This window comes from Ochotona princeps, chromosome 2, assembly GCF_030435755.1.
Source record: "Ochotona princeps isolate mOchPri1 chromosome 2, mOchPri1.hap1, whole genome shotgun sequence".
Lineage (NCBI taxonomy): Eukaryota > Metazoa > Chordata > Mammalia > Lagomorpha > Ochotonidae > Ochotona > Ochotona princeps.
In genome coordinates this window covers 121,356,725-121,427,094 of record NC_080833.1, presented here as the reverse complement: position 1 = coordinate 121,427,094, position 70,370 = coordinate 121,356,725, and the positions used below count along the sequence as shown (strand labels likewise).

The following is a 70,370-nucleotide window of genomic DNA, read 5'->3' as shown; positions in this document are numbered from 1 at the left end:
CATCTGATGATTCACTCCCCAAGTGAGCTGCAATGGGCCGATGTGGGCCAATCCGAAGCTGGGAACCAGGAACCTCTTCTGGGTCTCCCACGCGGGTGCAGTGTCCCAAAGCACTGGGCCATCCTCAACTGCTTTCCCAGGCCACAAGCATGGAGCTGGATGGGAAGTGGAGCTGCCGGGATTAGAACCGGCGCCCATATGGGATCCTGGGGCATTCAAGGCGAGGACTTTAGCCACTACGCCACGCCGCCAGGCCCTGATGTTGCTATTTTTAAAGATTTATTTCTTTTTATTGGAAAGGCAGATTTACAGAGAGAAAGAGAAAGACAAACAAAGAGAAAGACCTTCCATGTGCTGGTTCATTCTGCTGATGGCCGCATTGGCTAGAGTTGAGCCTATCCAAAGCCAGGAGCCAGGAGCTTCTTCCGAGTCTGCCACATGGGTGCAGTATCCCAAGGCTTTGGGCCATCCCCTGAGGCTTTCCCAGGCCACAAGCAGGGAACTGGATAGGAAGTGAAGCAGCCAGGACTTGAAACAGTGCCCATATGGGATGCCACACTTGGAGGTGAAGGATTACCCAGTTAAACCCTTGCACCAGTCCAAAATTAAGACCAATTTGCTGCAATGATAGAATTTCATTTTTGAAAGTAGTAGATGTACTATAGTTTTTATCCATTTCTCTCTCAACGGGCACCTGGGTTGTTTCTATGTCTTTGCTATCGTGGATTGTTCTGCTATGAATATAAGATTGTAGGTTGCTTTCTCGTATGCAGATTTTATTTCGTTTGGGTATATTCCCAGGAATGGGCTAGCCTGGTCATGCACTAGATCCATTTTCAGTTTTCTGAGCACTCTCCATACCCACTCCCATGGGGCCCACTAGCCTGCACTCCCATCAAAGTGGAGTGTAGTTGATAACCATTGATTTCTATAGCGGTTGTTGTTCATTGCTTTTACAAATATAAGCCATTTTCATTGGAGTTAGGTGGAACCTCAACGCAGTTTTTGTCTGTACTTGCCTCATAGAAACCCTGAGCATTGTTTCATGTCAATTAGACCTTTGAACTTGTCCTTTTGAAGAATGCTGATTTCCTTTCCCCATTTCTTAACAGTGCTGTTTATTTTTGCTGTGGCCTGGGAAAGCAGTCGAGGATGGCCCAAAGCTTTGGGACTCTGCACCCATGTGGGGAACCTGGAAGAGGTTCCTGGTTCCTGGCTGCGGATCGGCGCAGCACTGGCCGTTAAGCTCACTTGGGGAGTGAATCATTGGACGGAAGATCTTCCTCTCTGTCTCTCCTCCCCTACCTAGTGTATGGTGCACAAGGATTTTCTCCAATTCTGTTGGTTGCCTCTTTGTTTTTTTTTTTTTTTTTTTTTTTTTTTTAATGTGGGATGTTTCATGAACGATTTGTAGGCTAATCTTCTCTGTTTGGCTCCAGTTGTAGCATGTGCGAGGCGGAAGTGAGCATGCCTCTCCCCTCTGTTGATCATTTCCTTTGCTGTAGAGATGCTTCTTGGTTTGATGTAGTCCCATTTGTCTTGGCTTTGCTTGTTCCTTTGATAACTTTTCTAAACAACCTTTGTAGAGTGCTTTCTGTGTTTGCCTCTAGTCGTGTGATGATTTCTTGGTACAGAGTTAGGTCCTTCATCCATTTAGAGCTGATTTTTTGTGAAACGTGGGGGTCTTGCTTCTTACTGCTGCAAGTTAATGTCCAATTATCCCAACAGTATTTGCTAAAGACACTGACCCTTCCCCCTGGTTATTTTCTGTTCTCTTGGCAAAGATTAGTTGGCTCTACGTGTGTAGGCTCATTTCTGAGGTTTCTGTTTTGTTCTATTGATCTCTGTTTCTGCACCAGTGTTAAGCTGTTTTGATTACTACTGCCCTGTAGATTGTTGCATCCAATCTGAGCCTCTCCCCAAGCAGCCCAGACAACTCTACTAAGCGGCAAAGTTTATTGAGGAGGCAGGTAAACAGACCGACCAGTTGGGGTCATCTCTCCTTTCCTTCAGAGCGTGACCCCAAGTGAGAGTTAGATCGGTTTTTATAGAAAGAGTGAGTTACACAGCCATGGGAACCAAGTGAGTTGGACAGTCACAGGAGGCTGCCCTGCGAATAATGGGTGGACAGTGGCTGGGCTAGAGGAACCACAGGAGGCTGCCATGGGGACAGTGGGTGGGCTTAGGCAGCCATAGGAGGCAGTGATAGGAACAATGGGTGAATAAATCATACAGCATCGATTCCTGGAATGATAGTTGCTGGCAGGGCACGTTACTCCTTGTGATCTGGCACTAAAAGCAGGAAACTGGCAAAGCATTGTGTACAGAAGCATAAAGAACAGATTAGCAAACTTGTGCAGGCGTGAACCAAAGTGACTCCATTTTGTGACTGGATTTCACAGAATGTCTTAACATCTGATATTGTGGGCCTGGTGCGGTAGCTTAGTGGCTAAAGGCCTTACCTTGCACGCACCAGGATCCCATACGGGTGCTGGTTGTAATCCTGGTGACCCCGCTTCCCATCAAGCCCCCTACTTGTGGCCTGGGAAAGCAGTCGAGGACGGCTCAAGGACTTGGGTCCTTATACCTGCAGGGGAGACCCCAAAGAGGTTCCTGGCTCCTGGCTTCGGATTGGCTCAGAACCAGCAGTTGTGGCCACTTAGGGGTGGGGGGGGTAAGCCAGAAGACAGAAGATCTTGATCCCTGTCTCTCCTCCTCTCTGTATATCTGACTTTCCAATAAAAATAATCTGATATTGTGATCTTCCAGCTTTGCTTTTGTTTTTAAGGCAGCTTTGGCTGTTCGTGAGTACCTGTGTTTCCATATGAATTTTGGCATTTTTTTTTTAAGTTTCTGTTCCACTGTTTTGAATAGAACTGTTCTTACAAGTCCTTTCTCAGCAATGCAGGTGTTTGTATATGCTAAGACCATCGATTGACGTTCATTTGTTCTATATCCTGTATCTTGTCAAATTCTTTTATGAGTTCTAGCAGACTCTTTGTTGAGTCTTTTGGGTCTCTTATGTACAGGATCCTGACATCTGTCAAAAAGGGTCATTTGAGTACATCGTTTTCCATTTTATTTCTTTAATTTCTTTTTCTTGCTTAATAGCTTTGGCTATGACTTTTAAAACTGTGTTGAATAGCAGTGGTGAAAGTGGACATCGTGCCAAGCTCCAGATCTTAGAAGGGAAGCTTCCGGTCTCTCCACAATCAATGTGATACTGGCGGTGGATTTTTCATATGCCATATTGATTATGTTACAGAATGTGCCTCGTATGCCTGTCTTGCCTAGAATTTTGAGCATGAAGTGGCGTTGGGTTTTTGTTTCACTGCTCAAATCCCAACAATGACCGTAGCTGAGGCCATCCGAAGCCAGGAGCCAAGAGCTTCTTTAAGGTCTCCTACACAGGTCCAGGGTCCCAAGGCTTTGGGCCATCCTCAACTGCTTCCCATCCAGGCCATAAGCAGGGAGCAGGATGGGAAGCAGGGCTGCTGGGATTAGATCCGATGCCCATATGGGATCCCGGTGTGTGCAGGATGAGGACTTCAGCTGCTAGGTTACCATACCAGGCCCAAAATCTATCCATTTTTTCCTAAGCCTTCCAATTTGTTGCTGTATATTTGCTTATAATACTCCTAATAATTGTATGTATTTCCAAGGTATCTGTCATTATATTTCTTTTTTTTTGTCTCTGATTTTTTTTAAACAATATTTAGTTGCTATTGGAAAAGCAGATTTACAGAGAGAAGGACATACACAGAGAAAAATCTTCCATCCACTGTTTCACTCCCCAAGTGGCTGCAATGGCCAGAGCTGAGCTGAGCTGAAGCCAGTAGTCGGGAGCTTCTTCTGGGTCTCCCACGCAGGTGCAGGGTCCCAAGGTTTTCAGCTATCCTTGAGTGCTTTCCCAGGCCACAAGCAGGGTGCTGGAAGGGAAGTGGAGCACTGTGAAACAAACCAGCACAAATATGGGATCCTGGCACATTCAAGGCAAGGACTTTAGCCATTAGGCTGTGGCACTGGGCCATCTCGCTTTTATTCTTCCAACGGTTGTTTCACATAGCTCGGTACACTGGCATTTAGTTTGCATACATTTGTTTTCATTATTCTTCTTGCTGAGGGTATCGCTTAATCCTTAAGTGGTGTCCCTCTTCATTTCTTTTAATGTTTTTCATGTCAGTGTCTACATTATCTGGTATAAGCTGTGTCACATTCAGGACTTCAGATCGACACTAGTGCCCGGTCCAGTGCCCTCTCAGTGCCCAGTTCTCCGTTTGTGGTGCCTGTGCCACTCCGTCAGCGAGTTTCAGTCTCGGGTTCCCATGCTGTACTCCTGCTGTAGCCTCCGTTGCCGGCACCACCCGGTCTCCTCTCTCCATGTACTAGGATCTGGTGTTGTGGCTGTGTCATTGCTCAGCCTTTCTCCTGCTCACCATCCCAGCGGCACCTGGGCTCATGTAGGCACCAGCTGTGTGATTCTCTGTTTGTGCTCCACTCTGGGTTTGCTACTGCAGGTGGAACGCCGATTTTGTATTTTGTGTAGATACCTGCCAATACCTAGGGTCAGGGGCAACCTGGAGCTGTAGTGGGTAGAGCCTGCAACACGCCAAGTCTCGGTAGGACTTTCCTGGTGGGCCCAGCGAAGTGCGTTCATGGTATCCAGTTGTGCAGAAGTCCCTTGGAGAGCCAGATGCAGGTTCTCGCTGAGCTTAGTGCTGTGCAGCTTGCTCTTCCCACCTCCACGTCCGCCAGTGCTTTTGTCACAGTAGTGAAAACAGCACCCCGTGTGCCTGCCATGCTGAGTGGTGTGGGGGAGCTGCGGTGTGCATTCCACCCCCGCCCCCACGGTCCCTCTAGAGGGGCTCTGCTGTTCTGCTTCAGCTGGTGATCAGATAAAAAAATACAGCAGGACCCCAATTCTCTGGCTTGATTGACCTCTTGAGTCCCTAGTGATCCCTTGCCATTTATCTGCGGGTGGAGATTTGGTTGCCCATAGGGTTCTGTTTGATGCAGGGTTGTGGCACCGCCTCTGCTGTTCCCCTGAGGCCACAGGTGCACCGTCACCTCTCTGCTGCCAGCCTCACTACTCTGATTACCTGGAATCATGCCCTCTCTGCTTCACCTCCACTAATTCTCCTCCATCTATCCTAACGTGTCCCTCTATTCTGCCATCCTTTTTCCTCCCCTGATACTGTTTTCAAAAAGTTGTTTCAGGATCCAGCAAGACAACCTAGTGGCAACATCTTCTCCCTGTGTCACGGGGTTCCCATATGGGTGCCGGTTCTAGTCCTGGTTACTCCACTTAGGCTTGGGAAAGCAGAGAAGGATGGCCCAAAGTCTTGGGATCCTGAAACTGCATGGGAGACCTGGAAGAGGCTCCTAACACCCACGTGGGAAACTTGGAAGAAGCTCCTGGCTCCTGACTTCGAATCGGCTCATCTCTGGTCATTGTGGCCACTTGGGAAGTGAACCAGTGGTTGGAGAATCTTTTTTTCTCTCTCCCTCTCTCTGTAAATCTGCCTTTCCAATAAAAATAAATTAATATTTAAAAAATAAATAGATTTATAGAAACGTCATATTCAAATTGACCTATTCTATTATTATTATTATTTTTTAAAGATTTATTTATTTTTTATTACAAAGTCAGATATACAGAGAGGAGGAGAGACAGAGAGGAAGATCCTCCGTCAATGATTCACTCCCCAAGTGAGCCGCAACGACCAGTGCGCGCTGATCCGAAGCCAGGAACCAGGAACCTCCTCCGGGTCTCCCTCGCGGGTGCAGTGTCCCAATGCATTGGGCCGTCCTCTTCTGCTTTCCCAGGCCACAAGCATGGAGCTGGATGGGAAGTGGAGCTGCCGGGATTAGAACCGGCGCCCATATGGGATCCCGGGGCTTTCAAGGCGAGGACTTTAGCTGCTAGGCCACGCCGCCGGGCCCATAATGATCTTTCATATTTCTATTCGATACATCAGAGAGTTGAAGATAAATTCCTTTATGACGAAAGGCAGTTTTTGAAGGGCAGCACAAGAGAGAAGGACAACGAGAAAGCAAGATCTTCATTCTGCTGGTTTACTCATCAAATGCCTGCAGCAGCGAGAACTGGCGCCAGCGGAAGTCAGGAGCTGTGTCTGCATTTCCCACGTGGGTGGCAGGGACCCACACCCTCGCACTCTCATCTGTACTTCCAAACATGCGTTAACAGGAAGCTGGCTTGGCAGCGGAGCACCCAGGACTTACACTGAAACCCCAGTATGGGAAGCGAAAATCTGAAGGTACAGTTTAACCCACTGTGCCACAACACCTACCCCTAAGATCAAGGTGAATAATACTGGTAGCAATAACAACAGTGAGGTGGGTGATAATTGCTTGCTTCAGTCAAGAGTGTGCCAAGTGCAAGGAATGGCACCTATTATCAATACCCATTTTCCAAGTAAGAAAGATAAGTCTTCTAGAACAGTGATAGAGGGGCATCAATCAGGGCCATTCAATTAGTACTTGGGGCCTGGTGCGATAGCGTAGCAGCGAAAGTCATCGCCTTGAACGCACCGGGATCCCATATGGTCGCTGGTTCTAATCCCAGCAGCTCCACTTCCCACCCAGCTCCCTGCTTGTGGCCTGGGAAAGCAGAAGAGGACGGCCCAAAGCTTTGGGGGACCCTGCACCCTCGTGGGAAACCTGGAAGAGGTTCCTGGCTCCTGGCTTCAGATTGGCTCAGCTCTAGCCGTAGCGGCCGCTTGGGGAATGAATCATCAGACAGAAGACCTTCCTCTCTGTCTCTCTTTCTCTCTGTAGATCTGCCTTTCCAATAAAAATAAATAAGTCTCCAAAAAAAATAAGTACCGGGAATGGATTAAATTTTTAAAAGATTCTTGTATTTATTTATTTGAAAGCCATAATTACAGAGGGAAGAAAAAAGAGCCTGTCCATTGATTCATTCCCCAAAGGGCCATAATGGCTGGGATTGGGCCAGAGTCAGGCAACAGCCAGGAGCCTGGAATTCCCTCCAGATCACCCACATGGGTGGAGGGGCCTGAGTACCTGGGCCATGTTCTACTGCTGCTTTCCCAGGTGTGTTAACAGGGAGCTGGATTAGAAGCAGAGAGCTGGGAGTTCAACCAGTGCTCCCAGGGGAGGCTGCCATCAAGGCGGCAATTTAGAAATGGAGAATTAGGCAGCAATGATTTCAACCACTTTTCCCTAACCCTCGATCCTTCTCAGCCTGGTCAACCATGTAATCATGTAATCATTATCAAAAAAATAAAATAAATTCAATAAAATAACAGCAACAACAACAAAGATGGTGCCACAATGCTAGCCTCTGGTGATGGAATTGAATCTAAGCAGTTTGACACTAGAATTTTCACCTGTTACCGCTGAGTGTACTGCCACATGGAATTCTCACAAAACATCTAGGAGACATTCCCTCATTCCCACATTCTTACTTCAGTTTCCCCATGTGCAGTCAAAATAATGAACTAACACTACACAGATGTGCAGATGTGAGTGTATATGTGTCTTTCATATGCCAGTGTACACAGCGACGTACCAGTACACACGTGCACGCACTGGAATGGGAAAGGAAAGGCGACGGAGTGGTTGGAAGACACGCCTTCTGAAAAGGGGTGCTCCAAGTCTGGTTGGAACCCAGACTCCAGGGGTTTTGACTCATTTGGCTCCCAGGTGCACCCAGACCACCGGGGAGGGATCCACTAGAACCAGTCAGATTGAAGTGGGACCAAGCTGAAGAGGTAGCAGAGAGGATGACCATTCTGCCTGACTTGGTGGAGCCACACCCATGGCTCTGTGCTCAGCCTGAGGCCACTCACTCCGCACGTGGCCAGGGTTCCCATTCTTGGTTGTAAGGACAACACAGTGTTACTACTGACTTCCTTAGGAAAGCTACCAAAAGGTGTGGCAGGAAAAGAAAGAAAAACTTCCTGCGGAATAAGTGAAAGTCTTTTGCAAATGAACACAAAGAACTTGGCGGATCTTAAATCAGGGCAGGCACAGGACATAGGATATCCTCAGAAAAGGGACCCGGAAAGTTGGCTATGATGCGCACATGCACAGACATGTGGCTATGTGTAGTGGTCTGTGCATGTATTTACACATGTAGCCCACCATGCACTTGACATTGGAACATGTGGACATCTCCCATCAACTCTTAAGGCACATAGCTCTTTCATATTCTTCATGTTTTATCATATCTGAAATTTTGATGTATCTTACAATTTACTTTATCTTGAATGTGATGACATTGTATGTATGAATTCATTTATTTTTTTAAAATTTATTCATGAGCCCAACATGATGGCTCAATGAGCTAATCCTTCCCTTACAAGTGCCAGGATCCCATATGGGCACAGGTTCCTATCCTGGCTGCTCTACTTTCCATCTAGCTACCTGATTGTGGCCTGGGTAAGCAGCGGAGGATGGCTCAAAGCCTTGGGACTTACAGCCATGTGGGAGACTTGGAAGAGGCTCCTGGCTCCTGGCTTCAGATTGGCTTAGCTTTGTCTATTGCAGTCATTTGGGGAGTGAATCAGTGGATGAAAGATCTGTCTCTCTTCTTCCATGCCTCTTTCTCTGTAAATTTGCCTTTCCAATAACAACGAATATTTTTAAATATATATATATATATATATATATATATATATATATATATATATATATATATATATATATTTTTTTTTTTAAAGACAGATTTAGAAAAAAAATTTTGGGCCCCGGCAGCGTGGCCTAGCAGCTAAAGTCCTCACCTTGAACATACCGGGATCCCATATGGGCACCGATTCTAATCCCGGCAGCTCCACTTCCCATCCAGCTCCCTGCTTGTGGGCTGGGAAGGCAGTCAAGGATGGCCCAAAGCCTTGGGATCCTGCACCCGCGTGGGAGACCTGGAAGAAGTTCCTGGCTCCTGGCTTCAGATCGGCATAGCACTGGCCGTTGTGACCGCTTGGGGAGTGAAACATTGGACGGAGCATCTTCCTCTCTGTCTCTCCTCCTCTCTGTATATCTGACTTTGTAATAAAAATGAAATAAATCTTTAAAAAAAATTTTTTTTTGGTCTCAAAAAACATTTGAGTCCATCCATCTAGTTGGGGAATCCCCCAAGAAACTTTGCCTGGGACGACCTCAGCCTTGGTTCTTGGGTGCACCAGCTAGTGCAGGGTCAGGCTCCTTCCACCTGCACCAGCCAATGCATGTACCGATGGATGCAGCTGCCTCATCAGTTTTGACCCCAGCCTCATCTCACACAAACTGACGAATGTTGCAGCCTAAGACAGCCCAGCCCACCGCAGGCCATGTCTTCACGCACACCAGTGGGTGCTGTGGCCTAGTCAGGTCAACGCCCAGAAACTCACTTGGACTAGCCTAGTCTGGTCCACTCCCAAATCCAGCGCACATGTGTGCCCACAGGGGCTGAAGTTTATATATCTTTTAAGACACTCCTTCTTATATTTTATTTACATGAGAGTCAGAGTCATGAGAGAGACACAGAGCTCTTCCATCTGCTGATTCACTCCCCAGATGGAAGCCAGGAGCTTCCTCCAGATCTCCTACGTGGATGACAAGATACACAGCACAGTCAGGATGAGCTCTCATTAAACACTGCCCCACCCAGTCCTGCCTCCGTCCTGGTTTTCGCATGTGCCAGGATGTGCTATGGCCTAACCCAGTCTGTCCCGCATCCCATCTGGCTCTCGTACACACCCATGGGTGTTGCAGCTCAGCTCAGCCCGACCCACCCCCAGATTCAGCCTACACATAGGCCTTGACCAGCCTGGCCTACCACTGACCCTGGCTCTCATGCTCAACCAGTGGGAGCTGCATCAAAGCAGGGGAGTGCTCACAGTTTCTTCTTCTATGCCCACTCCAGGTCCTGGATTTTTGCACCTGCCAGAGGGTATCCAAGTCCAACCTGACATGGCTTACACCCAGTCTTGGTACTTTCCAGTGAGTGCTGCAGCAGAGCCTGGCTGGCCTGTACCCATTCTGGCTCTTGGGCATACCAGCCTAGCCTGGCCCACCTCCAGTCCCAGTTCTCATGCGAGGGCTGAGCCAAACTGAAGCCAGGAGCTTCATCCAGGTCTCCCATGTGGTTGGCAGGAGCCCAACTACTGGGCCATCTTCTGCTTTTTCTCCCAGGCCATTAGCTGGATTATTTGTGTTGCAAGTGACAACTTCACCCACAATACCACAATGCCAGTCCTACCTTTTTTAGATTAAAACTACGCATGAAGATAATTCAAAGCTTACAGAAAATATGCAAGAATTTTTTTTTTTTGGCTGTTGTTGCATCAAGTTAAACTTATCTTTCAGTTGCCTTTTGCATGCTCTTTAGAGCATCCTAAGGGCATACTCTATCTCCGAGGCTATTTGCTGGTTGAAGGTCAGAGCTGCCATTCACCCCATCCCTGCTTCCCCCGCCCGCCACCTGGCTGGCTGAGAGGCGCACTGCAGACCTGGGTCTGATGGGAGGAGGGCTGAGCTGCGGATGCAGCAGGGTGGAAAACAGTTTCTGCTGAACTTGAGCGGCTGCCAGAAGTGACCTCTATTAGGAGACGTGGTGGCGGTTTGGATTAGCCTACTTTCGGTTTCTGTGCTATACTTGGAAGTATTCAAATCTATTTCTTGCCCCGTGTCTCTGATTTTCACTAATTAAGCAGCCTCTTCGCCTTTTTGTTTGAGCCTGACATGGCCTTTTGAGTAGATACCAGAGCCTACTCCAAGGGCCTTGTCGCGTTAATTCATGAAACCTGCTACAGGCTATCTGACCCAGCATCCCCACAGAGTGTGCATGCAAAGAGAAGTTCATTTTGTATACTGTTTTTTTTTTTTAATCCACACATACAAGGAGTTTTCAGAATGTTCACAGAAAGTACATACTGTGACCAAAAAAAAAAAAAAAAAAAAAAACCTACATGGATTTCATCTCTTGAACATACTCTTCTGCCTTCTTTTTTGCCATGCCCCCCCCCCCCACACACACACTGGTCTCACCCTCAATCACTCAACAGAGGACACAAGGAGAAGGGATTGCTTCAGGCGAGGGCTACAGCCCACAGCACCACAGCCCAGACAGAAACCTGCTCCGAGCAAGCCAGGACGTGGGCATGCTTACTTTTCCTTACACAAGGCTTCGGGTTTGTGAGAGTCACTTTTTTTTTTAAAGAGATCTTTCTTTTTTTTTTTTTTTTACTAGAAAGCTATATTTACAGAAAGAGAGAGACAGAGAGAAAGATTCTCCATCTGCTGGTTAACCCCCTAAATGGCTGCAAGGACTGGTGCTGAGCTCACCCAAAGCCATGAACCAGGAAATGCTTCAGAATCCCCCACACGGCCATCCATAGGGGATCCTGGCATTTACAGGGTGAGGATTAGCCAATTGAGCAATCCCCCAGGCCTTGTCAGAGCTATTTGATCAACCACAGCATTTCTTCTTCTCTAAGATCCCTCACCACTTCCTAGGGTCATGCAAGGATGAGGCAGAAGTGAAGACCCATTACACCCAAGAAGTGATAAAATCAGGGGCAAAGCTGAAGATGTAGAAACTTGTTTTCTGGCTTAGGAGCCCAGTCACGTGCAGGAGGTCACAGAAGGAGACTGAACATGATGCCCCGTGCTGGACTTGGGCCCTACACCTGCCAGACTTGTGAGAGGACTGGTTTTCAAGTGTAACCCTGTAGCATTTGTAATATCATCTACCTAAATACAGAGATCTTTAATTTTTAGTAATATAAAGGAGTTATTACATCACTACCCTACCCAAAAAACTCTCACGCAGAGAAACAATGTACCTGTAAGACCCTGCACAGGATCTGCTTTGGGTTCAGGGGTTAAAGTTGCCACTTGAGACACCTGTTTCCCATATTGGAGTCTGGTTCAAGTTCTTGCTCCTGCACTTCGGATCAAGCATTTCTGTTAATGTGCATCCTGGGAGGTGGGAGCGAACGGATGGATTGTTTGGGTCTCTGCCACCCATGTGGGCGACCTGGATTGAATTAGAGCTCCTCATTGCTTTCTCAGCCTTTTGGCCAAGATCAAGTGAATTAGAGTTCCTGGCTCCTGGTTTGAGGTTGGTCCAGCCCTGGCTGTTGTAGACCTGTGAGGAGAAAACCAGTGGGTGAGAGAGGGGCTGCTTCCTGCGGGAGAAGGGAAGGATGCTGGAGGGAGGCTAAATGGCAGCCCTCTGCAGCTCAGGCAGAGTCGGTGCAGAACAGGGGCCTGGCAGTCAGCAATGTAATAACTCCCAGGGCATTTGCTTTATTTGAGAGCAGTTCTGTTGAACAAATGTCAATGCCAAAAGTTCATCCATTCAAAGTGTCCAGTTCACCGTTTTTGGATACATTTACAGGGTTGTGCAACCATTGCTGCCATGCAGCTTTACAATGTTTTCATCACTTCCCAAAGAAACCTGGCAGGTCTTCATCCCTACTTGGCCCCAGCTCTAGGCAACACCAACTTACACTCCGGCTATGAAAAAATTCACCCTGAGCATTTCATTTGAATGGAATCGTATTCTAAGTGACCTTCTTGTGTCTTGTCTTCATCAGCAGATTATTTTCAAAGTATCTACATAGTATCAGTACTGCATTAATTTGTTATAATCAAATACTATTCCACTGTATGGGTAGACCAACTTTTAATTTATCTGCTTTCTAATTGATGGTCTTTGGGGCTGCTTCCATTTGGGGCTATTGTAATACTGCTGTGAACATTTGCACATAGGTCTTAGTATGGAAATAAATTAATTCTTGGGGCCCATGCTGTGGCACAGCAGGTAAAGCCACCACCTGTGCTGCCAGCAGTCCGAATGGGCCTGGATGCTCCACTGCTGATCCAGCTCCCTGCTAATGGCCTTGGAAAGCAGTGGCCCAAACACTTGGATCCCTGTACCCTCATGGGAGACCCAAAAGAATCTCCTGGCTCCTGGCTTCAAGCTGGCCCAGACTGTGCATTAGGGCCGTTGGGGGAGTGAACCTGAGGGTAGAAGATTCGCCCTCTCTCTCTGTCTCTCCCTTTCTTGCTCTGTAACATTGCTTTTTTTCAATAAATAAATAAATAAATAAAAGTTACTATTTCTCTTGTGCCTACAGCCTAGAAGTAAAATTGCTAGGTCATAAGCTAAATTTACGTTCACCATTTTGAGGAACTGCCAATTTGCTTTCTAAAGTGACTGCATCATTTTACATACCAACCAGCAATGCACAAGATCTTAATTTCCAGTAATTCCAGTTGTAGTTGTTAATGCCTTTTGATTATAACCATCCTTGTATGTGTGAAGTAAAATGGTATTGTTTTGATAGGTGTTTCCCCAATGGCTATGATGATATTGAGGAGGTTTTCTTGTACTTATTGATTATGTAAAAGTGTTCTTTGTAGCATTAGCTATTTGGATCCTTTGCAGGCCCAGCACAATAGCTCAGCAGCTAAATCCTTACCTTGCAAGCACCAGAATCCCATTTGGGCACCAGTATGTATCCCTGTTGCTAAGGAAAAGAAAAATAGATCCGTTGCTCATTCTTTAAATGAGCTATAAAGTTTTACTAAAGTTGTAGGACTTCTTTATATATTCTGGATAGAAGCCTTTTCCCTTTTTTAAAGATTTATTTGTTTTCATTGGAAAGGTGGGTACACAAAGAGAAGGAGATACAAAGATCTTCTATCTGCTGGCTCACTCCCCAAATGGATGCAATGGCCGGAGCTGAGCGGGTCTGTAGCCAGGAGCCAGGAGCTTCTTCTGGGGTTCTCGTGTAAGTCCCAAGGCGTCCAGCCACCCCCCAATGCCTTTCCAAGCCACAAGCAGGGAGCTGGATGGGAAATGGAGCAGCCAATATTCATTTGGGATCCTGGTGCATTCAAGGTAAGTGTTTATATACTGAGCCATCACGCCAGGTCCTGGAAATAAGACTTTTAACAGACTGGAAATATTTCAGCTCATTCTGTGAACTCTCTTTTCACTTTTTTTCTGACAGTATATGTGAAGGAACTGGTTTTCAATGCTGTTTAAGCACAACACATCAAATTTCATTTTATATGAATGGGGCTCTAATGTTGTACGTAAGAAAATTCCGAGGGGTTCTCATGTGTCCCTAAGTTTGAGAAAATGTGCTTTACGTATTTTGATTTGTCATTCATGTATTTAAAAATCCACTTTCCCAGAGAGTGTCCACCCTGGTAGTTAGCACAGTTGAGATGCGCACATCCCGTATTGAAGTCAGTTCAGTTCCTTGCCCAGCTTCCTGTTCAGCAGATTCGGGGAGGCTGTGATAACGGCTCAAGTGATTCTGTTCCTCTCACCCACACGGCAGACCTGGGTGGGCCCAGTCCTTAATCGGGCTTTTGGGGAAGTAAACTAGTGTGTGAGAGAGCTTAGTGTAAATGTGACTTTGCCTCTAAAACAAAGTTTTATCGCGGTAAGCCCTGATTCCCATTTTGGTAAACTAAAAAAGCCGATGTCTCTGCTCTCATGAAACTTACCATTGGGGGCAACAGTAAACTTAAAAAAATTTTGTTTTATTTATATGTTTTTATTTGAAAGGGAGATTTACAGAAAGGAGAACAGAGAAAGATCTTCCATTCACTGGTTCACTCCCTTAAATGGCCACAATGGCCAGAGCTGAGCTGATCCAAAGCCAGGAACCAGGAGCCTTTGCTGCATCTCCCACATGGGGGCAGAGCACAAAGACTTGGGCCGTCCTCCACTGCTTTGCCAGCCCAGGGAGCTTGCTCAGAAGTGGAGCAGCTGAGACACAAAGCGGCGTCCATGTGGGATGCCAGTGCTTGAAGGTGGGGTATTAACCTGTTGAGCCATGGTGCCATTATTTATTTTAATTGCAGTTACAGAGAGGGAGTTTGAGTCAGAGAGATCTTGTATCTGCTAATTCACTGCCCAAAAGGCCCCAATGGCTGGTACCAGGCTGGTCTACAGACAGCAGCCAGGAACTTCTTCTGGGTCTCCCACTCAGGTGCAGCGGTCCAAGCATTTTGGCTGCTCTCCCTGGCCATTATCAGGGAGCTGGCTCTGAAGTGGAGCAACCAAGACTCAAATTGATGCCCATGGGAGATGTTGGCGCGTGTTCTACCACAGTGCTTGCCCTCCAGAAAGACATGCATAGCGATACCTTTTATATGCCAAAGAAATAGAGAAGTTTGGGATAGCTCAGTCAGGGAAGACTTCTCTGAGGAGGTAGCACTGAGGCTGAGAGGTGGGAGCAGAGAGGACTCAGTCTGCAAAGAGTGGGGGAGTAATACTCCATGTGGGACAAAGAACACACTTTGCAATTTTGCCATTATTAGTTTTTCATGGACTGCTGGATTGCAGCGGTATTTTATATAAAAGATATCTCGTCAGATGTGGAATTCAATCAGCACTTAGGATTTAGTTGGAAAAGGCCTTGCATGATCTCGCTTCAGAAGTCTTGGGGGTTGTTCATAGAGAATATGAAACTGATTTGAAAAAGGAGAGTCATGTATTTTTAAAATTCTTTTGCAAAAACATTAAACTTTAGTGAAACATCAATGCTCTGTTTTTCCTGATTATCATCTATATCCTGATATATCATGAAATAACTGTTAGTGGGCCCGGCGGCCTGGCCTAGCGGCTAAAGTCCTCACCTTGAACGTGCCGGGATCCCATATGGGCGCCGGTTCTAATCCCGGCAGCTCCACTTCCCATCCAGCTCCCTGCTTGTGGCCTGGGAAAGCAGTCAAGGACGGCCCAAAGCTTTGGGACCCTGTACCCATGTGGGAGACCTGGAGGAGGTTCCAGGCTCCTGGCTTAGGATCAGCACAGCACCGGCCGTTGTGGCTCACTTGGGGAGTGAACCATCGCACAGAGGATCTTTCTCTGTCTCTCCTCCTGTATATATATCTCACTTTGTAATAAAAATAAGTAAATCTTTAAAAAAAAAAGGAAATAACTGTTAGTAACAATTGCTCTGTTTTCTTTGCAGTTTTCCGAATATTGTTCTTAGCTCAACATTATAGTTCTAGAAGGGGAAAAGTAACCTTTAGCGGGCAACTGCAAAATGCATTTGTTGGCAGCAGTTTCTCCCCCTAAATGCATGGCAAGTTCAGAGCTTCTGCGCAATGGGAAACAAAATCCTCTGTGATGAATAATATATTTGATAATGAGCATCATGAGGAAAAAATCCTTTCCATTGATGAGTTCAGAATGAGATAGGAATAGTGTGGGAAAAGGCCACTCAGCGTGATGCACAGCTCTTATATTATAAGGCATTGCTAGCTCAAAGAGCTGTAATTGTTTTTAATTCCTCCTCCACGCTACTCTGGGGCACATACTTCAGAGTCTTCCTTCTTTCATTCATTCTTTCTTTCTTTCTCTCTCTCTCTCTCTTTTTAAATATAAAAAGATTTATTTATTTGAAAGGCAGAATAACAGCCACAGAGTGAACCATCCATTGGTTCACTTGCTACATGGTTGCACCAGCCAGGACTAGGCCAGGGAGAAGCCAGGAACCCCAAAACTGCATTTTTTTGCAGTTTTAATTTTTTGCAATTTATTTGTTTTGTTTTTAAAGATTTCCTTATGTTTTATTTGAGAGAGGCAGATTTACAGGGAGAAGGAGAAACTGAGAGGAAAAGATCCTCCATCTGTTGGTTCACTCCTCGCACGTTCTTTCCTGTTTGTTGCAGGAACCCGCACGCTGACCATCACCTGCCGGCTGCTGAGGCGCATGTGCAGAGCTGCCAAGGCGGAACTGCTACTCCCATACAGCATGCTGGTCTCACAGGCAGCGGCTTAAGCTGCTGGCACCCAGGTCTTTCTTGAATGCCAATTTTTCACAGCTTGTTTTTCAGATTCTCTGATCCTGGGTGATCAGTTAACCTGTTTCATTAACCCTTTGTAACTTTAGACGGGTCGGTATGAGCATCCTCACCTTATACGTGGGGGGGGGGGGCATGAAAAAAAAAATACTTGTAACAAAGCAGAAACCACAGAAAGCATCCATTTTTCCGCGAAGCTTTTGAAGTCCTCTCTGGTGTGTAAGCTAAGGCGCAGGAAGGTCAACTAGTTTCCTCCAGGTCACTGAGCTTAGCCAGTGTCTGAGCCAGGGTAAATTAAGCAACTAACTAGGGATTTCTAAGTGTCTAACAGACATTGTCCAGAGTAAAATAAAATAAAATAAAATAAAATAATAAAACCACCACCACCACCAACAACAAAACCCTTTAGGTTCCTGCTAGCATGGGGCTTGCAGCTCCTGATTTTGTCCAAATAGAGCATCCATCTCATAGGGACACGGAGGCATCCATCCGTGGATCCCCAGGGTCCCCTAGTCCCTGAAGCAATCTGGGAATCTGGCAGGTGCTGGAGTGGTAAATTATTGCTCTTAATGATGCCTCGGTGGCCTGATCATAATAGGGAACAGCTCCCACGTGTCAGTCTGTAGACAAGGGAATCATGAATGGATTCACCCACAGACGCATATCAGAGGAATCTGAATCCTACGCTAAGTTTTCCGGTTAATTTTGTGTGCATTTTCCTGCCGCAGTGAATTGGGTTTTATAACTTCTTGCCTGATTCTTTTTGCTGCCTTACGTGTCCTTTCTTCCTTTCTTTAAAAAGCAGCTTTCCATTGCCTCGTCAAGGCTGTGACCTGGGAAATGGGGCTAGGGATAAGGTGCACAAAGCGAGGAGGGAAAACTGACCCGGACAAGGGAATGGGTGTTGTGCCCCGGGCGGCGGCACCCTTGGGCGGTGTGTGTGGTAACGCCCGCTCCCCCACCTCCGGGGCCAGACGAGTATAGAGCGGCGAGGTGAAGTTCGTTTGCATCCCTTGCCGGCTCCTTGGCTCCTGCAGGGCCGCCAGGCAGCGCACCTTTCCGGGGCCCAGGACACCTGGCAGACGCTCGGGCCGCTCGGTACGATGAATGAAGGGTGAGCCGGCCAGGCGCGCCCGGGGGAGCCCGCCACGAGACCCAGGCAGGCGCAGAGGGTGCCTGCGCGGAGCCCAAAGTCTGGGTGGCGAGCGGGAGAAACGGGAAAGGGGACGTCCCTGCGGCGCGCTCTGGGACTGAGGAACTGGAAACTGGGAAGGCCCCTGCGGGGACCACAAAGCCTTCCAGGAACACTGGGGCGAGACAAAGAGCAGCCGCCGAGGCCGATCGTGGGAAGCCTCGCAAAGTGGTCGGGAGAGAGACTGGCGGCCGCCGAGGACGGGGCGGGCCGGGGCGCGGAGGACGGGGCGGGCCGGGGCGCGGAGGAGGGGGCGGGCGCCTCAAAGTTCCTCGGCTGCGCGGGCCGGGCCGCGTGCCGGTGGCGGGCGGGCGGGGCGAGGCGGGACCAGGCGGGCGCGGCGGCGGCTGAAACCCGAAACCTCCCGGCCCCGAGCGCGGCGGGAGGAAGGAAGCGGCGGCAGCGGAGGCGGCCGAGGCGAGGAGGCGGCCCGGCCGGGCCCTGGGCTGCGGCGGCGACTCTTCGGTGAGCGGCTGGGCTGCGGACGCAGGCCGCCGGGTGGGGTCCGGGATGGAGCTGGGCTGAGTTCATTGTGCCGTGCGGGGTACGGGCCGAGGGCCGGGGAGGGTCCCCGCGCTCCCACCGCCCCGCCGCCCCGCCCCCACGGCGCTCCTTTTCCTCTCTCCCCGAGCCCCTCTAGCAGCCCAGGGGCAGTGGCCCCGGCTGCAGTGCGCGTCGCTTTGGAGAGCTGGAGGTCTTTGTGGGGAGACTTCGGGGGCGCGCCCCTCCCCTGCGCCCAGCTGCTTCTTTCTCGGAAGCCCACTCCATTCTGCTGGTTGCAACCTGCTTCGTCTCAGGCGCCGCCCAAAGCCCACACCCCACTGCCCCGGGAACGGAGAGCAGCGGTGCGTACCTGGGACGTGGCCGATGGGGGCCGCGACCCCTTCCCCCGGGGGCCCAGGACTCCACGACCCGCTTTGGGGGAGGATGTGCGGCGGAGCGGCCGGCCTCCGGGACTGCGATCCCTGAGCTGCAGGTGAGCGACCCTGTCCAGGCGGAACCACGGGCGCTGGGTCGCCGAGACTGGCGGAAGGCGCGCCCGAAGTCTCCAGGCACCCCGGACTGGTGCCTCTTGGATCCTGGACAGGGTGATGCTGTGAGTTTGGGTTGCGGGGGGAGCGGTCAGGGAAGACTTGGAAGCCCTCGAAGCCTTCCTGAACAGAGCTTACCCGCGGTGTAACCTTTGGACAAAGGCGTTTAGGGGTGAGATCTTTTGCAGGATGAGTGGGGTTGGAGAGCGCTGCTGGCCGCTTACCGCATGGCCCTGGGCTGGCTTTTTGGATCACATCTTTAAAGCTGTTTTTGCTGGATATTGTGTCTTTCATCCCTTTTGCAGCCTGCTTTCAGGAGCAGGTCTGTGGATTCTTCCCTGCTGAAGTCGGGGGTGGGGATGGGGGTGGAGGTAAGGAGGGGGTGTGGTTTTGGAGTGAAAGGATCTGGCGAGTGGGAATACTGGTCACTTCAAGGAGAGCGGGCTTCTGCGCTCCCAGGACCTCCCCACGTGTGCTGCTCGGGAGAGCTCCTGCTTGGGACAAGAGGTGACCCGAGGCTCTAACCAGGCCCTGCAGGCCGAAAGGGGGAGTGACCTGCCATGGCTGTCACCCATCCAGTGTACCCCTCTTCCTGTCTGAGTCGACCCCATCTGATGTTTAATCTGGCTAAGTCGCTGACTGATGCGCTATCTCATTGCATGCTTACAACAGCCCAAGGAAGTGCTCTCAGCTGGGGATGGGAAAGGCGAGGTGAGGGTCTCTGGCCAGATAATCACCCCCCCCCCCACTGGCTGCTGACCTGACAGTACTATGCAGGTGGCCTCCTGATGTCACACAGGAGGAGTCTTTAACTCAGCATGGCCCCCAGTCCTGTTGCAGTGAAAAGCAGGACCCCTCATAATTTTGGAACTAGAGTCTTGGCTCAGGTGTCCAGGCCTTCTCTCTGTGCTTCAGGCAGGAGCACTGTGGAGTGAGAGGCGTGAAAGCTGCCTGCGTGGGTTCTGTGGGAGATGGGCTGGGCTGAACCGGAACTGCCCTCTGGGTCAGCCGGAGGACGAGCTGTTCCCTGGTGTGGTGAGAACTCCGCGCTCAGCTGGAGCTAGTCTAGAAGGAAGAAGAGGAGGGTGGGCAGGAGAGCCCGGGGGAGGTTACCGCAGGTGCACCGGTTTACTGATATGAATTTGGCGGAAGCTGTACATTTTTACAGGGAAAAACGGCTCATAGTTTTAAAGCTGCGTGTTCATGGAAAACATGTGTACAAAACGTGCGGGAAAACTGAGTTACGAGTGCAGGCAGGTTGTGGGCTGTGGCCTGTCACTTCGGAACCTGCGTGGAGACATTCCGATGCCGGCTCTGCTGGGTGGCAGTGAGACACCTCGGTGGCAGCAGCGAGAGGCATCGCGTTGTAGTTTTGTTTAAGAGCAGCCGTAAGTGAAGCAGTAGAAGACTCCAGGACCGCCTGGAGCTTTCAGACAGCTCTAGTCTCAGCGGTGATGCCTGCCTGACGCCAGAGGAAAATGCTTATTCCGAGCCCGCGTATTAACTTGAACATTTTGAGTGCCCAGGACCAAAGAGGATGGCAGTCATGGCATATATGTTTGGTGAATGCTGGGGCATAAAGGGAGGACTGTTCAGTCTGCCCAGGGACCCAGGGGAAGGAAATTGTTCCTGGACCAAAATTTTATTGGGGTGTGTGGTGTTTCGTGTTCCAGGATGCAGGGAGCAAGCCCTGTCTTCAGAACACGGTCTAGAGCTGACAGCCAGCTCCCCAGTCCTGCCCCTTCAAACCTTGCATGGATCATGTAAACCCTGCCTGGAAGATAGTGATTTTGAAACAAGTAAGAGCTGTTACAGAAGATTTTTAAAATACAGAAATACAAAAGAAGACAGTAGAGTTCCTTCTGCCTTTTCTCCATTCCCCCTCCCCCCCCATATCACAGGCTGTCTCTCTGTGGCTCTGCTTTTCAGGTGGATAACAATCAGTTAGCATTAAAAAGTAAATGAGTAGGACCTGGTGTGGTGGCCTAGCGGCTTAAGTCCTCACCTTGAACACGCCCCGGGATCCTTTATGGGCGCCGGTTCTAATCCCAGCAGCTCCACTTCCCATCCAGCTCCTGCTTGTGGCCTGGGAAAGCAGTCGAGGACGGCCTAAAGCCTTGGGACCCTGCACCCGTGTGGGAGACCTGGAAGAGGTTCCTGGTTCCCGGCTTCAGATCGGCGCGCATCGGCCCGTTGCGGCTCACTTGGGGAGTGAATCATCGGATGGAAGAGCTTCCTCTCTGTCTCTCCTCCTCTCTGTATATATCTGACTTTGCAATAAAAATAAATAAATATTTAAAAAAAAAATGAGTAAAGAAATAACACTTTAAAAAACACATTGGGAGCAAGTGTTTGGCCTTGCCGTTGTCCGGTGTTCTGGGCTCTGGCTGGGAACTGCTGCTGCCTGCTGCTGTGGACCTTGGGGACAGTGGCATTGCTCAGTGATCAGGCTCTTACGCTGGCGGGGAGACCACCACCGAGTGCTGAGTTCCTAGTCCAGCCCAGTGGTCGGGGGATTTACGGGATTCAACCAGTGAGGGGGTGCTCCCTGTTTATCTCTGTCTCTGCCTCTCAGGTTAATAATAATAGTAAATGTTAAAAGTGTGTAAATGGGGGTCAGCTGTAATGATGCCTTAGAGTTTGTTTTCTTTCCTTGAAAGGTAGCGTTGCGGAGAGAGTAGGAGAGAGAGGGTGAGCTCTTCTATTTGCTGGTTCACTGCCCAGAAAACCACAGCAGCCTGGGCTGGGCCAGACTGCAGCCAAGTGCCACGTCCCCAAAAACTCTTCCAGGTCTCCCACATGGATGCAGAGACCAAAGCACTTGAGCCATCTTCTGCTACTTTCCCAGGAGCATTAGCAGGGAGCTGGATTGGAAGTAGAACACCCAGGACTCGAACCAGTTCCTGAGTGAGATGCCAGCACAACAGGTGACAGGTTAACTTGTGATACCCCAGCGCCAGCATATGACTTGGAAGTCCTTCAGTATCAGTCACAGATATATTTCATCCTTTTTAATGGCTATGTAGTATTTCATTGTATAAATTCGTTGTCACCGATTTAAATAGTCCCCTATTGTCTTGATTGTTTCCAAATCCATCTTTCTGTGTATTTTTATTCTTCCAAGTATTGAGCATCGGTGCAGAGTTTCTGGGTAACAGTTGCTCCCCGGAGGGTTGAGTTTTGGATTCGGGAGTTAAAGCCTGGCGTGGGATGCCTGCACCTCGTGCTAGAGTGCCTGGGTTTTTTTTCTTTCCTGGTTCTGCTCTCCATCTCCGCTTCTTGCTCAAGCATCCTCGGAGCGAGCAGGTGAAGATTCAAACACCCACATCCCTGTCTCTTGTGAAGAAAACCCAAAGTGAGCTCGTGGCTCCTGACTGCAGCCTGACCTAGCCCTGGCTTTGCAGGCTCTGTTGCAGAGGAGCGAACCAACCAATGGGCCTCTCTCTGCCTCTCTGCTTTTTCACTTCATTAGAAGAAATAAAACATGTAAAAAATTAGTCCCAGAAGTGGAACTGATAGGTCAAAAAGAGTATACCTTTAAAGCAGTTATTTCAGCAGAATTCTCTTTATGTTTTGAGGCTCAGAAAATGGTACCAAAACAGAGGTGGAGTTTATTTCAGTTTAGTTGATGGGGGGGACAGGTAGTATGTTCGAAAGGTACAGCTTCAGAAGTTATAAAAGGTAGCATCATCCTCCCACTCCTGTTCCCCAGAGCTAGATTTCCTTTTTTGGACACAACTAATTTTTGCCAGTTTTTGTATATTCTTTCAGAGATAGTCCGTGCACCGACAGGCAAATAAAATGTGTTTTCCCTTTCCTCCCTTTCAAAAATAAATACAGTTGCACACCACGTATCCTGCTCTGCATATGGCGTTTAAAAAGTATAGCTTAGATCTTGGAGACCATTCTGTATCAGTTATGTGCATTTTAATGCTGATAGATTCTTCCAAGTTTGCCCTTCCAAAAAAACCCAAAACTTAAATTTTACACTTTCCCTGATTGCTCTGTCAAATCCTTTGCCACTTTTGTTGTTGTTGAATTACTTTTAGTTTCATCAAGTTCTGAGGCTTCTTCTGGATTCCGGATCTTCGTCTTTTTCTTGTTAATAAATCAAATGTGATACCTTTTATGTCCGCTCCAGCCTTGCCTCTTGTGCCGCTGATGGTACAGACATTTTTCATTTTTATGAGCTTAAATCTAAATCATTTTTCTTTGTGGCCCTGAGTTTCCCTCTTGCTTAAGGAGTCTTCCATGTCAAGATGGAATTTTCCTAAGTGTTCCTTCTCTTTGTCGTTGTTTTCTTGCTTTTCTCTATTTGAGGTGCTGTAAATAGCTGCTTTTCCTCTTCTCAGTTGCTCTCTCTCTCTCTCTCTCTCTCTCTCTGTGGGACACCAGCGAGCTCAGGGTGTTTGTCGGCCTGTGAGCTTGGTTAGCCAATAAGTGTATCTCTCTCACTTTCCTAGTGACTTTCTCCACGAAGTCTTTTTTTTTTTTTTTTTAAGATTTTATTGTTATTGGAAAGCCGGATATACAGAGAGGAGGAGAGACAGAGAGGAAGATCTTCCATCCGATGATTCACTCCCCAAATGAGCCGCAACGGGCCGATGCGCGCCGATCTGAAGCCGGGAACCTGGAACCTCTTCCGGGTCTCCCACGCGGGTGCAGTGTCCCAAAGCTTTGGGCCGTCCTCGACTGCTTTCCCAGGCCACAAGCAGGGAGCTGGATGGGAAGTGGAGCTGCTGGGATTAGAACCGGCGCCCATATGGGATCCCGGGGCTTTCAAGGCGAGGACTTTAGCCGCTAGGCCACGCCGCCGGGCCGTCCCCACGAAGTCTTAAGGATGAGCTTCTCTCTGGGTGGGCAAAGAGGGACAAAGGGTATCTGAGTTGTGGCAGGAGGCAGTGTGTACGCGGGGGCAGGGTTAGAGAAAAGCAGAGAACTTGAGTGATGGCGAGTGGCCGCGTGGATGGCGTTGGCAAATGAATGTGTTCCGCAGGTGGTAGAGAAAAATGTGACCAGATCAGGCTTGCGTCGGGGTCATCAGTCCGGCACGCACAGCGAGGACAGCTTGGAGTGGGAGCGATTCCGAGATAAGAAGACTAGAAGGGACGTCTGGTTGTGTCCCCGAGGGAGGATGGCGAGGCTCTGAGTGGGGGCAAAGGCAGAAGTATGGCGTTTTGGGATTTCGTACACACACTGGATGTTTGCGATAGGGAATGGGACAGAAGGACATGGAATGACATTGTCTCATTCAATCCTAGCAAGTCAGGGTGGAACTCTAAGGCTCGGATATGTTTATCAATCTACCCAAACTCTGCAGTCAGAAAAGGTTGTACAGGAGGGGATTGTAGCCCCTTCAGGATCAACTGGCGAGCGTGCCCAAGCCTGTCCTAAGGTTTTTTTTTTTAAAGATTTATTCATTTTATTACAGCCAGATATACACAGAGGAGGAGAGACAGAGAGGAAGATCTTCCGTCTGATGATTCACTCCCAAAGTGAGCCGCAACGGGCCGATGCGCGCCGATCCGAAGCCAGGAGCCTGGAACCTCTTCCAGGTCTCCCACGCAGGTGCAGGGTCCCAATGCATTGGGCCGTCCTCGACTGTTTTCCCAGGCCACAAGCAGGAAGCGAGCTGGATGGGAAGTGGAGCTGCTGGGATTAGAACCGGCGCCCATATGGGATCCCGGGGCGTTCAAGGTGAGGACTTTAGCCGCTAGGCCACGCCGCCCGGCCCTGTCCTAAGGTTTTGTGGATGGAGATGAGCATGAAGAGTAGTGGAGATGAGGGATTCCATCTGTAAGGGTTACCTTAAGGGGTCTGGGTGGAACGTGTGGGAGCTCAGTGAGTGGATGGGAGTCTAGGGCTCTGGAGAGTTGTCTGAGCTGCAGAGGAGTTTTTGGAGGTCATGATGCGTAAGTGGATACAGACAGGAGCGTACAGAGATGAGACCTAGTTCAATTGACTTAAGCATAAAATGGAAAGCTACTTACGGTGCCCCTAAAAAGCTCAAAAGTATATTTGACTTCGAGTGTGGGTTTAGGAGTCAAGGAGTTTCAAGTCTTATTTTCTTTTTTTTTTTTTTATTTTTAATTCATTAATTACATTGTATTATGTGACACAGTTTCATAGGTACTTGGATTCTCCCCACCCCTCCCCAAACCCTCCCACCATGGTGGATTCCTCCACCTTGTTGCATAACCACAGTTCAAGTTCAGTTGAGATTCCCCCATTGCAAGCATATACCAAACATAGAGTCCAGCATCTTATTGTCCAGTCAAGTTCAACGGCTTCTTAGGTATACCCTCTCTGGTCTGAAGACAGAGCCAGCAGAGTATCATCCCAGTCCATTAAAAGCTCCAACATACCATCAGCAAAAATTTACATCATTATGGAATTAATTGACATAGTAATGAGTAACCAATATGTTAAAAGTAAATGCAAGTTCTTAACCACCTTCTGTGACCACCTCATTGACATTTCAATTTTAGTTTATACACAACATATAACATACATAACATAATATGTTATACATAACATCATATCATCTTAAATTAAGGCAAGCATGTGGTATTTAACCTTTTGGGATTGGCTCATTTCCCTTAGCATTATGGTTTCCAGTTTGGCCCATTTGGCCACAAAGAACTGCATTTTGTTTTTTTTAATAGCTGAGTAGTATTCCATGGAGTAGATGAACCATAACTTTCTTATCCAATCCTCTGTTGATGGGCATTTTGGCTGCTTCCAAGTTTTTGCAATTACTGATTGTGCTGCTATGAACATAGGAGTGCATGTTGGTTTCTCATAAAACAATTGTTCTGGATATATTCCTAGGAGTGCTATTGCTGGATCATACGGTATGTTGAATTTGAGTTGTTTGAATATTCTCCATACTGATTTCCATAGAGGCTGTACCAGCCTGCAGCCCCACCAGCAGTGGAGTAGGGTTCCCTTTTCCCCGCAACCTCGCCAACAAGTGTTATTGGTGCTTTTATTCATGTGGGCCAGTCTTACTGGCATCAGGTGGTACCTCATTGATGTTTTAATTTGGATTTCCCTTATTGCCAGGGCCTGTAGAAACAAAAGATAGACCCACATCTCTCACCATACACCAAAATCAAATCTAAATGGATAAAAGATCTAAACCTACATCCAGAAACCTTTAAGCTTTCAGAAGAAAATGTTGGAAATACTCTGCAAGATCTAGGGGTAGGTCCCTACTTCCTAAGAAGGACTCCAAAAGCAATAGAAACCAAGACCAGAATAAACAAATGGGACCTCATCAAACTAAGAAGCTTCTGCACAGCAAAGGAAACAATCAATAAAGTAAAAAAGCAGCCCACAGAATGGGAGAAGATCTTTGCGCACTACGTAGGCGATAGAGGGCTAATCTCCAGAATATACAAAGAACTACAAAACAGCCAAAACACTAAAACAAGCAAGCCACTCAAGAAGTGGGCACGGGAAATGGGCAAACACTTCACAAAAGAACAAACCCAAATGGCAAATAAACATATGAAAAAATGCTCAAGTTTTATTTTCACCTCTTGTCTTTTTTTTTAAGAGTTATTTATTTTTATTGCAAAGTCAGATATATACAGAGAGGAGGAGAGACAGAGAGGAAGATCTTCTGTCCGATGATTCACTCCCCAAGTGAGTGCAACGGCCGGTGCTGTGCCTACTGAAGCCAGGAACTTCTTCCAGGTCTCCCATGTGGGTGCAGGATCCCAAGGCTTTGGGCCATCCTCAACTGCTTTCCCAGGCCACAAGCAGGGAGCTGGATGGGAAGTGAAGCTGCTGGGATTAGAACCGGCGCCCATATGTGCTTGCAGCGTGTTCAAGGCGAGGACTTTAGCTGCTAGGCCACCGCGCCCGGCCCTTCACCTCTTGTCTTATTTCATGTGATGGCTCCTAGTAATTCCACGTCTTTTTCCCCTTGTTATGGCCCGAGGAGACTTCAGGTGAATTCCAAAGGGCAGAGGAGGTGTGTTTCTGCATCAACCTGCCAATGCTTCATGACATCTTGGGTTACACCAGGTTCAGAGGTAATTGGAAGATGCTGATTGGCAAGACATAGGTCACATGGCTCCAGCTGTGAGACCAGGACTCTGAAAGGCAAGAGATGTTAATGAGGCTCCCTTTGTAGGTTCCCTTTGTAGGTGAGAAGGAAGGCAGTGCCTCCAGGACATGCCAGAACAGAACAACTCACAGCTCAGGACAGGTGAGCTAGGAGGGAGAGAGCAGGATCGGAGAGCCCAGACAGGAGGAGCCTTTGGGGAGAGATTCAAAGCTGTCACAGATATCAGATCCAAAAGGAGCTTGCAGAAGGACCCCTTGAGTTAGGCTGAGCAGTCACCTGTGACCTGGCCCAAGTAAACGAAGTTATTTATTGGAACCTGAAGAGGGTGACTGTGTGGAGGGCTCTTATTCCTACCTGTCTTATGTGTTGCCTCCCTGAGGCCTGGGACTGGCCAGGTGAGGGCAGAGGTGCAGGTATGTGACTTTGCAGTAATTGGGCATGTGCTTGGGTAACTCTTTGGGCTTCAGTTTGACCATCTGTAAAATGAGACCCGAGAATGACTTTCTCTGAAGACCTCGTGGTTCTAAAACGTTTCTGTATTTAAGGAGATTTGATGAATACCACCTCTTCTCACCAGCTTTATTACAATAACCCTGGCATGCTTGGGCTAGGGGCAGACGGGTACCTGCCTCTACACTGCCCCCTGCAGCCACACTTCATCCAGCAGCACAGCTTGGCCATATCTAGCCCACGGCTTTCCATCATACACAAGATCCAGGCCACACTCTTTTCCTTGGCTCACAAGGGCCCTTGACCATCTCTGGATATAGGGTTATTCCCTGCCCTCTCCAGCTCTGACTAATTTGAAATGCTATTATGGCCACGCCAGCACTCGCCCCCACCTCAAGCTCATGCAAGATGTTTCAACCCCTTTATCTTCATGTTGAGGATTATTGGATGAAGGGTGAAGACTCAACCAAGAGGTGGGTGGGTCTGTGGGTGGCCTTTAGGCCACTGGGGAATGTGCCCTTGGAGGGGAGTTTTCATGAGTCCTGAGTCGTAATCTCCATGCTGTAAGTGGAATCTTCTTTTGGGTGTCTGAGTTAAAGTACTGACGAAGCAGACGGATACACAGGCCAGCATGTCACACGGGTGGTGACCCCAGAGCCTCTGCAAAGCCTTCTTTTGGCCTTGTCTTTGCATCATCATCTGGTCTTTTTTTTTTTTTTAAGATTTATTTATTTTTATTACAAAGTCGGATATATGGAGAGGAGGAGAGGAAGAGAGGAAGACCTGCCGTCCTCTGGTTCACTCCCCAAGTGGCCACAATGGCTGGAACTGAGCCAATCCGAAGCCAGGAGCCAGGAACCTCCTCCAAGTCTCACACACGGGTGCAGGGTCCCAAAGCTTTGGGCCGTCCTCGACTGCTTTCCCAGGCCACAAGCAGGGAGCTGGATGGGAAGTGGAGCTGCTGGGATTAGAACCAGCGCCCACAAGGAATCCCGGCGTGTTCAAGGCGAGGACATTAGCTGCTTGGCCATGCTGCCAGGCCCATGATCTGGTCATTAGTCAGATGTCTGAGTACCCACATCCAGCCTACCCACTTCACAGCACCTGCTGCGTAGGGTGATTTTTTTATATTTATGGCATGTTTGCTGCCCTCTATTTTCTCCCCTTCAGTGCAGACATCAGGAGGTGAGGGTCTTGGCATGCCTTGATCAGTGGTCCAGTAGAGCCCAACCCAAGCTCAGTAATGGATGTACCGGCTATTGTAGGTATCGGAGAGGAATGGGAAGAGGAGAGCCAACTAGCTAACGGAAAGACATAACATCAGAGTTTGTGGAATCCTTAGCAGTGTAGCTGCCCTGGTCTGGCTGCCCTTTTTTCTCCCTGGTTTCTGCCTCAGATGTGACCATCAGAAAAAAAGATGTGTCCAGTAGAAACACTCCTTGAAGCTACTTAAAAAGAATATTCTCCATTTGATCAATATGGACTTAATGAGTTTCCCTGGCTCAATGAAGATAATGAGCAAAAAAAAAGATAATTAAGGGTAAAAGCCAATTAACACGGTAGTCACTGTTTATTCTGTGATAGGAGTTATCAACTCAGCTTCCATCTCTTCTAGTCTTTCTGAGCATGGGGATGTGTGTGTGAGGGGTTGTTTTATTTTTTCCTGACCGGCTTACTGTTTATAGTAAAAAATGAAAGGCGCAGAAAAACCCTGCCTGGTCGTGTAGAGGAGGCTTCAGCCTCGGTCCCACTGTCCCTGGAGGCTGCCACAGGCCTCGTGCTGGGATGCCTTGCGCATCGGAGAATCTTGGGCCCAGCAGCATCCTTGGAGATGGGCTTTGTGGCTGAGTTAGACTGTGACCCGGGGTCTTTACTGTGTTCCTTGTCAGACCTCCCCAGCTCTCCTGCATCGCCACTGATGATCCTGTAGGATTTCTGCTGGAAAAGAAGAGATTTACTCTTTCAGGGCGGGAGTTTCAAGCCAAAGGAAGCAGGGGACATCAGTGTCCATGGTTGCAGGTGGAGGTGGTCACCTGGATGCCAGTGACCCTGATCCAGCTTGGGGTTGTGTGGTTGCCCATGCAACTTGACCCTAGAGGAACAGTCTATTGTAGTAGCTTCGTGTCTTGAGGTACCAGGCCTCTCTGGCAGCATCTTCATCTGGAAGCATCTGGTGTTGGCTTTCTCCCTTCCAGATCACTCCACTAATCAAAGCAAATTGCTTTGATCTCTATTTCTATTTGAAGGGGGGGAAAGGAATTGAATTTTTTAAAAAAAAAACATTTATTTGTTTTTATTGGAAAGGTAGATTTGCAGAGAGAAGGAGAGACAGAAAGAAAGATCTTCTGTTTGCTGGTTCACTCCCCCAAGTGGCCACAGCAACTGGAGCTGAGCTGATCTGAAGCCAGGAGCCAGGAGATTCCTCTGGGTCTCCTATGTGGGTGCAGGGTCCCAAGGTTTTGGGTCATCCTTCACTGTTCTCCCAGGCCACAAGCAGGGAGCCTGATGGGAAGTGGAACAGTTGGGACATGAGCCGCTGTACTTATGGAATCCTGGCATGTGCAAGGTGAGGATTTAGCCACTGAGCCATCATGCTGGGCACCCCGCAAATTGAATTTTCTCCTCAGATCTTATATAACTTTCTGAAGCATGTTTTGGGTTTCTTTCCTGACAGCCATTGTGCCAGTGGTCTTTACCTTAGTGGTGTCTCTCAACAATCATGTCAACAAGATTCAGTTTACTGACTTTTTTTTTTTTTTGTGGAGAAATTAAGGCTTAGAGAGGTTAAGAGACACGGGCCCAGCATGATAGTGTGACGGTTAAAGTCCTTGCGCCAGGATCCCATATGGTTGCCAGTTCTAATCCTGGCGGCCCCACTTCCCATCCAGCTCCCTACCTGTGGCCTGGGAAAGCAGTTGAGGACGGCCCAAAGCCTTGGGACCCTATACCCGTGTGGGAGACCTGGAAGAAGTTCCTGACACCTGGCTTCGGATTGGCTCAGTTCCAGCCATTGTGGCCACTTGGGGAGTGAATCATCGGACAGAAGATCTTCCTCTCTCTCTTCTCTTCTGTGTATATCTGACTTTCCAATAAAAATCAGTAAATCTTAAAAAATAATTTGGACTTCAGGTCCAATTCTGATTGTGATCCCCAAGGCTGTGTTCTGTCCGTTGGCTAGCAGACTGAAATAGACATTCCTGGGTAGGGGGATCGAATTTAAGTCGATTTTCACGCTGAAAGCTGCTGAGGTGTCAGATGGGCAGCTGAGGAAGCGTTCCTAAGCACTGGAGGAGAAAGCCTGCTTAGCTGTCAGAAGACATGGCACCCATGATGGGGACTAACTGTCCAATGAAAACCACACATGGCAGGGCTCACCGTGGTGGTGAGGTGCAGCCACGGCCTCGTGTCTGTCATGGCATGTGGAACTACCTCTGGGGACGCCAGTGCTGGGGTGGCAATAAGGGGGAGGTGAACCAGCGATGGTTCTTGCTGGGGTTCCCCATGCTTCCCCCAGGCCACAGGGATCCTTTCCTGCCCCTTGAGTGTCTCTTCAGTTCGTGAAAATGACAAAAAGCTGCTGTGAATCAATCACGAAGTAGGCAAAGACCCTGAATTCTCCTGACCACAGTACCATGTGTAGACGTCTGCAGAATAACAGCTCCCATAAGGCCAGGCGTCAGTCAGTGGGTCTTCAGACAGCGCATGGGAGGGATTTGGTTGGGAAGACTCCTTACACCAGCTACTACCCATGATTTGAGAATGTTTGACTTAGGCGAGTTTGTAAAAGAAGTTAAGAATAAAAGGGGAAGGATGTCAGCTCCCTGCTTGTGGCCTGGGAAAGCAGGAGAGGACGGCCCAAAGCTTTGGGACCCTGCACCCGCGTGGGAGACCCGGAAGAGGTTCCAGGTTCCCGGCATCGGATTGGCGCGTACCGGCCCATTGCGGCTCACTTGGGGAGTGAAACATCGGATGGAAGATCTTCCTCTCTGTCTCTCCTCCTCTCTGTGTATCCGGATTCCCAATAATAATAAAAAATCTTAAAAAAAAAAAAGGGGGGGGGGAAGGATGTGATGGCTCAATTGACAAATCTTTTGCCTGTCAGTGCTGTCATCCCACTAGGAACTCTGGTTTGTGTCCCAGCTGCTCCACTTCTGGTCCAGCTCTTTGCTTGTGGCCTGGGAAAGCAGTTGAGGATGACCCAATGACTTGGGACCCTACACCTGCATGGGAAACCCAGAAGTTCCTGACTCCTGGCTTCGGATCGGCTCAACTCAGGCCATTGCACCCATTTGTAGAGTGAACCAGTGGATGGAAGATTTTTTTTTTCTCTCTCTTCACTGTAAATCTGCCTTTCCAGTAAGAATAAATAAATCTTTTAAAAAAGAAGAAGAAAAGAAAAAAGTAAGGGGAAAGAAGATACCCAGGAAATAGTGACGCTTGACACTGTTGCATGAGCCCATGTGAATGTCTTCTTCATACACACCTGTGGTCTCTTTAAGACATGCATATTTCTCAGTCTTGGTGTAAGATTCTAATCACGGACTTTTAGTATGGATTTTTCTGTCTCCACTTCCATACCTAATTTTTTGGTGGTGTAAAATTTAATGGGACTCAGCAATCTTGTTTTAAATTCAGCACTACTCCCGACCCCCCCCCCATCACAGCTTAAAACAATATTCTAGCTAGGTCCTGAGCTCTGGGCTGTTTTTCTGGATTGTGCCACTGTTACCTGGGCCGTGCCATGTGTCTGCAAAGTACTGAGAAGTGGAAAGTCTGCATGCTGCAAAGATGCAGGCGGAAATGACAGCTCTGTTGGGAGAACTTCGCGTTGAAGCCCTCTGCCAGGAGGCCGTTAGCTTACTCAACACAGACCTTTAATAGCCTTGACAAAGGGAAACTACAGCGAGTGCTTTGTGTGGGGAGAAAGGGACAACCAAAGGCTGGAATAAGTAGCGGAGAAAGTATAAAAAAAGGACACAGAGAATACGCCAGGTGCATCTGGTGTGAGCGGGGACCGCTCTCCTTCCTGTGGGCTGACAGAGGAGCTGAGTGACTGGGCAAGCTGTCAGTTTCCACTTGGATTTCCAAAGAAAGTGATTTGTGTTAGAGTTAAACTCTGAGGGCTTCGCCTCCATGTTGCCTTGGCATATGGTGACCTTGAATCTTCATGAAAATCAACACTTATTTAAACAAATAAACCTGAGCATTTATTTAAAAAAATTTTTTTTTGAAAGGCAAAGTTTCACATGGATAAGAAAACCAGAGAGAGTGATCTGCCATTCATTGCTTTATTCCCCAAATGGCCAAAGTGGCTAGAGCTGGGCTGATCCAAAGCCAGGAGCCAGGAGCCAGGAACTAGGAGTTAGGAGCTTTTTCTGGATTTCCCATATGGGTGGGACAAGCCCAAGGCCTTGAGCCATTCTCTACTGTTTTACCAGTCCATAGCAATGGAGCTGGATTGGAAGGGAAGGAGCCAGAACATGAACCTGTGCCTGTATGGGATGCCAGCATGACAGGCAGAGGCTTAGGCTACCATACCACGGCACTGGTTCCTATCAGGATGTCTTGTACACATTATCTGGTAGAGGTTTGCTTAAAGGTTTGAAAGAATTTTGATGCATAATGGTGAAAAAAAAATCCCTCTCAATTCAGATAACTTGGCTATCTCTAGTGAGGCTTTTCCTGCAGATTGGCTCAGGTTTGCGTGCGTGGTCAAGAAGAATTGGGGACTGGCAGTTCTGTCCTAGCCGTCGAAATTGCTGCTTTGATCTCATGTTACTGTGGGCCAAGGTGGCAGTTGGGCTGTGTGATTGAGTGCAGTGGGGCTTGAGGAGGGTGAGGCTGGAGTGAAGGGAGGGGGAGGTGGGTGGGTAAGTCAAGACCCCCTGAAACCAGTCATTTCTTCTTTAAACTTCACCGTAACATTTGTTGTAAAGATTTATTTCATTTATTTGACAGCCAGAGTGGCAGAGAGGGAGAGACAGAAAAAGAGATATTTTTTCTTTGTAAAGATATATTTTTATTGGAAAAGGCAGATTTTACAAAGAGAAGAGGATCAGAGAGAGAGATCTTCCTTCTGCTGCTCACTATCTAAGCAGCTGCAATGGCTGGAGCTGAACTGATTCGAAGCCAGGATCCAGGAGCCTCCTTGGGGTCATCCAGGCTGGTGGAGAGTCCAAGGAATTAGATCATCCTCTACTGCTTTTCCAGGCCATGAGCAGGGAGCTGGATTAGAAGTGGAGCAGTGGGAACACAAGTTGGTGCCCATATGGGATGCCGGCACTTGCAGGCGGAGGATTAGCCAACTGAGCCACCACACTGGCTCCAGAAAAAGAGGTCTTTCATGCCCTGCTCCACTCCTCAGATGACCACAACGGGCAGGCAGGGACCCAGAACTGCATCTGGGTCTCCCACACGAGTCAAGGGCCCAAGCACTTGGGACATCTGTTGCTCTGCTTGGGCATTAGCAGACATTAACTGGACTGAAAGCAGAGCAGCGAGGACTTGAACTTGCACTCTGGTATGGGATGCAGGTGTTGCAAGCAGTGGTAGCCCTGGCACTGGCTGTTGGCTTGCAGCATGGTATTCACGCCTGGGATAGTTTCCCTTCCTCAGCATCCCGCTTCCCACCTGCAGCCTTTGCTTCTAGCTAGGGATGGGTGCTTGTAACAGTACATAAGGGAAACTCTATGGGTGCTGTTTTACTGTAGTACTTGGCATTGCCTGAGGCTTCTAGCCCATGGTCAGAAAATGACTCCTTCACCTTCAACTTGGATTGAGTTCCGGTTGGGTGAGCAGAAAAGGAGGAAGGCAGAAACCACAAGTCGGTCCATCTCTTTGGATCAGGAAATGTGTTGGGATTTTCAGAGGGCACCTTGTAGCTGGATCTCAGTGGCCTGCCCGAGCTCTGTGAGGAAGTCTCTGTGTATTTTCTTTCTTTTTTTTTTTTGAAGATTTATTTATTTTTATTACAAAGTCAGATACACAGAGAGGAGAGACAGAGAGGAAGATCTTCCGTCCAATGATTCACTCCCCAAGTGAGCCGCAACGGCCGGTGCTGTGCTGATCCGGAGCCATCCAGGAACCAGGAACCTCTTCCGGGTCTCCCATGTGGGTGCAGGGTCCCAAGACTTTAGGCTGTCCTCGGCTGCTTTTCCAGGCCTCAAGCAGGGAGCTGGATGGGAAGTGGAGCTGCTGGGATTAGAACCAGTGCCCATATGGGATCCTGGGGCATTCAAGGCAAGGACTTTAGCCGCTAGGCCACGGCGCCGGGCCCAGTCTCTGTGTATTTTCATAGGCACACTTGGTACTACATCATAGGACAGTTCTGTTGGTAGGGTTAAGAAAAGAATGCATCAGGCTCAGCACGGTAGCCTAGCAGCTAAAGTCCGCGCCTTGCACACACTGGAATCCCATATGGGCGCCAGTTCTTATCCCAGCCTCCCCGCTTCCCATCCAGCTCCCTGCTTGTGGCCTGGGAAAGCAGTTGAGGACGGCCCAAAGCCTGGGGACCCTGTGCCTGTGTGGGAGACCTGGAAGAGGCTCCGGGCTCCGGGCTCCTGGCTTCGGATCAGTGCAGCTCCAGCCGTTGGAGCCACTTGGGGAGTGAATCAAGGGATGGAATATCTTCCTCTCTGTGACTCCTCCTGTCTGTATACCTGACTTTCTAATAAATAAATAAATAAATAAATAATCTTAAAAAAGAAGAAAGAAAAGAACGCATCTGTTCTAGACAATGAATAGTGCCTGCTATTTCCCTAGCACAGAAATAGTCTTGAGATGAGAAAAGCCTGGGGACCAGAGTAGCCAGCGCTGTGTTGTCTGTTCAGGCCTGTCTTGTATATGGGGTGCCTACCATGTGCTGGGCATCGTTCTTGGTGCCTTTCCACAACCTCCAGTCTTGTGAGAGAGAGACATTTACAACATAAATCAAACGGGCGAACATCCAAAGAGGAAAGGAGAGCAGTGGGTGGAGCCGTGGAGTGTTGGAGCGGGGCGTGAGATGCTATGGGATGTGGGCTTGGGAAGGCTTTGCTGAAAAGATGACCGAACAGCCAAAGGAAGTCACAGCAGCCCCCAAAGGTAGCTCCAAGACAGGGGCAGTCGGGACACAGAGACCGGTAAGAACAGCAGCCCTGAGTGGGAGGCTCGCTGGACACATTTGAGGATAGTGGAGTGGAAGCAATAGTGCTGGTTGTTACTGGAGGGCTAGGGGCAGTTAGACGTTGGCGGGAGCTGCCAGGCTGGGTGAGAGCCTGGGGATTACTGCAGCACACCTGGGAGTCCTGTCGGGGTTTTGGATAGAGCTGTGACTCATTCTGACCCCTCTTTAGTCAGGCTCGCCCTGATGGCTGTGTTGAGAAAAGGGGGGGTACAGCAGAAGGGGTGAGACCAGTGGGAAGCCAGTCGCCGAGATGCTGCTGCTCGGACCCACTGCATTCGTGGGGTTGGAAGAGTAAGACGTTCCAGCTGTGTGGAGAGTCAACAGATTGGCTGGTTGACCAGATCTGGGGTGTGAGGGAGTGTGAGGAACAAGGAGCGACTTCATTGTTTATGGCTGAGCACCAGGAAGCGGGTGGAGCTGGGGAATCCCATCACAAGATGGGGAGGAATGTGGAAGGAGCAAGCTTGAGAGGACACAGATCGGAAACCTGGTTTTGCACGCCTTAGATTTGCGATGCCTGTGCAGGCAGATGGAGATGCTGGGCAATCAGTGGGCGCAAGAGTCTGCAACTGTGGGCAGCGGCATGGGACCCCTCTCCGTCTGAGCAAGGTCTTCTGAGAAGACCCTGAGCCTGGGAGCCCCAGAGCCATTTCTGGTGCCAGGTAGCCATGGATTGGCCATGGATAGGTCTGACCTGGAGTGATCCAGCTTTGCCTCTGGGACTCGTTGGGATCCCAGCTTCAGGCAGTGTGGCCAAGGGCTAGTGTCAGTGAAGGTTTGTGCGAGCCACCTGCTACAGAAGCTAGCTCCGTGGCGAGCACTGCTGCTCTTTCAGAGACCTCCTGGAGCTCTGGTCCGGCAGCACCTGCCTTTCCCTCCCCTTTCCTGTAAAGCAGCATGCCTCTTGGAGTGCCCTCCCTGTGTGAGTCCCCTTCATTGGGCTGTGTTGTTTGCGGGTTTTCCGGGGCTCAGCTTGGGTTGGCTGGGAAACGCGAGGGTGTTAAGGGCAGCCTTGAGGGTTGCTGTTGGAGGCCTGGGGTGGAGGCCAGCTGCCCTTTGGAAACACTCTGAGAGTCCAGCCCTGCAAGTCCAACTCTGCTTGGGGCTGAATGTTCCTCACCTTCTCCAGCATGCCACAGCACATGCTCTTAGAGGGGCTCTTCCCAGCCTGGCACCTGGGCAGTGCCATCTACCAGGGTGGCGGCAGCTCCACAGACGGTTTCATTAAGTGGGCTCGGTGTTGGAAGGCTCTGCTGGATGAGTCCCTTGGGAGGAATAATTCAGGCCAGACAGGGGATCGGTTTCCTCCCTCCCTCCTCTTTTCTGCCTTTTAAATGTTTATATCTGAATTTTTGTTTACTTAAAAGGCCGAGTAATGGGGCAGAGGGAGGGAGAAAGTTCGTTGGCTCATTCCCCCAAATGCCTGCAGCTGCCAAGGCTGGGCCAGGCTGAAAACAGGAACCCAGAACTCAAGCCAAGCTTCCCTCAATGGCGGCAGGGGCCCAGATATCGGAGGCGACACCCAGGATGCATTAGCAGGGAGCTGGAGCGGACGTGTGCATGTGTTGCGAGTGGCAGTGCAGCCCACGGAGCCACAGTATGCTTGTGTTTTTCAAGATTTATATATTTGTTATCGGAGAGGCAGATTTACAGAGAGGAGGAGACAGAAAGGTCTTGCATCCACTGGTTCACTCCTCAACTGGCGACAAAAGCCATAGCTGAGCTGATCCAAGCCAGGAGCTTCTTCCAGATCTCTCATGTGGGAGCAGGGTCCCAAGGCTTTGGACTGTCCTCGACTGCTTCTCCAGGCCAGACAGGGAGCTGCAAGGGGAAGTGGAGCAGCTGGGACATGAACCAGTGCCCATATGAGATCCCGGTGCATACAAGGCTAAGACTTTAGCCACTAAGCTATTGCACCGGGCCCAGTGTACTTTCCTTTTAAAAAGTGTTGAGCTTTATTTTACTACTTATTTTTAATTGTATTTGCATATTTACTTTTATTTAAAAAGCAGACACACAGATTCAGAGAGAGACCTTCATCCACTCATTTACTTCTCAGATTTCTGCCAGAGTTAGGATTGGGCCAGGCTGAGGTTAGGAGCCCAGAACTTCATCAGGGCCACTCATGTGGCTGGCAGGGACCCAAGTATTTGAGCATTTGTCTGCTGCTTTCCAGCATTAGCTGGAATACTGACTTGGAAGCTGAATAGCCAAGACTCAACTTGGGTGCTGGGTTGTGGAGTGCAAGTGTCTCGAGCGATGACTTGCCGGCCGTGCCAAATGCCTGTCCCAGACTTGATGTTTTCGGAGGGTCTCCTTGTCTCTGACAGTGAGTCAGTAGCCGTGAAGACAGCTGGCTTCCTTCATTTCGTGGGATTCCAGACAGTGTGGGCCGAAGTTCAGGAGAAATGCTCCCGTGTTTTCAGTCACGGCAGGATACCGATCCAGGGCTGTCCCCTGGGGACAGCTGTGTCCACCGTGTCTCCTCGGAACTCTTCCCGTTTTGCAAAAGTGAACCTTTCATACCCCCTGAACAACAGCTGTCCCCTTCTCCTGCCCATACCTGACACCTGCTCTGTTGTCTGTCTTTATAATTTTTATTGCTTGTAAATATCTGAGTGGGATCATGAAGTGTGTCTTCTTTGTGGCTGGCTTCCTCCACCCAGCGTAACGTCCCTGACATCCGCTAGTGGCTTGTCTCAGAGGTTGCCGGTATGTAATATTCCATTGAAGCTTTGCCTATCCATCCATCTATTGATGGGCATTTGGGAACACTTCTACGTTTTAGCGATTCTGACCCTGCTGCTCTGAATGCGGATGTACAGACATTCCTTGGAGGCCTGGTTTCTGCAGCGCACAATTCAGTTTTTGATCAGCGCATGACGCTCGTTTTACCAGCGGACGTAAAGGAGTCTATTCTTGTGGCTTGGATTCGCATTTCCCTGACCGCCCAATGATTGGAGTGTCTTCCTGTGCTTAGTGCTAATCTTCCTGCCTCTGGAGAAATGTCTACTGGGTTGATCGTAACTTTGGTGTTGAGTGTTGGGGGTTCCCTATATATTATAGACATTAAGTGCTTGTCAGATATATGATTTGTAGATGTATTCACTCCTGTGGACTGCCTTTGTATTCTGCTGATAGTACAAAATTCCTGGATTTTCATTATGTCCCATTTTTTTTTCTATTACTATTTTCTGTTGTTTCCTGCACCTTTAGTGTCATGTGCAAATTATTACCAAGGCCGGGGTTGTGGCGGAGTATTTTTTATCTTGTTTCAGCCTCAATCTCTTCCTTTCCTCATTTACTTGTTTATTTTTAATGGAAAGGCAAGTTTACAGAGAGAAGGACATGCGGACAGAAAGATCTTCTGTCTGCTGGTTCACTCCCCAAATGACCGCAGTGGCCAGAGCTGAGCCAATCGAAAGCCAGGAACCTCTTCTGGGTCTCTCATGTGGGTACAGGGTTCCAAGGCTTTGGGCCGTACCCCACTGTTCTCCCCGGCCACAGGCAGGGAGGTGGAAAGGAAGTGGAGCACCTGGGACACGACCTGGCATCTCTGTGGGATCCTGTGGTATGCAAGGCAAGGATTTAGCCATTTAGCCATCATGCTGGACCCGTTTATTTATTTAGTTTTAAGTTTAAAAAATATTTATGTATTTTTATTGCAAAGTCAGATATACAGAGAGGAGGAGAGACAGAGAGGAAGATCTTCTGTCTGATGATTCACTCCCCAAGTGGGTGCAATGGCTGGTGCTGCACTGATCCGAAGCCAGGAGCCAGGAACTTCCTCCAGGTCTCCCATGTGGGTGCAGGAAGCTTCACTGATCTGAAGCCAGGAGCCTAGAACTTCTTCAGGGTCTCCCACAAAGGGTGCAGGGCCCCAAGGCTTTGGGCCATCCTAGACTACTTTGGGAAGCAGGGTCACCAGGATTAGAACCGGCGCCCACATGGGATCCCGGTGCGTTCAAGGTAAGGACTTTAGCCACTAGACCACTGTGCCAAGCCCCCGTTTATTTATTTTTAATAACGTCGTTAGACCAATAGATTAGTACAAGTTTTTTGGCCTTAACAAATGTTATTCACTGATTCCTCCCACAGACAGTATTCCGAGTAGAGAATGAGCAAACGTGTGGAGATGGGAGCAGAGGGCCCTTGTGGGTTGGAGGAGGGACAGGTGTGTGCTGCTGATGAGGCTGTTTGGAATCTGCCCTGCTTTGGTGAAGGGAGGCGCTTGATACATACAGCGGATTGGGTCAAGTTGGAGAGCTGTCTGCCGTCTCTTGAACTGATCGCTTCACCTTTCCAAACCTGCTTCTCCGTTTATTCAGACACCTGGTGGTCCTGAGCACTGTTCTCTGCAGATATTAACCCAGAGTCACAAAGCCCACAGGGGCTGGAGCTGGGATTTGAACCCAAGCTCTCCAGTTCCAGTGTTTGGGAGGAAAGGGATCCCTAGCCGCCTGTACGCGCTGTTCCAAAGATCGAATGAGGTGATGGGCCTGAAAGCGTGGCATAGATTGCAGAGTGGTAGGCCGAGTGATGACTCTTTGCTAAGAATTAAGCAAGCTTAGGAATGGCTGTCCTGGGGGAGTTGAGAGCTTGGCTATTTGGCAAGCTCTGTGGGAGACTCCTTGCTGACGATCCTGGCGGACAGAGTGACAGTCAATGGCAAACGCTGGGGGAGGACCCTGGACTGCAGGCTTAAGCTCTGCTTGCACAAGGGAGTTGTGAACAGCAACGAGTCTGTGTTGCAAGAACCTGGAAAACCAGATGTCTCCCTAGCAAACTCACCTTCCACAGTGGGCTTGCTGGGTGCTTGGAAGCCGGGCTCCGGCTTCAGTTCCTTTCCCTCCAGGACTTTTCTCAAGTGGCCCTGTGCTCAGACCTGCTCTGTTTGTGGAGGGAGTTCAGAACAGGGGCGTGTCCAGGTGTGTGTTGCTCTGGGGCAGACGTAAATGTGCTGTGCACTGCAGGGAGCTTGGAGCTGGCTGGTCTGGGGTGCATGTGCTGAGGCTGCGAGGGTGAAGCCACTGGGTGGAAGGAGAGGAGGAAGAAGGAGGCCCTGGCACCTGGCGCTTGACCTCCATGGGTGTGGAGGCCCAGGCATCCTGTGATGTTTTTGGGCCTGGCTTGCGTGGCCTGGCTGGTGGGCGGGCTAGGGGTGGGGACCTGAGCTCTTCATTTCAGTTGCCTGACATGGAAACCAAGGTGCTAGCTAGAATCGTTTCTGCCTCCGCCCCCTGTGCCGCCCTGCTGGTGATTGATGTGCGGGGCATCCGGGGCTTGGAGGGGCTGATGTACCCCTGACCTGTCCCGTGCTGCTGCGGCTGGTGTTCCTTGGGAGGAACACCTTCCCACCCCCGACCCCGGAGGCTGCTTTATTCCAACCTCTTCCGTCTGATTTCTTTAGAGGAGCGCATCGGGAGGTCCTACCTGTTCAGGCTGGCCAGCTCTTCCCACACCTTGGTGGTAGGAGACAGGGAATGGAATGATACAGTCTGCTCTAAGGCAGTTGGGACTGCAGCCCCCGCAGGGAAGCAGAGTGGGGAGTGAAGCACTACTTCACCTAGACGCATGAAGAAGAGAACTGGGGCCAGCATGTGGCACAGTGGGTTAAGATGCTGTGTGTGATGACTTTGGAAGCCCTGCTTCCTATCACACTCCCTTCTGATGTGCTCGGAAAAGTAGTGGAAAATGGCTGGAAGTCCTGAAGCCCTCCACGTACATGGGAGACCTGCAAGAAGCTCCTGGCTTCTGGCTTCTGCCTGGCCTAGTCCTGGCCTTTGTGGCCTTCTGGGGAGTGAACCAGAGGATGGAAGATCTTTCCCTGGAACCCTTCCTCTCTGTCTCGGTAACTCTGTGTTTCAGCTAAATGAAATAAATCTTAAAGTGAAGATGAGAACTTTGAACCTAAAGGAAACTTTTCCCCCAGAGGAGTCTTGGGAGGGCAGCTGTGTCTCGAGCTGCCCTGTGGCTCCTTGTTAGAGTGGAGTGGAAGTCCTGCCTGCTGACCCCCACATCCTCACAGGGACCCCCAAGTCTGGGCCATCATATGTTGTCCCTGTGTTGCTGAGTTCCCTTCTAAGGGGCTTCCTGGAGTGGGGCAGCTCCCATCGCAGAGCTGTGCGCTGGGCCCCAGATCCACTGCTGGGCTCTCCCCGCTTGCAGCTCAGTTAGTATGTTGTCCACACACCAGCCCCTGGGTCAGGCCGATCTGTCTCCCAACAGTTTCAGCCGGAGCTCTAGGGGTCATGTGACCATCCGTGGACCCATCCCAGGACTAGACCCATCACAGGACCACTCTAGATCAAGAGCTGACCGCGAGGCTGGAAGTGGCGTTGGTTTCACTCAAAGCACATGATTGAAAAGTAAGACCAGGGTCATTTTCCAAGCTCTTCAAAGGGTGACTGAGCAGGCGGTGGAGGTACTGTGTGCCAGACTCCGCTCTAGGCCTGTCTGACAAGCTCGCTCCGCTCTCACTGTACCACGGGGAAGACAACATTCGTCTTTTAAACAAGGACACAGAAGTCAGCTTGGGCGTCTATGCCTAAAAAGCAGCAGAGGGGCCGCACTTCAAGATCTCTGCTTTTTTCAGAGAAGACTTTTATTTGAAAGGCAGAGACAGGTCTTTTATTGGCTGCTTCATTCCGCAGGTGGCTACAATTAGCTGAGCCTAGCTGATTCAAAGCAGGGAGCCAGAAACTTCCTCCAGGCCTCCCACGTGGGTGCAGGGATCCAAGACCTTGACCATCTTCTGCTGCTTTCCCAGGCCGTTAGCAGGGATCTGGACGGGAAGTGGAGCTGCCAGGTACTCCAACCGGCGCCCATGTGGGGCAGAGGCTTAGGCTACTACACCACAGTGCAGGCCCCTGTAATTTTTTTTTCTATTATTTCTTTTTATTTAAAAGGCAGGGTTACAGAGAGAGGAAGAGACAGACAGAGAGGACTTTCATCTGCTGATTCATGCCCCAGGTGGCCACAGTGACCAGAGCTGGGCAGGCCCAAAGCCAGGAGCCAGAAGCTTAAACCAGTTCTCCCACACGGATGCAGGGCCCCAAGTACTTGGATTATCTTCCTCTGCCTTCCCAGGCACACTAGCAGGGACATGCTTTCCTAGGCCCATAGAAAGCAGAGCGGCTGGGACCCGGTGCGGTAGGCTAGTGGCCGAAAGTGGTGACTTTATCTGCTATGCCACAGCCCTAACCTCTTGAGTCTGAACTTTTACAGAAAACTTATTTTATTGATTTTAAAGGCAGAATTACAGAGAAGAAGAGACAAAAGAGAGATCTTTGATCTGCTGGTTCATTTCCTAAATGGTCATGACTGCCAGCCTAAAACTCCGTGCATCTCCCATCTAGGTTGCCAGGATCCAAGCACTCACTGGGGTCATCTTCTCTGGCTCTACTGGAAAAGCAGAGGAGGTTGGCCCAAGTCCTGGCGACCCTGCACCAACACCAGAGACCTGGATGCAGTTCCAGGTTCCTGGCTGCTCCTGCCTGGCCTGGCTCTGTCCATTACAATTATTTGGGGAATGAAACAGTGGATGGCAGTTCCCTTCTTTCCCCCAGGTCTCCCCCCACCATAATTCTGCCTTTCAAATAAATGAATCTTTAATTTTTAAAAAAGATTTATTTTATTTTTATTACAAAGTCAGATATACAGAGAGGAGGAGAGACAGAGAGGAAGATCTTCCATCTGATGATTCACTCTCCAAGTGAGCGCAACGGCCGGTGCCGCGCTGATCCAAAGCCAGGAACCAGGAACCTCTTCCAGGTCTCCCACGCGGGTGCAGGGTCCCAAGGCTTTGGGCCGTCCTTGACTGCTTTCCCAGGCCACAAGCAGGGAGCTGGATGGGAAGTGGAGCTGCCGGGATTAGAACCGGTGCTCATATGGGATCTCGGCACGTTCAATGTGAGGACTTTAGCCACTAGGTCACTGCGCCGCCAGGTCCATGAATTTTTAATTAAAAAAAAAAATTCCTTACGGATCTTACTTAAATTTCTCCACATATTTACTTCTTTTCAAGTTGATTTTTTTATGTCAGCACTGTGTCTGGGTTCAGTTTCCTGCTTCATGAAGTATATCCTAGGACTTATTAGTAACCGTGCAGCTTTTGCTTGCCTCAACAATATACTTCCCCGCCTCTCAAATGGTATTATAGAACTTGAAGGACAAGAGTTCTTTACTGAGGCTGATACAATGGCTCAACTGGCTGATCCTCCCTCTTCAAGCACCAGCATCCTGTATGGGCACTGGTTCGTGTCTTGGCTGCTCCGCTTCCCATCCAGCTTCCTGCTTGTGGTCTGGGAAAGCAGAGGAGAGTGGCCTCAAAACTTGGGCTCCTGCACCTGCAGGGAAGACCTGGAAGACGCTCCTGGCTTCAGCTCAGCTCAGCTCAGCTCTGGCTGTTGCGGCCGCTTGAGGAGTGAACCAGTGAATGGAGGATCTTTCTGTGTCTTCTCCCTGTATGTCTGCCTTTCCAATAAAAATAAAGAAATCTTTAAAAAAAATTTAAAAACCCACAATTTTGTTTGAGTAGACCAACAACGGTGTCTCCTGCCTTTCTCTCCGGCTCCCTTGCCAAAGGGTGCATTTTGGATGTTTTTATTTTGCCTTCTCTGTCTCCTGACTTCCCTTCATATTTTTAATTTCTGACCGCATTTTGAGTCATTTCCTCAGGCTCGTCCAGTTCACCATCCTTCTTTTTAGCTAACCTGCTTTTTTTTTTTTAACATAACCATTGAGTTTGTCATTTTAATGACTGAAATGTTCACTTCTTGAAGTTTGACCTGGTTCTTGTTCACAATAGCCTATTATTTCCCCACAATATCCTATTCTTTCGCTGCGGTTTCTTCTTTGCCTTTTAAAGGCTTAATTGCACTTCTTTTATAGTTTCTTTCATATTTTCCTATTGTCTCCAGCCCTTAGATCGTTAGTTCTCCTGCTTCTTTGTTCGATTGGTTGGCTTGTGCTGTAGGCTCACTTTCATCAAGTTGGTTTTGGTTTGCTTTGTGAGTGTGGAAAGCCCCTGGAGAGCCCTTCTGCATTCATGTTTACAAGGATTTACTAACTTGGACTTCTGCTGCGTGGAAAGCTTATACACTTGGAACCTCTAGCAGCATAGCGCAGGTCTTAGTGGATGATTTCTCATGGGGAAAAACACGTTGATACTACACCCAGTGTCTCAGGTAAATGACTGTTGTGGGTGTTGCCTTTCACCCGTGGGAGTTTTCCTTATCTCTCTTCCGAGAGCAGGGAAGTCCTCTTGGAGCCTGGGAGATCGGCTTCATCTCCCTGCCCTGCAAGCCCCAAAGCATTGTATCACACCAAAGCTTCTGCTCTCGGGGTCTTGAACCTGACCTAATCCCTTCCTGCTCCCAAGTGTGAGATTACCATTCTCTGTTCCTGTTACCTATGTTTTTCTCCCTTTTTCAGATTCAGCTTTTTTTCCTTTCGAGTTTTAGATCGTCTTACCCCATCATTTTTAGCATTTGGAGTAGGGGAGCTGTTTCCATCAGCTCGGTCTATCATGATGCCAGAAGACTCCTGTAGCAAGTGAGGAACTCTATGCTTGCACACTTCTTCCTGTGCCCTTCGTATTTCCCATTGCTTTATCTTTCTGGTTGCTTTCTGAGGAACTTCCTGGGGCATGTTCTTATTCTTATACTTGAACAGTGAGTTCACGCTGGCTCCTGCAATAGCTGTTCCAACTCCATGGGGTCTTGTTCACTTTGTCCTGTTGTAAAATTGCTTCTCCTTTTATCTATCTATCTTAAAGATTTATTTTTTTAATATTTATTTTTATCGGAAAGGCAGATTTATAGAGAGAAGGAGAGACAGAAAAATTTTCCATCCGTTGGTTCAACTCCCCAAGTGGCTGTGACAGCTAGAGCTGAACCAATGTGAAGCCAGGAGCCAGGAGCTTCTTCTGGGTCTCCCACCTGGGCGCAGGGTACCAAGGCTTCGGGCCATCCTCCACTGTCTTTCCAGGCCACAAGCAGGGAGTTGGATGGGAGTGGAGTAGCTGGGACACAAATTGGTGCCCATGTGGGATCCCAGCACGTTCAAGGCAAGGCTTTTAGCTACAGAGCCATTGTGCCAGGCCTGTTTTTATTCTTACTTTAAAATATTTATTTATTTTACTTGGAAGTCAGAGTTGCAGAGGGGGAGGGAGAGTCAAAGGGAGGGAGAGACATCTTCCATCTGCTGGTTTAATCTTCAAATAGCTACAACAGCCAAAGCTGTCCTGGTCCAAAGCTGGGAACCAGGAGCTTCTTCTGAGTTGCCCACATGGGTGCAAGGCTCTGCTGTTTTCCTAGGCCATCCACAGGGAGCAGCCAGGACTTGAACCGGTGTTCATATGAGACGCCAGCGCTGCAGGTGGAGGATTAACTCACATGCCACTGTGCCAGCTCCTGTTTCTCTATGTCTCACCGTAATAAACTTGGTTTTCAGCATGAACATATGTACTCAATTGCATTCTCAAGTGTGCTAGGCTCAGAATTGCAACATTACACCATTAACAACATCTCATCTACTAAGTTAGTTCAGTAACTCTTTTGTTCTTTCAGAGTATGCTGTCAAAATATGTGTCTGAAAAGTTAGGGGTGGACACTGGTTAGTAAGATGTCGGTTGGAGTGCCCACGCTCCGTATTCAAGTGCGTGGCTCGGAGTCCCAGCTTCCCTCCTGGTTCTGGTTTCCAGGTAATATGCAACCTGGGCAGCAGCGTTGATGACTCCGCTGGTTGGCTCCCCAGCACCCACACGGGAGCCCGGGATGGTGGGGAGAAGGGAGTGCCAGCTGCTGCCTTCATGCTGGCCCTGCCCTGGCTGTGCTAGCCCTTTGCAGCATGAACCCACAGGTGGCAACTCTGTCTTTTGAACAAATTAAAAAATGAAGAATTTAAAGCTGCTTTACTCAGTTCTTTTCTCTGTGTGCTTATGTTAGTAATCGAATAATAAGTCATTTGACTTATTTAGAATAATTTATAATAAATAATATGATGCATAATTCACAATAATTCACAAGTCATTTGGCTTATTGTTCCTGTGCAATCAATTTGAAGTTTACTTCTTGCATCCACTTTGATTTATTTTTTTGATATATTTATTTTTATCGGAAAGTAAGATATACAGAGAGGAAGAGAGACAGAGAGGAGGATCTTCCATCCAATGATTCACTCCCCAAGTGACTGCAGAGGCCAGTGCTGAGTCAGTCCGAAGCCAGGAGCCAGGAACTTCCTCCAGGTCTCCCACACGGGTGCAGGGTCCCAAAGCATTGGGCCGTCCTCTACTGCCTTCCCAGGCTACAAGCAGGGAGCTGGATGGGAAGTAGGACTGCTGGGATTAGAACTGGCGTCCATATGGGATCCTGGTGCGTTCAAGGCAAGGACTTTAGCCACTAGGCTACCGCACCAGGCCCTGATTTCACATTTTAAGAATATAAAACATTTACATGATTTAAAAATCAAAAGTATTACAAAACTTCTTACTTCCATCTCCATCTTACTTCCTCACCTTTCTTTCCTGTGTCCTTTTGCATACATGAATGCATTAATGTACATTTGCATATGTATGTATATTGATGTGTTGTGTTCTGCAACTCCTTTCTCAGTAATTTCCACTGTGCCTCCATGAATGAAATACCCTGGTGCAGGAGTGATTTTGTGGCCTTAGACCTGCAAGGTGGCTGCCAAGCCGAGGTGCATCTGTGTGTAGTTCCCCAGGCCCTGCACTCAGGCTGTGCATTTTCCATTCCTATTGGGGATGAAGTTCTATACCTCCTTTCTAGAGCTTCACCAGCGAGGGTGCTACCACATTTTTGCTGGTCTGCAAGAAATGACATCTCAGTGTAGTCTTAACATTCATGTCTTATTTTCAAAGACCTTAAAACATGCTTTTGTGGGCCTGGCGTGGTAGCCTGGTGGCTAAAGTTTTCGCCTTGCATACGCCGGGATCTCATGTGGACACCAGTTCTAATCACAGCAGCCCCACTTCCCATCCAGCTCCCTGCTTGTGGCCTGGGAAAGCAGTCGAGGACGGCCCAGGGTCTTGGGACCCTGCACCCAGAAGAGGCTCTGTGCTCCTGGCTTTGGATCGGCACAGTGCCTGCTGTTGTGGCCGCTCGGGGAGTGAATCATCAGAGGGAAGATCTTCCTCTCTGTCTCTCCTCTTCTCTATATATCTGACTTTTTAATAAAAATAAATCTAAAAAAAAAAATTTAAAAAGGCATTCTTTTGTACACCGTCATTACATCTTTTTCTTTGAACTCTGTTCATGTTTTTTCCCTGATTTTCCATCTTGGTTTTCATTTTTTTTTTCCACTGCATTTCTGAAAGAATTCTTTATAAATTAGGATGATAGGTTCTTGACTTGTGATGGCAGTTGTAACTATTTTGCCTCATTTTGGTTTTCACTTGTTTAGTGGTTCAGAGTGTGTTTACTTAAACACCGTATAACCCCTGGTCCAGTCAGACAAGAGTAGCGTGCTAATGAAGGCATGGATTCAGAGACACCCCCTGATTTCCTCATGAGCCCACGAAAACGGGGTACCTCCATCTTAGACCCAAACCAGAAGCCACCCTACAGAGACGCAGATGGCCATACGTATAAAGTAGATTCATGGCACAAAGCTGGAAATAACTAAAATGTTGCATAATTGAATCAAAATTCAGAATATTTTAACAGCCTGCAAATATGGGCCAAAATGCAAAAAAAAAAAAATATTTAGTGGAAATAACGTTTTGTACCTTGGCTTGGAAGCATTAATTCCATATGTTCAGGATTGGGGACATCTGCCATCACACAGCTTCATGTGTCTAAACCTTGGGTTTGGTTGACCACACACTTATGTAAGCTCAGTGGGGGTAATGGGTTGCTCAAAGCACATGCATTCTAAGAGAAACAGGAAGGAGAGGGGAAGAAATGTGCCCTCTCTGGCCTTGGTATGTGCCAGACCACCACATGCAGAATGCTTTGTTTAGTTTTAGGGGCCATAAATCAAGGAGAAGTGTGGTCTCCCGTGAGCAAGTCCAAAGTGGAGAAGCAGAGCCAGAGGAGGGTCTGGAAGCCCCATGGGGCACGTGAGCAGGCACTGGGGGCCCGGAATGTGGAAGCGGAGGGCAGGTCACTTTTGAAGTATTTGAAGGCTGTCGAGAAGAGGATCCACATTATTTGCTGCCAAAAGCAGGCTTAGCATGGGTGGGTATAAGTGTCGGCACAGGCAGGGCCCCCTATCGGAGTATTGATTGGCATGCAGGAGTGCTGGGTGGGGGAAGGGCTGCCGCCTCCCGAGTTCCTTGCTCCCCACAGCTGCAGGGTTTGGACAGAGGCATGACAGGGCCCTGCTGCTGCGCACACTGGTCGTTCAGGCTTTTGTCGTTGGACTCTCAGAAAGCAATCCTTCCATCCTGGTGTCTTCTGTTTGTGGAGAATGAGAACAGGTGGGGTAAGCAGTCTGTGGGATTTCTTGGCTCACGGAAGTAGATGAAGTGTTAGGGAGACTTTCATCTATAGGCTTTCATGTTAATATGCATCAACCGGAGATCAAGATCCTGAGTGCGTTCCTGAGAGTGGGGTCCTGTGGATGGTGTCGCCCCTGAAGGGGGAACTTCAGGTGGGTGTTCACAGTGTACATACACAGTGAGCATGGGCTCCCAGCGCTCTCCCGGCTGTGCCGAGAGCACAGACGCGTCCCAGTATCAGCTGCTCTGGGAACTCCGTGGCCTTTCTCGGGAGCATCTGTGTTTTTAACTGGCAGGTGCTTTCTGTGATCGTCTTCCTAGCAGACGTGAGGCTGCACATGAATTAGCACAGACCACATAACACGCAGATTTGAATTCCACGCTAGAGGGTTCCTGACTGTTGAGCCTCTCCAGCAAGCTGCCAGCCGGTGCTGATCTGGCCAGCTCTGAGCCTACCCTCAGTAGCCGGGATCCGAAGCAGCGGTCTGCAAGTGACTCCCACAGATCAATTGTAACGGGACCCTCCTTGCCCCCGGCCCCAGACTTCTGGCTCAAAATGCAACTTCTCAGGCAAAGCCCTTTTCTCTCCACGACCAGGGTTTCCAGTGCTAGAGCCTAGGAATGGGCCTGGGGATGATTCTTAAGCACATGCAAGGTATTAAGTTAGGAGTCTTTGGGGGGGAAATGGAGGGAGAAAACATTCCAGCCGAATGCAAGTGGGTGGCTGGACACAGTCTACCAACAGAGAGTGTGAGTAGGGAGAGACCGGCCGGGGAAGTCGGGCCACTGCACGCGGCCCCTCGTGTGACACATGATCTCATTGGTGTCCTCCCACTCCCCCAACCCTGCCTTGCTTCTCCAGTTGTGCAGCATGTTCTGCCTACCCCACGCCACGGTGCGCTGACCATGAGCCTCAACTCCTCGCTTGGCCACAGAAAGGAGCTGAGTAACCTCACCAAGCAGGAAGCTGGTGAAGGGGGCGTCATCATCACAGAGTTCATCGCCATCATCATCATCACTGTCTTCGTCTGCCTGGGCAACCTGGTCATCGTGGTCACCTTGTACAAGAAGTCCTACCTCCTCACCCTCAGCAACAAGTTCGTCTTCAGCCTGACCCTGTCCAACCTGCTGCTGTCCGTGCTGGTGCTGCCTTTCGTGGTGACCAGCTCCGTCCGCAGGGAATGGATCTTTGGTGTGGTCTGGTGCAACTTCTCCGCCCTCCTCTACCTGCTCATCAGCTCGGCCAGCATGCTCACCCTCGGGGTCATTGCCATCGATCGGTAAGCTCAACTCCCCGTGGAGACAGCTGGGAATGGCGGAGTGAGAGTCAATGGCTTTCTCACTGTCCTGCGACTAGGGCCTTTGCTTGGGGCATGGGTGGCTATAAGCAGGCTCAATTTTGCCTCTTCTTCTGTCACTTCAACCAGAACACCTCTGGTTGAACCTCTGGTTTTATATGCGAGTTTTAGAAAAAAGTTCCATTGAGCAAAGAAGAAAATCTAGAGGCAGGCATTGCAACTGAACGTGCTGCTGGGATACGCACACCCCATGTCAGAATGCCAGGGTTCACGTCCCACCTTCGCTTCCGAGCTAGCTTCCTGCTAACGTGCACTCGGGGAGGCGATGATGGCTCAAGCCTGTAGGTCCTTGTCACCTATGTGGGAGACCCAGCTCGAGTTCCTGCCTCCAGCCCTGGCTTTCTCTTAAGTGGATACAGGCAGTCTACAAACCTCTGAGTGTCTGAAGCAGAGGCTGAGGAAGCTGAGATGCTGGGGTAGGTTTTGGGTCCAGGTTTCTGCCTCAGCTGTGCTTTCTTCGCAACACACTGCCTGGCTGTGCCATGCTTGGGCAAGTCGGTGGGAACTTGTCTGCTGGGGTTCACTTAGGAAGCAACCTCCCACCCTTCCTATCCAGGGTGAGGAAGATAAGCAACCCGGACTCAGAGGCAGGGACGTTTGGGAAGACACTGGATGTGGGTGCTCGGCCTCTGCCCGGCTGGTGCCTAGCGAGCAGTGGCTGTGACAGGGCACAGGCCTTCTGATCCCCAGGCCGTGCCGGCACATCCAGGTGCACCAGCCTCGTGGACTCGGGCAGGGAGTCTGTAGCCCGTCAGGTGCTGCACTGTACTGATGGTCACGGCCGTTCATCTCAAGCTGGGGCGGGGCAGCAGGACGACAAAGAAGGCCTTTGTGATTTGCCAGAAATTGAGAAGGAAGTTAGCAGAGAAATTGTCCATGGATGACATGAGTCCTTGGCCTATTTTTTTTTTGGCACCAACTGTATTTTTTTTAAAGAATGTCTTTATTTTTATTTTACAGAGAGAAGAAACAGAGAGATCTGTTCATTGGTTGACTCTCCAAATGGTTGCAACTGTCAGAGCTGGGCTGGTCTGAAGCCAGGGGTCAGGAGCTTCCTCCAGGTCCCCTATGTGAGTGCAGGGTCCAAAGGCCTTGGGCCATTCTCTGCCACTTTCCCAGGTGCATTAGCAGGGAGTTGGTTCAGAAGTAGAGCAGCTGGAACTTGAGGCCTGTGTGGGATGCTGGCACTGCAGACAGAAGCTTAAACCACTAGGCCATGGTGCCAGACCTGGGACCAACTGTATTTTTAGTTGATGAGTGGTAGGGATTCGGGGCGTCCTCCGGAATCCTTTCTGTGGCCACGCAGGGGATGGAGGAGGAAGGCATTGGTTAGAGTGAGTCAGTCATCTTCTCTGCTTCTTTGTTTCTCCCAGCAATAAAACCAGTATAAAAAGTAATGGGAGGGCCCGGCGGCGTGGCCTAGCGGCTAAAGTCCTCGCCTTGAAAGCCCCGAGATCCCATATGGGCGCCGGTTATAATCCCAGCAGCTCCACTTCCCATCCAGCTTCCTATCTGTGGCCTGGGAAAGCAGTCGAGGACAGCCCAAGGCTTTGGGACCCTGTACCCGCGTGGGAGACCCAGAAAAGGTTCCTGGTTCCTGGCTTCGGATCGGTGCAGCACCGGCCCGTTGCGGCTCATTTGGGGAGTGAATCATCAGACGGAAGATCTTCCTCTCTGTCTCTCCTCCTCTCTGTATATCTGACTTTGTAATAAAAATTAATCTTTAAAAAAAAAAAAAGTAATGGGCCCGGCGGCATGGCCTAGTGGCTAAGGTCCTCGCCTCGAACACCCCGGGATCCCATATGGGCGCCGGTTCTAATCCCTGCAGCTCCACTTCCCATCCAGCTCCCTGCTTGTGGCCTGGGAAAGCAGTTGAGGACGGCATAAAGCCTTGGGACCCTGCACCCACGTGGGAGACCTGGAAGAGGTTCCTGGCTCCTGGCTTCGGATCGGACGGAGGATCTTCCTCTCCGTCTCTCCTCTCTGTATATCTGACCTTCCAATTAAAAAAAAAAAAAAAAGTAACAGGAAGAACTGAGGAATGCCATAATCCAACCTCTCTGAAACAAGAACTGCGTATGTTTTTAGCTCATTTCCCTAGACACTCTTGGTGGTCTACAGTACATTTTTGTAAGAGACTCAAGGTGTGTATGGCTTGTGACCTGATTTTGTCACTGAGCAATGTGATGCGTGCTGGGCCCTCCGGGGAATCTGAGTTTACTGGCTGTGTGCCGTTCCATCCTGCGCATGTGCCCTGGCTTCAGCCGGCTCACTGCTACTGTGCGTGGTACATGTGGGATCATGTTTTGTCTGTGGGACTCCTGTGGTTTCAGTCAGACTAAACACACATTCGGGGTTCTTCACAGAAAAGGCTAATAGCCCTTCCGAAACTTGGGCAGATTTTCCTTCATATATTTGACCTTCATCTTATCAAGACTGACTCTATGGTATTAAAAAAATGGCTTGTAAGTTTGCTAGCAATGGAGTTGGGTGAGAATAGGATATCATTGTTGTTTTAATTTATGATCTTTTTTTAATTAAGTCATAGCTTTTTTGCATATCCCTTCCAAGGCATCCTGCCCCATGGATGCAGTGAGGAGAGGCGATTCAAGTGTAGCAGCGGGGACTGGTCTTGAGGTGCCTCTTGCAGAGCTGGTACCAGTGTCTCCACGCAACGCTCCTGGATCTGGGGCGAGGTCAGTGAGAATAGCAGCTTCCACCACAAGCAGGACAGAGCGACAGCTAACAGTTGACCCCTTCTGGGCCTTATTCTTTAGTATCAGGAGTATTTGCTGGAGTCTGTCCTGAGAGCAACACTGTGCTGAATTCTTCGGAGCAGTTGGAGTAAAACATGAAAAGAACTTAGGCCCTACTCCCTCTGGTTGACACTTTAGGTACAGAGGCCAACCAGTGCTGTGGCTGTTTTTTTTTTTTTTTTTTTTAAGATTTATTTATTTTTATTACAAAGTCAGATATATGGAGAGGAGGAGAGGCAGAAAGGAAGATCTTCCATCTGATGATTCACTCACCAAGCGGCTGCAACAGTTGGAGCTGAGCCAATCCAAAGCCAGGAGCCAGGAGCCAGGAGACAGGAGCATCCTCCACGTCTCCCATGCTTGTGCAGGGTCCCAAGGCTTTGGGCCGTCCTTGACTGCTTCCCAGGCCACAAGCAGGGAGCTGGATGGGAAGTGGAGCTGCCGGGATTAGAACCGGCGTCCATCTGGGATCCCGGTACGTTCAAGGCGAGGACTTTAGGCACTATGCCATCGCACCGGGCCCCAGTACTGTGGTTGTTAATCCAGAGAAGAAATAATTGCCGTGGACAATTACCAGGGTTACAACTGCTAATTGGTTGGGGAGAGCCTGGCGTAATGGCTCAGTGGCTAAAACGTGCCAGGATCCCATATGGGCACCGGCTCATGTCCCAGCTGCTCCATTTCCCATTTCCTGCTTGTGCCTTGGGAAGACAGTAGAGGATGGCCCAAAGCCTTGGGACCCTGTGCCCACATGGGAGATCCAGAAGAAGCTCCTGGTGTCAAAATCACCTTGGTTTCGGCCATTGCGTCCACTTGGGGAGTAAACAAGTGGGTGGAAGATCTTTCTCTCTGTCTCTCCTTCTCTCTGTAGATCTGCCTTTCCAATAAAAAAATAAATAAACCTTTAAAAAAAAAAGAACTGCTGATGGGTGGGACAGCAAATGTTTCAGGGAAAAGGTAGCATTTTCCCTGAAATCAGCGAGTAGGACTGCAGGGTATGTAAGAGGTGGAAGGGCCTTCTGACTGCAGGAGCAGCCTCTATTTATTCATGTGCTGGACAGCGATATGCCACCTGGCTCAGCAGTCGGTGCTGGGCAGTCATAGCCAGGCGAAGTGAATATACTTGCTAACAAATACCCTGTGCAAGAGAAGTAGAGGTAGGCAGGCAGATGGTGACTGTATGAGCTGTATAAGGGACCAGTGGTGGAGTGCTGAGGGTGTGTGTCTGAGACAGCTGGACACTCCCAGGCCACACAGGACAGAGCTACAGAGAAACAACGCTGCTACAGGTTATCCAGGTCTGGAGATCCTTGGAAAATTGTTCTGTTTCCCCCTGGCAAACAACCAGCAGGATTCACAGTGCTTTGCCTATTATCTAGATGCTGTGAAATTTGGTGTTTTTGATGATTCATTTCCCAAGTGGTCGCAATGGCCAGAGCTGAGCCAATCCGAAGCCAGGAGCTTAGAGCTTCCTCCAGGTCTCCCACACAGGTGCAGGAGTCCAAGGCATTGGGCCGTCCTCAACTGCTTTCCCAGGCCACAAGCAGGGAGCCGGATGGGAAGTGGGGCCGCTAGAATTAGAACTGGAACCCATATGGGATTCTAGCGCATTCAAGGCGAGGACTTTAGCTGTTAGGCCACCACACTGGGCCCAGTTTTCAGAAGTTTTAATGGCAGATATGATTGATTTTTTGATGACTAATTATTTATATGGGAAATTGACTTAGCCAACTACTATTTTGAAGTTCGTAAAAATGATCTTCATTGGACCAAGTATTTATATGTTCTTTCTTCTGCCTGCCTCATTTCAGGAAGTTAATTTTGCTTGATCTTAGTAATTTCAGAGCTCACATGTTTGCTCTTTAGGTTGGAAACCTGAAGACGTAACCTTGTGTGTGAAAGAGAGGGAAAAAGAGAGAGAGAGAGAGAGAGGAGAGAGAGAGAAAGGTGAAATATAGTAGTAACATGTATGTGAGGAGAGCGGGACTAACAGAGAGAATGGCAATTGGGGAAAGACATGGGAGCATCATTAAGAAGGCAGAAAGATAGTGGTCATGACCAAAGTTAGTGGTGGTCATGACCTTAACTGCGTTGTTACTTGTCAGTAGAGTGCGAGGCACTGCATGAAACTCTTTCCCAACATGCTTGCCAACCCAAGCAAGAATCCTACTAGTCCCCGTTTTGTGGATGAGCAAAATGAGATTTTGAGGTCTGAAGAGAATGTGTCCAAGGTCACGTGGCCGGCAAACAGCTGCTTTAGTTCTGAGATGCCAGAGCCTGTACTCAGTTACTTCGCAGCGCCATCGGGGCAGCACAGTCGGTCACCCAAGCTCAGGGCTCCAGCTCATGCATCCTTCTCCATGGTGCAGAGCCGTCCTGTGCATGGTTGGATGCAGAGCTGCATCCCACGAGACAGGCACTCCGCCCTAGCTGCGTAGTCCTCATAGACACTGCCAGGTCTGCTGGCATGGGGCGGGGGTGGGCAGAACCCCTGCGCTCCAGAACCCTGGCTAAGGAAGTCTGTCAAACTCTTGCACAGAGGAGCGCGGAGTCTTGGAAGTTTGCAACAGAACACAGGCAGAACATGAACTGGAGGCTGACCCGAGAGAAAAGTCAACATTTGCATGTCACTGTCCTCAACCTGCTGAGGGGCAGCGGGACCCACTGGAGAGCTCGGCCTCTGGTCACCTCCAGTTTGCCTGTGAAGCTGCCAAGGAGCCAGGTGAAATCGCTCCTGCATCCTCATCTCCCGCTGTGCTGGATGAATAAGCTGTTCTCAGAATGATCTTTTACTATGTGAAAACTGCTGGAGCAGTGGCTGTGGGAGAATCATTCATCGTCACAGGGGCCTTTGGGAGATGTTCAGAGCTGTCTCCTGTTCTTATGTTCAGCTCGAGGCAGCTGTGTTTGACTTGGATTTCACTCATGACTTTAGCAAAGACGTCTCATTAAAAATGGGGGTTGCCCTCAGAGCGATTGGTCTGGAGCAGGAGAGCGAGCATTCACAGCCAGGCAGGTGCACGTGACGTAAGAAGTGCCTCCTCTGGGGTCAGGGTCATGTGTGGGCTCCTGTCTCAGGGCTGTTAGAGAAAAGATCAAGGGGCTCAGAGGTGGTTGAAAGCCCCAGGAAGGAAAGCCGAAGTCCTCTTTTGGCCTGTAGAAACCCGCAGGGGTGGGGAGCTGGCTTTTATTCTGTGTTTCTGTTGGAAGTCATAATGAGGCCTAATTGAGGCTACCGTTTAGAAAGGGAGTTTAGAATTTAAGATAGAGTACACCTAAGCGTTGGTGCCGAGGTGTGGAAGTGATTTGTGTCTTGATAGTGGCGTGGATTTATATGCTTCCATGCATATAAACTTGACCCCCTTTCTCCACCAAAGAACTAGAAAAACAGTGTTGCCCGTGGAGGATGTGGCAAGGCCTGTGTTTTTCTGAGTCTTGGAGACTCACTCAGATGGCACCAGCGCCAGGCCCACTCCCCAGGTAACCCGTTCAGTGCATGGGGGTGCAGTGAAGTTTTACTGTGATGTCCTGGTAACAGCTGGATGCTGGGAAGAGCCCGGGGAAGTGTGGAGAACACAGCTGACGGACCTTAATTACGTTGCTGTTTTTAGATAGATCTTTTAAAAAAATATTTATTCTTAGAGTGATGAAGAGAGACCGAGAGAGAGATCTTCCATCTGCTGGTTCACTCCCTAATAACCACAATGGCTGGAGCTGAGCTAGTCAGAAACCAGGAGCCAGAAGCTTCTTTTGGGTGTCCCTCATGGGTGCAGAGGCCCAAACACTTGGGCCATCCTATGCTGATGTCTCCCAAACTAGAAGCAGGGCGTTGGATCAGAAGTGGAGCTGCTGGCACCTGAATCGGTGCCCATATGCTGGTGCCACAGGCAGCAGCTTTACTGTTATGGCACAGCGCCAGCCCCAACCGTAATTACCCTTATTATTGCTGGACAGGGTCTGTGGGAGGAGCCAGCATGACCAGCATTCACTCGGCCTGCAGTAGCACCTGCCACACTCTTTCAAGGGACAATGGTTCTTGCAAGTTGTCAACCTGGACAGGAATGTAGATGGGGTTACCCTCCTCAGGCCTCTACGTAGAAATCCTGTTGTCCATCCAGGGCGCCATGCTGCAAAACACCCTTACCAGGTTAGATCCTGGCCTGGGCTCGTGGAGCAGCAGCCCCTGGCTTCCCGTGTTGGGGAGGAGCCCATCAGCTGCAGAGGCGGCTCCTCCAGTCGGCATGTGGGACTGGAGACAGCAGTTTAGGCTGTGGACCGGGGGTGACTCTGGAGTAAAGAAGATGGCTGTCTAGGTGACGTGAAGGTGTAGCCCCAGTGATTTCCGACACCCTGGCTGGAGGCATCAGTGTGGTAGCTCACGTTGCTTCTGTGCGTGTCTTCTTGGGACCGTCTTGTTTTCAGAAACAGCACTGCTTCAGGATAAAATGGGCAGGTGGGAAGGGTGCTGGCTTGCTTTCGGCCCATAGCCCAGGTCCTCCCACCCTTCCCAATTCAAGGTCTGCAAGGCTCTGCGCACCCTGGCTCACCTGTCTCCCTTCCCACCCTTGCACTGCAGTTCCTGTCTGCATGAGCCACTTTATGACATCCCCACGCTTGCCCAGGGCAGCTTTCTGCCTGTGCGGGTCTCGGGCCAGTGCCTCTGACCTTCCAAGACTCAGGTCTTGAATGTCCCCTTCTCTAGGAAGCCTGCCCTGACCCTCCAGTCTGCAGGTCCATCGGTGTATGTCATTAACCCTCCTGGTCTCCCTCCTCCATAACTAAGCCCTGTGACTTGGGGACCACCCCAGGGGCACTGACCCTGGAACCACATAGTTGGTGAGGAATTGCTAGACTTGTACATCACAGACCACAGCCCAGTTGAACGGCCTGTTTGTTCTTGTTTCTAAGATTCATGTACTGGGCCCGGCGTGATGGCTCAATTAACTAAATCCTCACCTTGCAAGTTCTAGGATCCCATGTAGGTGGCGCTTTGTGTCCCAGCTGCTCATCTTTCCATCCAGCTCCCTGCTTGTGGCCTGCGAAAGCAACAGAGGGTGGCCCAAAGCCTAGACCTGGAAGAGGCTGCTGGCTCCTGGCTCCTGGCTTCGGATCAGCTCAGCTCCAGCCACTGTGGACATTTAGAGTCAACCAGCAAATGGAAAATCTTTTTGTCTCTCCTTTCCATTAATCTGACATGCCTTTGCAATAAAAATGAGTAATTTTTTAAAAAGACTTATGTATTGAAAAGGCTGAGTTGCAGAGAGAGAGAGAGAGATATCTTCCATCTGCTGTTTACCCCCCAAATGGCCACAATGGCTGGGGCTGAGAGAAGCCAAAGCAAGAAACCTGAAACTATCCAGGTCTCCCATGTGGCTGGCAGGGGCCCAGGCACTTGGGCCATCCTGTACTATTTTCTCAGGTGTTTAGGAGGGAACTACATCAGATGTGGAACATCCAGGACTCAAATCTGTACTCATTAAGAGTGCTGGGGTCACAGGCAGTGGCTGACTGTACCATGCCGCGATGCAGGCCACTGGTCGCCCGAGTTTGTATCTTGTTTGTCCCTGTATCTGGGGCAGGCTGTGTTCCCTTCTTCCATGTGCGTTTGGTGACCGGTTATGTAAAATGAGGAGAATGACATACCTGCTGGGAACATTGAACGTGTCCCCTTTCCCTCCAGGCTGTTACACGCTGTCTTTCCGTGTCTTCTCACCTGTAATTCATACACACAGCATGATAGCTGACACACCAGAGTGAATGTCCTTGGGGTCAATGAAACCCCTGTTCCTTAGCCATCATTCTGACTTAACGACCCCTCAGAAAATCAATCAAAATGGGTGAAGGCGGACCTGTCCAGACTCACCACACCCCTGCTGAGTAGACTCGAGGTGGTTGGGAACCAGGACTCTCTGAGCACCACTTCCTTGCTGGCTCCCAGCTCTTTGTGGGAAAGAGCGCTATCTTCCCGTGCAACATGGGACAGTCTGTGACATGCCTGGTGACAGCTGGGAGAAGGTGCTGCTTTGAGAGCCCCGCCCGGGAGAGCAGCAGGTGACCGTCAGATGTGTTCTTGTCCCTTTGACTCTGCTCTCTCGTCTCCCTGTACCCCTTTGTGTAGCTACTATGCCGTCCTGTACCCGATGGTGTACCCCATGAAGATCACAGGGAACCGGGCCGTCATGGCGCTCGTCTACATCTGGCTTCACTCCCTCATCGGCTGCCTGCCACCGCTGTTTGGCTGGTCATCCGTGGAGTTTGATGACTTCAAGTGGATGTGTGTGGCTGCGTGGCACAGGGAGCCTGGCTATACCGCCTTCTGGCAGATCTGGTGCGCCCTGTTCCCCTTCATGATCATGCTCGTGTGCTACGGCTTCATCTTCCGCGTGGCCAGGGTCAAGGCACGCAAGGTGCACTGTGGCGCGGTGGTCATTGTGGAAGAAGACGCCCAGAGGACTGGAAGGAAAAACTCCAGCACGTCCACCTCTTCTTCTGGCAGCAGGAGGAACGCTTTTCAGGGCGTGGTCTACTCAGCCAACCAGTGCAAAGCCCTCATCACCATCCTGGTGGTCATCGGGGCCTTCATGGTCACCTGGGGCCCCTACATGGTTGTCATCACCTCTGAGGCTCTCTGGGGCAAGAACTGTGTCTCCCCGACCCTGGAGACCTGGGCCACGTGGCTGTCCTTCACCAGTGCCATTTGCCACCCCCTCATCTACGGACTGTGGAACAAGACAGTGCGCAAAGAACTGCTGGGCATGTGCTTTGGGGACCGGTATTACCGGGAGCCGTTTGTGCAGCGGCAGAGGACTTCAAGGCTCTTCAGCATCTCCAACAGGATCACAGGTAACTTGGGGTCTGGTTAGGAAGGGGCTGTCCGTCTCGACACAGATGCAGTGTGGGGTCTTGCTAGCTTCCCTGGCCTGCTGACAGGCGAGTTTGTGACTGCGGTGGCCTCTAGGTTCAAAGAAAAGATTTCCTTTGAGGAAGGGGTATCCCAGAGTATGCACTGTGATTTGCAGGCAACTTTCCATCCCTAGGCAGTTCAAGGTCATGCTGCTGGGGAGGCCAGCGTGGCTCCCTGAGTGCAGCAGGGGACTCCATAGCTTTTAGGAGATTCTCAGTTATCGCTAGGGGTGTTGGTTCAGGTCACCTTCTCTTAGTGTGTTCTCAAACAGCTGGATTTGTAGGGGCGTGTTGGGGCGCAGCTGTCCTTTGGCCTGATCATTACAGAAGAGATTCAGACTGCACTTGTCACTTTGCTGCATGACCCTGGGCAATTCTTCGAACTATTCTAGTTTGTTCTCCCCCTGAAGATGAAACTGCAAGGTATTCTGGCTTCTGTTCAAGTAGCAGAAGTAATGACTCCTGAGGAATTCTCGGTGACAATGACAACAGGGGACTCTGCCCCTGTGGCAATGAGACCGTCTTTCACAGTGGCTTGACTGTGTTATTTCTTGAGGATGAGAAAAGTGATCTGGAACTTTTTATCTCTAATCTGGAACTTTTTATCTAACTGTAAAGAGCTGGTGAGGGGGGAGGAGTCTGCTTCCCAGTATTCACTAAAGTGCCCACCCCTTGCCACTTGCAAGACCTATTTCCCATTATAACTTGTGAGCCAGTTTGGCTCCATTCCAGGGTGAACTTGCTTGTTGAGATATTTTTACAAACGACTTGCCTTCTAAACAAATATATGTTAGATGTCTTCTATTAAGAATGAAGAAAGAAAAAAAGGGAACAAGAATGAAGGTGGAGAGGTTAGATAGAACAGAAGGAAACTTCTGCCTTAGGGCCAAGGTTTCCCATGCGAGTCACTTGTGGTTATCATGGAAGAGGCTGTGAGAACAGGCGGAAAGGCAGCTGGGATTAGGTCACAAGTGTGAGGTGGGTGGTCTCATCCTCCTTAGGGATGGCTTTGAATGGAGGAGCTCGTGGTGGGATGATGGGGCTGAGTCATTGGCCTTCCCCAGAAATGGTAGCTGGGGGGTCCCTGCTATTCCTCTCTGAAGCTCTGGCCACAGGGGGAGGCCTGCAGCATGGGGTGAGGTCTGCGGATAGCAGAATGTGGCGCCCCATCCCTGCACCCTAAGCTGCGCCTGCCAGCTGCCATTCTGTTGCAGAAGAACTTGACCTCCACCCCAAGTCTATGATTCCTCTGTGTGAACCAGGGCTGACCAGACCCATCCAGTGCCCTCTGTGGGCATGGCTTTGGCTCCTAGGGCATGGCTCTGATCTGTAGCAAATTGCTAAACCCTCATCAGTTGCCCTGCCATCAAGGTGCTTTCATGTTCACCCCACCTCACCCCAAGGTTAGGAAGACTGTCTGAGGCCATCCACAGTTAGCAGGAAATGATCTGGAGGCTCTGGCCTGCATGGTTCCCCTGGGTATGCATACCTGTAAAGTTTTAACAAAAGGACTCAGTAAAGGGAAATGATAAACTTTCCTACAACTGTGCTCATGAGCAAAGGCAGACGGAGAATTCCTCAAATAGCTGGAGCTTCCCAGCCAACGCGGATGCCAGGAGTTCATCAGCACATGACAGTGTTTATTCTGTACATAGCAGCTTGCAGCCATCCTCAGGGGATTTTGATCTTCTCATTCTGTGTGCCCCGAACTGAGGAAGTGCAAAACCTGAGGCTTCTCCTGGAGTGGCAGCTGCCACTCTGCCACCTGATGCTTTCGGCTTGGGAGGGCTCATCAGCAGACTCCCCGGGGAAATGCTAGTTCAGGAATGGAGAGCTGGGACTACCTGGAGGTTGCCCGAGGGGGTTGCTTCATGATGGGTAGGTCAGCTGTGGAGCAGACATTGGGTATTTGTGCTGAAACATCGAACTTAAAGGTTAATCTCTATCTGGGGGATACTAGGCCACGAGTCCAGAACTGACGGGTGCCTGGGGATCAAGACCAAGAGGAACCTTCAGAAGAAAGGACAGCAGCTCTTCCACGCCCTCCCATAAGCAAATCTCACATTTCCCTGGGCTGGAGATGCCTGCGGTTCCTTCTCCATCCAGCTGAAGCAGGTGGCTTGGGGGCTTGTGGGGAAACAAAGAGGTCCCTCCTCCTGCTGGGCCAGCCTGGGGCTATGTTTGAGCTGCTGGGTCTGGGGACAGAGCCTCCTCCCCAGTTACCTCCTGGGCTGGAGGACACTGACTCACACCCAGAGAAAGTGGCTCATCACGCCCGGAAGGGATGGTAGGGTGTCCTGCAGTCTGGATTTTCCTTCTTGGTTTTTCAAAGTTCCTTGGCTAGAGGTACCTGGACGTTTTCTAGTTTTGTCAGAGTGCCCTCTTCAAAACACACCCTTGATCTTCTAACTTCTAAAAGGCACATACACACACAACACACACCCTCCTTCTCCTGGGGGAGACACACCCTGAGCCCATGGGCTTCCGTTGGTACTTCTCAGTTTTTGCTAGGTTGGATTGGGTTCAGCCTAGTACATCTGCTCTCGAGTGATATGTTTCCAGCTAAGCCTGTCGGCTTTCTAATGGGAAGCGCTGGATAATACCCGGACAGAGAGATGCCCACTGGCTGTTGTTTCCAGCCCTTTTCTTTGAGCCACACTGGTCTGGCTCAAAGGCTCGCTCCCACTGGTGGAGACCAAGACACGTTCCTGGCTTTTGCCGCAGCCTCAGAGATTGTATCCAAATCCCACTGTGGCTTCGGCCATCCGGTTGGCAGGGGATGGTGCTCTGCATGCCCCAGGGCATGACCAGACCTCCTGCACACAGCTGCGTCCACAAGCCAAGATCCTGGAGCGTATGGCTGTGTGACATTGACTGTCTTCTCTGGTCCCATCCCTTTACTACAACACAGTAGAGGGGCTGCACTCTTGTGTAAAATGGGATTCCTAAAAGTATGAGCATAAGTTTTTAAGATTTATTTATTTGAAAGACAAAAATGACAGGGAGCGATCTTGTAGCCACTGATTAATTTCCTAGATACTTGAAACAGCTGTGATTGGGCCAGGCCAAAACCAGGAAGCAGAGGGAAGGGCCCTCTCTTGATAGGGTCCCAATGTCAGGGGTAACAACTGGAACCCATTCATAGAAGGGAGGCCTGGGGTCAGAGGAGACCCATTCCCCTTTCTTTCTAAAGATATCCTACTTTTTTTCTTAAGTTCCCTCCATCACCTCCGGGATCCATGTTTTCTTTGTCCCAATCTCTTCCGTTCACTTCAATCCTTTTCCTTCCATGCTGATGATGGGGCTAGAGATCTTCCAGCCTGGGCGGCAGCCTGGTTGAACCCATTCTCCGACCCCGACTCCTAGCACCTGCAGCTCATTTTCCTGTGGCTGCCTGATTTTACTGCAGGGTGGAGTTCTCGGTCTCAAGCCCTCATGGAGTGCCCGGAGGGCTCTGAAATCTCACTTCTCATTCCTGACTGCTGCTTGGTTTTTGGTGTGTTGCTCCGACCCTCAGTCATTCTTGTTGCCTCCTAAGCTGGAGGCCCTGGTTCATTCTCTCTCCACTTCTGCCCACACTGGGTCCAGTCTGCAGCAGCTGCTTCCTGGGGAGGCTCCTAGGCCACAGTTCCCAAGCTTCGGGGGGTGGGGGGCTGGGGGATGCGCTTCGTCGCACCCCCCACCTGCTTTCCAGGTTCCCCAAATTCCCTCTCCTTTGGGGTCTAAGTCTCAAAATACCCTGTTTGGGTACCCTGTTTGGGATTAAATCTGGCACTCCCTCTGGGATCCTTGCTGACCCGGGAGGGTGTCCCCTGCAGTGGGTCCTGACACAATGGAGGCAAAGTGGGGAACCCCCACAGTGGGTTGACAGCGAGTATTGTCAAGGACAGGAGAGACCAGGAGTTGGACTGCAAGGTCTGTGAGGAAGAGAGGAAGATGGAAGTGGCCAAGCAGGCCTGGCAGCCTGATCGTGCTCTGAACACAACTTTGCTTTTCAGACCTGGGCCTGTCTCCACACCTCACGGCACTCATGGCTGGAGGCCAGCCCCTGGGGCACAGCAGCAGCACTGGCGACACTGGCTTCAGCTGCTCCCAGGACTCAGGTAAACCTGCGGGCCAAGCCGGCTCCCACCTGTGGTGTGTCCATGGCATGTTTGTGAACGGACCCTGGTTTTCGGGTCACAGCTGCTCAGCCACTGCGGGAGGTGGGGTCTCGGTGCCCAGTTCCCAGTGTAGCCTTGGCCAGGCTGCTGAGTGGAGGGCCCGAGAGCTGCACCTCAGTACTGCAGCTCCTGTGTGCTGCACAGGCCCGGGGTCAGCCCATTTCCGCCTTGGGGACCCCATCTGAGAAGTGAGGTGCTCGTCTACAATGTCCATCTCTGCTCCCAGGAGCTTTGAGGTCTGCACACAGAGGCCCTCCAGTGTGGCGGGGTGAAGGAAGGGCTCCACCCCAGGCTACGATATTCAGTCATCCACCAGCAAAGATTTCTTTGCTGAGCCCCTGGTTTAGCCCAACGTTGTGCAAAGTTCCGGGAGTTTGGGGATGAACGGCCTGTGGAGCCTTTGGTTTTGTGGAGAAGCCGGGCGTTCCATAAAGCACCTCGCTGCTGGAGCCCCCATGCTTAACCAGCATATCCAGTGTTCCTTCTCATGTTCCGAGGGAGCACCGAGATCTTGATGGACTAGACACTGGAAGCTTAAGAAACAAAGCTGATCTCCGTGCAGGGCCAGACCCGGGCACCACTGCACGATGGGGCTCAGTCTTTCCTCCCTTCCCTTCCCTGCCCTGCCCAGCTCTGTGATAACTTGTAGGAGTTCTCTGCCTTCATTACCCGGCCTTTTGTTAGGGATATGTGTGCTGAATGTTAGCTTATCCTGCATACTTAAATCATGGGGAGAGGAGCTCAGACTCACTCACCTTTTCACGGCACTGTGCTCCATGCAGCCTTGCTCTGCTTCTTTTCCACGCCAGGGTAGGGTGAGTCAGGACAGCTAACCCATGGGCTGACGTGGCTGTGTTTCCCTGTGTGCCAGAAGCAGCCCACTGGCTGCAGACTCTGAAATGGGAAGGTGGCTGCAGGGCAGTTAGCTGCTCCTACTGAGGGGATCGTGGGAGTGATGGAGGGATCGCGGAGTGGTGGAAGGGAGAGGAGGGGGATTTCACTGCTGCCTTTCACTGCACATTCTGCCCCTTCGTCCCAGGAACGGATGTGATGCTGCTTGAAGACTACCCATCGGATGACAACCCCCCGTCCCACTGCACTTGCCCACCCAAGAGGAGGAGCTCGGTGACATTTGAGGATGAAGTGGAACAAATCAAAGGTTGGTTTCAGTGTGTGATTGCTTCAAGAAAACATGGGGGGGGGGGGAGAGAAGAACTTTGTCAGCCCTAGCCCCATCCCAGGAACATGCCAAAGCTCTGTCACCTTTGTCTGCCCTGACTCCCTCCAAGCCTCCTGGTCTCACTTCAGTCCTTAGGCACCCGGTGCTCACAGCAAATGACATTTAAGACTGGGCAAATGCTGGCTGCACACACACACCCCGTCCCAGGACACCCTTCCCCTCCAACACACACAGCCCAGATGCAGTTCTTAAGTCCTCCCTCAGGAAGCTGCCTGACTGGTTAAGAGGTTTCTAAACCTTCCATGGATTTTTTCCTGAATGGAGGAAGTGAGGTGATGTCCTTGAACTTGCCTCCTACCTTCCCCAAGCTTAGATCTCCTCCCACGGAAACTGAAAGGACAGCCCTGTGAGTGCTGCCACTCACTGAGAGCAGACGCTTCCGCCCTGATGGTCTGTTGCTGGGAGCTGCTGAGGGCACACAGGGTCCTGCAAGGAGAGGAGGCTCTCGCCCACTGCAGTGCCAGCGGGTTCTCAGCTCAACCCCCTGCACCCTTCTTGCCCCTTGGATTTGGAGTTGCTGTCCCTGGACATGCTGCTGTCCAGAGTGATGGAAGAGCTGTCTGGGCTGCCCGGGGCTGTCAGAATCTTTTTCCCCTGAGTTCCCTCCCAAGAGGGGGACAGCCCTCAGCATGAGCAGGCTGTGGATGCAGTGGCGGACACCAGGATTTGCGGAAGTGAATTCTTCAGAAGATAAACATGGTCTGTCAATGTTGGGTTCATAATGAATCACGTCACTTACGCTGTCCGCACTCCAGTGTTCAGAACAAATAGTGAAGTAGCCATGGAGCTCTGGGTGGAGCTTGGACCAGCAGCCTCATGGCTTCACATTCGCTTTCTACAGAGAAAATGAACATGAGTTCCCTTCCTACCCCTGGCACAGGGTCACACTTGCCTCATCCTGCCTGCCTCATTGGGGGTGGCAGCTCTAAAGCAGCCTTCAGGCAGGGAGGTAGTGCAGCACCAAGCAGATGCCAGCACCCCAGTGCCCAGCTGGGAGGCAGGGCAGAGGCCAGGGGCTCACCCTGGAGAGAAGGCTGCCAGGTGGTACTCTCCAAAAAATGGCAGGAGAGGATGAAGGCTTCCCTAAAAATGTCTGTAAAGTAATGCTAACGGGGAGGAGGTGTGGAGTGAAGAGCCTTACCATCTCCCTCCTGTCCAGGGGTGCTCCTCTCAGCAAGGGCGCTAGAACCTCTCATGTCACTTCCCCACCCCGAGGTGCCCTGTGACTTGGGGGAGCTGCGAGCCAGATGGAATCATGTTGACTAGCATTCAGAATGTTTCCCTAGCCCTTTCTCTGGGCCTGGCCAAGGCCAAACATCTTAGAATGATCTCAGTAGCCCCAGGAAATAAGAGGTGTTTTGTCTTCTCTCCACGTTGGAGAGACTAGTGCTAGGACAAAAGACTTTTTCCCAGGTAGGAAGTTGGAGAATCTAGAATTTTAACGTTGGGAACATGAACTTGAAAACCATTGCCTCATCCCTCCGGGCAGCGAAGCCACAGCAGGCATGATCCCAGGCAAGTCACTGGTTAGCTAACTTTGTTCCTGCCTTCTCCCCAGAGGCTGCCAAGAACTCGATTCTCCACGTGAAAGCCGAAGTGCACAAATCCTTGGACAGTTATGCAGCCAGCTTGGCCAAAGCCATCGAGGCTGAGGCCAAACTCAACTTGTTTGGGGAAGAGGCCTTGCCAGGGGTCCTGTTCGCAGCACGGACCGTCCCGGGGCCTGGCTCTGGGGGCCGCCGGGGCAGCAGAACTCTTGCCAGTCACAGGCTGCAGCTGCAGAGCATCGAAGAAGGCAACATCCTAGCTGCAGAACAGAAATGAAGGCCACGGGGTGGAGCAGGGCTGCAGCTGGGCTTGCTGGCCCCTTGGAGGAAGTCCCCTGCCCGCCTGTGTCAGGGGCCTGGGAGCACAGTGAGCCAGATGCAAGCAGAGGACAACATCCTGTGTGGTGGGCTGGAAATGTTGTCTCCAGGCCGGGACTTACTCAAGGCTGGGTCTTACTGTTGTGAGACCAAATGGGGGCTTCTGTGAGGTCCCGTGACACCACGGGGCTTGTACAGTGCAGTAAAAGCAGAGGGAGGTGTGGCTTGTTGGGAGGGGGACACATGGGGGCAGCAGAGGGCACAGGGTTGGAGAGAGACACCGTCCCGTGGGGCACAGTCATGCGCTGTCCCCGAGGCCTTGGCCGCAACCTGTCCCAGTGCACTGCGGAGGACAGCATGGTGCTTCTTAACAATGCAAGTTCAAGTTCAGGGCATCAGCATGTTGATGCAGGCAGCAAGCGGCTATTGGTTCTAGACTGAATGGTTGGCAGAGAACACCCAACCACTTGCACCTGCTGCCCTGGTTAGGACCAGGCCGTCAGTGCCCTGCCTGCTGGTGCCGAAGGGAGGGCCCGTGCCCCCCACTTCTCTACTGACAGATATTTGATATTTCAGAAGGGAGAAACCACTATGAAAGACAGGAGGACGGGGCACCAGATGTTTCAGTTCCAGGGGTTCACAGCGTTCACTGCATGGGGCTATGGTGCCAAGCTCAGGGGGAGCTAAAGATGCTGGGATTACTGGAGGGAATCCCTTCACTCCAGAAGTCTCATTGAACTCTCTGGGCAATGTTTCAGGGTCAGGAACACTTCCCAGGCCAGGGCATGTTATCGCTAAGCCTGGGTCAGCATGCGGTAGCGTGCAACGCCGAGTCTGCAAGCGGGGTTCTGGCTCAGCTCTACCTCTGTGCACGTGTGGCTTGACACATCCTGTACAGCTGAGAAGGGAGCTGGATTGAATGGGGGTGCCAGGGTCACTTCCAGCTCTGGTCCTTGGTGTTCTCGGACTACTGAGATAGGAGAAGCCACAACAAAGCGCTCACACACCTGCATTCACACCCTTCTTAAAGAACATATCCATTTTTACATTTGCATAATATTGTTTACATAGTGGAGAGGGCTGCCCACCATGTAGTCACGTCCTTATGAGCGGAGTGCCCAGTGGACATAAATGTGTTGCCGCCCCCAGCTCCGCACCTGTTCCCTCACTTGACCTGCTTGCTCTGAGTCTGGGTGGAATGCCAACCCTGGGATGCCATGTGGAGGAACAGTGAGCATCCCCAAAGAGGGGAGCAGAGCAGGAGGGTGGGGCGTGGACGTGTAGGTCTCCTTTTCCTCCTTGAGGAAAAGCAGCAGCTGAAATCAGAATACAGAATGATGGGACTCAGAAAACCACTGTATCCCCTGCACCATCCTGCAGCCAAGCTCAGGACCCACCCTGGCTCGGGCAGCTTTGCTGTGTCACCTCCTAGGCTGCTATTCCACAAGTGAATTAGCTTGGAGGAGTTTGTTGGAGGGTCCCTGTTGCTCCTCATGAGGCGATGTTCCTTTGTTATGTGGCAGGGAGCATGGATTGGCTGCCCCCTGCTCTGCCATGCAGAGGTCTTTGGGGTTTGCTTCTTTTGTGGTGACCGACTCTACAACATCTTTTGTGGGTCAGTGGGGTGCTGGTGGGAAGGGTCAGAGGGCAGGTTCCCCGGTGGGTTATGCTGATGACAGGCAAGGCAGGCTGCTCTCACTGCTGGCTGGCATGCCTGGGTCAGAGTGACCAATGTTTTCTGTATATACTGTATATATATATTTCTTTCCTAGCAAAGGGACCATGTTCCTGATCAACTAGTAAGCGCAGAGGTGGGGCAAGGCCAAGAGACCTTGAACTCCAGGACCCCCAGCTAGGCATTTGTTAGTGCAGCAAATGTCTTAGGCTGGAGAAAGCTTCCCTGAACACCTGTTGCTGGGCTCCAGAGCAAGCACCCTGGGACCACCTGAGTACCCGCTGGCTGCGTGCAGCCCGGCTGGTGTATAACAGCACTTAATTAAAAGTAGTCTAGAAATCTTGCATTTCACAAAAGGACTCATGGTTTCCCTTTGGTTCCTGTACTCGCAAGGTTCTTAGAGGCCCCTTAGCACAAGTCAGAAACCCCCACCTGCTCCCAGGAGACGCAGGTTCATCAGCTGTGAACTGCTGCGCAGTGGCCGGGTTGAAGCCAGAGAGGATCCCGTGGACACTGGCAGGTGGGATTTCTGGCCACTTGTTGGCTTAAATACCTCAGTCTGGAGTCTTCTGGTTGTGGCAAGAGCATTTTAGTGCTGCTGTCCACCTCTGATTCCTTCAGCGATAGCCCCACCGGCCAGGGTCCCAGGCTGGGAGTCCCACTCTGCACAGCCCACAGTTGGAGACTGAAGTTCAGGACCTTAGGCACTAGGTGGCAGCAGTACAGCCGTACGGAGCTAAGGCACAAACCGCCCCTGGCTTGTCAGGTGGCCACTTGGGAGCCTGCGTCCAGCAGGACGGTCTGAGCGGAGAGCTGCTCCTGGAGAAGCGGGACTGAGCCATGTCACACAAGGACCATCTGGTGCTGGTGGCCTCTGGTTCCGACGGGGGTGCTGCTGAGCCTGCAGAGTGGAGCAACCACCAGTGGGATGAACAGACAGTATCTGCAACAGCCTCCCCTGTGGCTCAGGACAGGGGAATGACAAAAAACACACAGACACCGTGAGAGCTGGCTCATCTGTTGAGAATTAGGTCCGTGAGCTTTCCATCCCGAAAAAAAGATGCCTCTGAGATAGACTGTAGAGACATGGGTGGACCCCAAGACACTGATGGAAAGTGTGCAGCCTTAAGCACCTTCTGGCTGAACGGGGAGCATGAGGTGGCCATGAAGAGAAGGCAGGAAACAAGCAGGCACTGTCCCATTACAATACCAGGACGCCTGCTGCATGCAA

General features: G+C 50.3%; 1 protein-coding gene across 2 annotated transcripts; it reads left to right on the top strand.

Moving 5' to 3' along the window:
- Positions 1 to 18,340: 18,340 nt before the first annotated feature.
- GPR161 (G protein-coupled receptor 161) lies at positions 18,341 to 67,578 on the top strand. 2 transcript variants are annotated; one of them, XM_058660604.1, is made up of 6 exons: positions 18,341 to 18,457; positions 50,042 to 50,459; positions 59,412 to 60,136; positions 64,195 to 64,299; positions 65,399 to 65,518; positions 67,158 to 67,578. In XM_058660604.1, exons 2-6 carry the CDS (start codon positions 50,086 to 50,088, stop codon positions 67,421 to 67,423), a joined length of 1,590 nt encoding a protein of 529 aa, XP_058516587.1. In that variant the 5' UTR covers positions 18,341 to 18,457; positions 50,042 to 50,085; the 3' UTR covers positions 67,424 to 67,578. The 2 variants fall into 2 exon arrangements, with proteins under 2 accessions (XP_058516587.1, XP_058516586.1); XM_058660603.1 differs by lacking the exon at positions 18,341 to 18,457 and adding an exon at positions 18,473 to 18,968.
- The last annotated feature ends 2,792 nt before the right edge of the window (positions 67,579 to 70,370 follow it).

Coding starts and splice junctions, on each gene's coding strand:
- GPR161 (XM_058660604.1), top strand. CDS start 50,086: ATGAGCCTCAACTCCTCGCTTGGCCACAGAAAGGAGCTGAGTAACCTC. Junction 60,137..64,194: donor CATCTCCAACAGGATCACAG/GTAACTTGGGGT, acceptor TTTGCTTTTCAG/ACCTGGGCCTGTCTCCACAC. Junction 65,519..67,157: donor TGAAGTGGAACAAATCAAAG/GTTGGTTTCAGT, acceptor CCTTCTCCCCAG/AGGCTGCCAAGAACTCGATT.